The 72089-nt window shown below is 40.5% G+C and overlaps 3 protein-coding genes across 6 annotated transcripts; 1 reads left to right on the top strand and 2 right to left on the bottom strand.

Annotated features, from left to right (window-relative positions):
- Nucleotides 1-7643: 7643 nt before the first annotated feature.
- On the bottom strand, nt 7644-17791 carry REXO2 (RNA exonuclease 2). Of its 3 annotated transcripts, XM_082682628.1 has the most exons (7): nt 17483-17791; nt 16416-16499; nt 13323-13400; nt 12617-12728; nt 11164-11272; nt 9782-9835; nt 7644-8096 (listed from the first exon to the last, which is right to left on the bottom strand). In XM_082682628.1, exons 1-7 carry the CDS (start codon nt 17627-17629, stop codon nt 7967-7969), a joined length of 714 nt encoding a protein of 237 aa, XP_082538754.1. In that variant the 5' UTR covers nt 17630-17791; the 3' UTR covers nt 7644-7966. The 3 variants fall into 3 exon arrangements, with proteins under 3 accessions (XP_082538754.1, XP_082538753.1, XP_082538755.1); XM_082682627.1 differs by lacking the exon at nt 9782-9835 and having other exon boundaries at nt 17483-17714; XM_082682629.1 differs by lacking the exons at nt 7644-8096; nt 9782-9835; nt 11164-11272 and adding an exon at nt 11640-11968 and having other exon boundaries at nt 17483-17714.
- A 25363-nt stretch (nt 17792-43154) lies between these two features.
- On the bottom strand, nt 43155-53755 carry RBM7 (RNA binding motif protein 7). 2 transcript variants are annotated; one of them, XM_082682625.1, is made up of 5 exons: nt 53554-53755; nt 52306-52468; nt 51604-51691; nt 48111-48201; nt 43155-44675 (listed from the first exon to the last, which is right to left on the bottom strand). In XM_082682625.1, exons 1-5 carry the CDS (start codon nt 53647-53649, stop codon nt 44322-44324), a joined length of 792 nt encoding a protein of 263 aa, XP_082538751.1. In that variant the 5' UTR covers nt 53650-53755; the 3' UTR covers nt 43155-44321. The 2 variants fall into 2 exon arrangements, with proteins under 2 accessions (XP_082538751.1, XP_082538752.1); XM_082682626.1 differs by having other exon boundaries at nt 44448-44675; nt 48107-48201; nt 53554-53735.
- Nucleotides 53756-53764: 9 nt separating this feature from the next.
- On the top strand, nt 53765-54416 carry LOC309840504 (uncharacterized protein C11orf71 homolog). Its single transcript, XM_082682630.1, has one exon. It carries the CDS (start codon nt 53972-53974, stop codon nt 54365-54367), a length of 396 nt encoding a protein of 131 aa, XP_082538756.1. The 5' UTR covers nt 53765-53971; the 3' UTR covers nt 54368-54416.
- The last annotated feature ends 17673 nt before the right edge of the window (nt 54417-72089 follow it).

Here is a 72089-nt window from a genome sequence, read left to right as displayed (position 1 = left end):
CACCTCAACAGACATTTTCCCAAAGACATACTGGTGGCCAAGGCACAAAAAGATACTCAACATCACTAATAAAGGAAACGCAAACCAAAACCACAATGAGACATCACCTTACATCTGTCAGAATGTCTAGCATCAAAAAGACAAGAAATAACAAATATCAGCAAAGATGTAGAGAAAAGGGAACCCTCGTGCTGTGTTGGTGGGAATAAGAATTGGTACAACCACTGTGTAAAACAAAACAGAAGTTCCTCAAAAAATTACAAATAAAAATACCACATGATCCAGTAATTCTACTGGATCCCAAGGGAAATACCCACCCGCCACCCCCCCCGGAAAAAGAAAATACTAATCTGAAAAGATACAGGCACCCTTATGTTTATTGCAACATTATTTACAATAGCTAAGATATGGAAGCAGCCCAAGTGTCCACTGACTGATGAATGGATAAAGAAGCTGTGGTATGTTTATACAATGGAAAACTAATCATAAAAAAGAATGAGATCTTGCCATCTGCAAAAACAAGGATGGACCTAGAGGGCATTATGCTAAGTGAAACAAGTCAGAGAAAGATAAATACCATGTGATTTCACTTATATGTGCAATCTAAACAACAAAATAACCCCCCAAAACAGACTCAAATACAGAGAACAAAGTAATGGTTGTCAGGTGACTTGGGAAGGGAGAAGGGCAAAAGAGATAAAAAGGATCAAGAGGTACAAATTTCCAGTAAGTCTGGGAGATGATATGTACCCCATAGGGAATATAGTCAGTAATATTATAATACTACTATGTGGTCACAGATGACAACTGTACTTCTGGTGAGCACTGAGAAATGTATTGTGGAAACACTTATGTTGTACGTAACACTGTATGTCAACTCTACTTCATAAGCAACCAGCATGATCAGAATCTTCAAAAAATGTATCAAAATAAGTGAAAATAAAGTTTTAGTCATAACACTGTTATTTTCTATCAACTAAATACTATCTAACTTAATTCTTCAGAACTATGGACATTAGCCATCACATTTAAGTAATTTATCTATTTTCAAAGAAGAAAATCCCAAAGCACAACCATTCTCCCACTTAATTTTAGAACCTTTTTTATCATGATCTCTAACACTGCATTTCCAGGGTCTTTCAGGAGCTCAGTATTTAAAAGTATGTCATTCTTTCCCCCCAAAACCAGTATTAATTGTAGGAAACGTACCTATAACCTTCAAACTTAAACTAGATTTGGGATTTAATTCAAGTAAAATTATTTTTTTTCCAATTTTCAGACTTTATCTGAAACTCTAAAATAATTTTAAAACTCGTGCCTGTCCCCTTTCCCCACCCATCCTCAGAAAGCTGGTGTTGGAACATCGACGATTTCATAGCTTAAGGTCACGCAAAACCAATTTCGGAATGTCCAAACTGGAAAAAGAGAGCTTCCAATAACCTAGGAACCCACAGCATTCTTAGAAAGAACTCTAAGGGGTCAACAATAGTGAGAAACACATGGACAAAGCATGTAGCTTTGACACTCTGGTCATTCGCACATCACACAATTTCACCTCAACTAGAACCACAAGGCTTTCATTGCTTATCCGCCCGCTCCTCTCATTGAGTAACTGTCAAGAAGAATTACTTGGGTAGGAGAGAATGTATCTTCTTTCTCTCCTCTTCCAGGAGTGTACTGGAGAGCTGTCCCACCCCAAGCATAAATATACCACAATGATTCCCAAACTCCAGTCTGGGGACTGACACAGGCCCAGGATGAAGATGATGTGTTTTTTTCCAATGTGAAGTGCAATGAAAATAAGGACACAATTTTCTCACAACGCTAAATGTATTCCACTTCAGGTACCTATCCCTTATTCTGAAACTACATACCTCTGTATAAGTTTTTGTTTTGCTTTTAAGATTTCATTTTCTTAGAGAGAGAGAGAGAGAGAGAGATCACAGAGGGAAAAAGAGAAGCAGACTCCTCGCTGGGCAGGGAGACCGATGTGGGACTCAATCCCAGGTCCCTGGGATCGTGACCTGAGCCAAAGGCAGGCGCTTAACTGACTGAGTCACCCAGGCACCCCCCTTTGTTCTGTTTAAAAATGTCTTTTATGAAATAACGGTGATAGAAGATGGTATTTTTAACATCCTTCTCTGGTAAAATAAACATTGGTAATCTCTAGAGATTATCCAAATAGCTCAGCATTTTTACTATTTATAAAAGGCAAAGCTGTGGAAAATGAACAGTGATAATCTGGGGTAGAAACAATTTTTCTAGTAAGAGCACGCCTGGAGCACGTCATAAAAACCCCCATATTTCTGGAAGCTTATGTTGAACATAGAGTCAAACAAGAGCCACCTTTCCTCCTACTCCACTCTAGGGATGTCTACAAATTCCCTTCACGGTGTCTCTAGTATTGGTCCTGCTTTTCTTCTGACATGGTTTCTTTTCTGCTAGTTATTAAATGTGAACATAAAAATGATGGGGTGATCATGTCAACATATTTCGTGAAGTGCTCCAAGGACAGAATAAGAAGGTACAAGGTAGAATGAAATTATTTAGGACCACTAGAATAGTAAAGATAAGTGTATAAGAAAAATAAATGAATGACTCAGAGGAACTACAACCAAGGAGAGTGAAAGTATTTACTACATACGGTCTCTAACTATTAACCGGTAAAGAGAGCGGGCAAGGTAGAATGGAAAATGGAGAGGTTTTCCCACAGAAGCAAAACAGGCCTGGATGGCAAGGCAGCCTTCATGAGCCAGTTAACCTAGATTATGCAGGAAGTACACGTGATTCAGAAGTCAGAAGCATGTCTCCCCCACCTCCTAGAGCGAACTTTAAGGTAGGAAGAAGGCTGAATGCTCTCAAAGGATATTTGTTCAATTTTCTTTGTAAAAAAAAAAAAAAAAAAAAACAGCCATTCCTTACACCACTTTGATGCTGACGTAACAGAAAGCAGCTCCCTAAATTCTCCAAATTGGGAAACAGAATTCTTCTTCCCAAAGGCACAAGCAAGTGTCCCCAAGCTCAGCTCATCCAGGCCACCTTTCATTTACACATTCGTCCTAGAGAGGATCATTCTGAAAATGGGTTGAGTCAAATTACGCATCCTTTTTTTTTTTTGGTGGTAAAATATACCTAAAGTTTACTATTTTTTCCATTTTAAGTGAAGCAAGTTCAGTGGCACTAAGTACAGTTGACCTCTGAACAACATGTTTTGAACTACACCACTCCACATATATGTGGATTTTTTTCAATAAATATGTTGGAAAATTTTCAGAAATATGCGACAATTTGAAATAAGTCACAGACGAGCTGCACAGCCTGGAAATACGGAAAAAAATTAAGAAAAGGTTAGGTATGTCACATATGCATAAAATATATGTAGATACTATTTCAACATGACTACCGTAAAATATACACAAACTGAATGTAAGTTACAAATTTATCAAAACTTACCCAAACACTAATAGACCATACAGGGCATCATCCACAGCTGAGAGAAATGGAAGCGAATATGAAGACGCAATATTAAATCATAACTGCATAAACCATACTGCTGTAATAATTTCAGAGCCACCATCTGTGCAAATATCCACTTAAAATGCTGTGTGGCACTAATCATCCCTGCATGAGCACTGCAGGGAAAATGAACTCTAGAGAGTCTATTAGTAAAGTTTCGGGGCAGTAAAAATTTACATATGCAGATTTTGACTGGGGGGGGGGTCATGGTGCCCCAACCTCTGTGTTGTTCAAGGGTTAGCTGTACAATTCGCATAGTTATGCACCCCAAATTATGCAAGTTCTCGCAAGTCCTCGAAGATTCTGCAGGCTGTTTATGGTACGTTTCCATTTGCACAAGAATGTATTTTTTTGCTCCCCAATCCTTCCATTTTCTAGAACTCATTCCTGAATCAGAGACTCCTGTTTTCTGTATCCTGGAATACCAGTGGTCTCACAACCCAGGCGCAAAATGAAACTGATTAAACTCCCCCGGAAACCAGGTCAAAGCTCGGGTCTGATGCACTAGACTCGACAAGTCAGTTATGAAAGCAATGACTACACGGTTAGTGCCGTGAAGATTTATAATCCCTTCTTCTCAGCAGCCTTTAATTGAGATAGTGGACATACAGAAATTACATACTTAAGGAACACAACATAATGTTTTTATACATATGTACATATTGTAGGGAAAAAACCCATCAAGCTAAATAAGTAACCATATGTAGTTACCCCGTTGCATGTGTGTTGAGGAGATTTAAGACCTGTCCTCTGAGAACAGTTCAAGGACCCTTCTACTCAGTAGAAAAGACTCAACAAGAAGAAACTCTTCATTTCTGCAAGTACCGTGGCTATGGTATAATCAGGAGCCGCATAAAATTAAAAGGCTTTGGTCAAATAACCCAAACTCAATACTCACAACAGATAGCGTGTAGCGAAAAACAGAGCATTAACAGCTTCTGCCTCATCAAAAGATACGGAAGGAACAGCTTTCACTTTCATTGAATCTGCTACAGACGGCTTATCCTAACAACCAATTTTCCACCATCCCAGCTGCTTATTAATGTTTCGAGATGTAAATGCTTGAGTGTACCTAGGACTGTCATGCACTGTCACAAGGCAATCAGTATGTCAAAATGTATTTAATGACAGAACCGCACGTGAACATTACAACTAGCTATTCTCACCTTTTTTAAGGCTTACACATACAAGAACACCACTTCTGCCAAAAGAAACCGATCAATTTCCCTGTGAATTTGTCCACTGCTTTATTAATACAGAGATCTATTGTTTTGTCAATGATAAAACACAGGGGTCTCAGGCTCTGTCGTTATCTGTTATGGCTAAGCTACTGAAAAAAGGGGGTCTTTCTGGCCCACACACTCACTGTAATGGGAAGATGACAAAAAGCACTCGAGGAATGCTGACTGGGACTATCATCACTGTACTAATCCGTTCACCTTACGAGTTTAATTCAGGGGAAATATACCTGGGTAATCCTGTGCATAGAGCTTGCAGGATAATTACAGCTCAGCCAGGAGAACCACCAACTAAAAAGCCCTCGGGAGCGCTGGAACAGCAAGTTCTGCTAAACAAACATACTGATCATTCTGAAGGCCGTGGTTATATTTAAACCAATTTGCATGGCAGCTCATTTCACAGAAATTACTTCATAGCTTCAGGAATCCCATGTGAAATCCGTTATGAGAACTACCAATTTAAATTTCCTTTTTTTTTTTTTTTTAAGCAGACTGATAAATAATGAACTGATCACCGAACCATCATGCCTTTACACAGACCTGCCTTGGACCAGATTTGCTTATTTCACAGGTTGCCAATTATCTTGCTAAAAATTAACATGTGCTCCATCAGGAGATACTGTTCCCTTAGGAAGACATGGAATAGAGGATTAAATAAGTGAGCAGGTCGTTCATGGGACAGAAGACTTAAAATGAACACGTGGAGCTAAAATTCTTAAGAAAACCAAACGGCAGGGCAGGCAGGACAATTAACCTGATGACCACGTGGGCCAGCTGTGGGGGAGAACGCCTGCACCACTAACAGCAGCATCTGCTTCCTTGGAACCTTTCTCAAGCCCAGTGTTCCCCTATCTATTCCCGTGTGAGAATTTGTAACATTCCTGAGAGCTGAGTAAGGACGAAGACTATTTTGCCAAATTTTAGTTGGAAGAACTAAGTCAACTCAAGGTCACTCTGGCAGTAAGACAAGCCTCGGTAACACATGGTCCATCATAGGCCATTAAGTGAACGTGGATTTAAAATAATGCCCCAAACCCTCTTACACTGTTGGTGGGAATGCAAGTTCGTGCAGCCACTTTGGAGAACAGTGTGGAGATGCCTCAAGAAATTAAAAATAGAGCTTCCCTATGACCCTGCAATTGCACTCCTGGGTATTTACCCCAAAGATACAGATGTAGTGAAAAGAAGGGCCATCTGTACCCCAATGTTTATAGCAGCAATGGCCACGGTCACCAAATTGTGGAAAGAACCAAGATGCCCTTCAATGGACGAATGGATAAGGAAGATGTGGTCCATATACACTATGGAGTATTATGCCTCCATCAGAAAGGATAAATACCCAACTGTTGTAGCAACATGGACAGGACTGGAAGAGATTATGCTGAGTGAAATAAGTCAAGCAGAGAAAGTCAATTATCATATGGTTTCACTTATTTGTAGAGCATAACAAATAGCATGGAGGACAAGGGAGATGGAGAGGAGAAGGGAGTTGAGGGAAATTGGAAGGGGAGGTGAACCATGATAGACTATGGACTCTGAAAAACAATCTGAGGGTTTTGAAGGGGCAGGGAGTGGGAGGTTGGAGGATCCAGGTGCTGGGTATTAGAGAGGGCACGGATTGCATGGAGCACTGGGTGTGATGCAAAAATAATGAATACTGTTACACTGAAAAAATAAAAAAAAAAATAAATAAAATAATGCCCCAGCCACCAGAGCTGATCGAGCAAGGCACCATTTCCCAGGGATCCTGGACCAAACGAGTCCACTCTCACAGCACATCAAGGTGCTCACCATGTACCAAGCCCTGAGCTCAGAACTATATGGGAAGCATTTCATTCTAATGTCATTCTTTAAGTCAGATACCATCATTCTCATCTTATAAGTAAGAAACTTGAGGCTTAGAGAAGTGAACTTGGCAGAGCCACTCAGTAGGTCTCAGAGCTCAAATCTGAACCCAGAGCTTGATTCAAGAGCGCTGTCCTCAACTGGGATACAGTCCTGTCTTCCAAACCACTGAAGCTGGCACATGAGCTAAACCCATTCTACTCCAGGCAGCAGAAAGAACAGTCAGAAGTCAGCAGACTAACATTTTCTCAGCTTACACCTAACTATACTTATAAATTTGAGCCTTGATTGACTCATCTGGAAAAAGTTCAAGTCTTTCTCCACTCACACGGTTGTTGCAAAGCTAAAAAAAACTTAGTACATAAAATTATGCTAATCCTGATCCACAGGCTAATGATTCCTGATCTATAACTCTCACGCATTGGGATCACACCACTATGTCCACATAATGGCCGGAACAGGCTGCGGAATGCAATTTGAGATCCAGTGGTTCTCTAGGATAGGCAGAAGCTACCTATGGGCCTTCCCAATCCTGATTTCTTGCCTTAAGAAGACATATGTCAGAGTGAGTTGTGTTCTACAGACAAGGGATTCTGGCTAAGGATTCACCTTAACACTGTGCTGTAAAGTACACAAATTAGGAGTTAAGATAGACTGAAAACCTTTCTCAGATACTTACAGAGCATTACACCTGGGGCAGCCAATGTTTTATAAAACTAGCACATGACAGCGTAAGACAGAGTATCTCTTCAATAAACCTTCTTACTTACAGAATCCCTCTCTGATGACGGACTTGAATTTCTGGCGTGCAGTGAGAAGTAGCCATTCCGGAGCTCTGCCAGTTCGATAACCACAACAATGAGCCCAAGTTTGCTTCAGTTATTCTGTGCTTGACTTATAGAGCAGAACAGAACAAGTTCACCGGCTGTTTAACATACGAAGAGTTAACCCATCCCTGTGTCATCATGAGAATTTCAACATCAACCGTACCGCTGAGAAAAAGCCACCATTTCAAACTACTAAAGAATAGATGGAACAAAAACGTTTGCATTTCAATAGAACTAGCTTTATTATTATATTATTATTATTATTTTAAACAAAAGAAATGGTCTAAAAGCAAATGCAGATATGTACCGAGGGATGGACATGACCTGGTACTTACAGAGGAGCTGCTGTATCATAAATGAAAACAGAATGTTAGGAGAAAAATGGTATTTCAGGTGCTGTCTGCTTGAATAATCTGGAGACGCAAGTTAACTGAAAGAAGGTGCTGTGCCAAGCAATCAGCGGGAACAAAAAACAAAACCAAACGCAACCACCAGCAGCTGCTTCCCAAGAACTATGCGCTGACAGCATGAGCCCTGCCATCAACTCACAGTCTTCTCATTTTCCCCGTTTTCTATAATTTTCCTCTTCTTTTCATCTGTTTTCTTCTTGAAGATGTTATTTCGGTAAAACTGAAGTTCTTTGATGCTTTCACTAATGTCATCGAGCGCCCTACAAGCAAACACATCACACTGAAGTGAAATGCCCACGGAGGAAGGAAGCCATCGACAACGTAACTTAGGAGTAACAAACAACAGGTACTACTGTAAATGCTGCTGACACAGTCTAGAAGAGGAACGTTTCAATCAAGCAAATGTAAGTGCTTTGTTAAAAAAAAGAAAAAACTGTATTAAAAAAATTTTTTCCCTAAAATATATCAGATGATAAAGTCTCCTAGACTGTCCTATAAGATGGTGAAGGGTTCCATGGAAAAAAGAATTCTAGGTTCAAGTGAGTTCGGGAAAAACTAGGTCCAGCACTCCTTTTCTGAACTTCTGTGCAAAGCATTTACTGTGCTAATGTGGGCTGTGAGTGTCCACGGGGAGGATCTACTACACACACAGTGTGTCTAAAATGTAATCAACCACGTGTGTGGGTGTGGAATAATTATTAACAGCTCTTGGAACAGTTTGGGGAACACTATGCAAGATTTAATGACATCCCTGTATAAAATACACTGACCTGCTCAAACGTGACTCGTGACTCAGTCATAATAAGCATCAATCATCAGCCAGTACCTGGCCAACACGGAGGTTGTGCCTCCACTCTGAGGGAGATGTGTGCTACCATCAGCTACAACACACTCTTCTCTAACATGCTCTCTCATCTGTCGAGTCTGAGAAATCAGGTAAGCTAGATTATGAGAACCGTGTGCAGGTCCATCAGTAAGCTCTGAATGAGAAGTCAAGGGCCTCTATCCTTATGTTCCGCAGCAGAAACATCCATGTGGTTGATCATGGGATGCATTTTCAGAACTTGTAAGGCATTTTACAGAATGGTAAATACCATAGATACACTGTGACCTTTCTAAAGATTGAAAAATGCCAAAATCCAAAAGGCATCAAACCCTAATTGTTTCAGATGAGGTATTCGAAACCTGCATTCCTGCACTGGGGTCCATGCAATTCCCCTCCCCCGACCCCGCAAAGAAACACTAGCAGGCCGGGTTCTTTATAGCAGGGACTCAGTCTCTGTTTGCCTAGACTGTGCACGTAGGCACTCAGTAAACGGATGCACTAAATGCTGCCCTTAGAAGCCAGCAGTAAATCCCCAATTAAGTCTTATGTTCCTCCTGAAAGATGACAAAATTAAAAACAAAACAAAACAAAACAAAACAAAAAAACACAACTTTTTTTTAAAGTAAAAGAGCCAGTACAGGACAGTAGATAAAATCTTCAAATTTCTTGTGTACCTGTGGCTAAGTCTGCAGACTTAATAGAAAGGATCTGAAACACTCAAAAGTGCCAAAGTTAGGCTAACTATGTTAACCCAACTGTTGACAAAGCATTCTAATTTTAAGTGGCTACAAGTATTTATATCCTTGCTGGGAAGAATATTAATACCGCTCATTACTAGAAAGATTAAAGACTGCTTCAACACACCTACAAACTAAGCTATCTTTTAGTGTTAAAACTGAAGTGAAGACATAAGATACTACATATCTCAGAACAGAATATCAGAATCCTGACCAGAATTTCTAATAATCATAGCAAAAGAAAGTTAACTTTATGCTAGCTGGCTTTTACTTGTTCCCCCAAGAAAAAAACAGTGGAGGACAGACACTATTTTAAGCAGTCAGGAACTGGAGGGTTACATGTGTGTCAGATTGCCAAGCGCTTAGAAGGACCCAAACTTACCTGTGAGAAGCAGCCTTCTTTGGTGCAAATTCATATTCTTCTGGATACCAGCGTCTATACACAGCAAAAATGGAACTCTCAAAGGAAACTGTCTCAAATATACTGGATAATTACCTCCTTCAAGTCATTTATTAACACTGAAAAAGGCATTTTGGGTTGTGACTCCAGAAGCCTCCTTGCCTGGGACTGTGTCTTCACCCTGGCTCTTCCCGGTAAGCAAGCTCATGCTCATCCACGATTCCTAAATTCACTCCACTCCAGCCCTCTCCTACCTTGTCACGGATGGCCAACCACCTGCATCTCCGCCTACAAATCCATCAGACACTTCTAATGAACACATGTAAACCTACACTTATCCTCAAGACCTCCCTTCTCCCACCCACCCCATCTGCTTTTGTTCCTATTTTTCCCTTTATCTTTGAACAATACCATCCTCTGCCTAACTGCAGAAACCAGGAACTGCAGAATTGCTTAGAGCTCTTCCTTTCCCTCACTCCCCCATTCGAACACGGCATACCATGCCAAGTGACATCTCAAGATGTGACATTCTCCACACCCTTCTCTGCCACCCAAACACCAGGTCCCTAGCTCATTCTTCTGTCTCCAAGACAAGGCAAAAGTGTCCCTTCTTATCGCCCTCTTTTCTGCCACCTTATGATCAGAATGACCTAATCGTATCACGGATTCTTCTACTTACACATTTTTAAGGGAAACCGACTCTCATGTTAACCATCTCAGCCTGCCATACAAGCCCTTCACAATTTGGTCTTACTTCCCACCTTCTCCAAGCTGCATGCCTGGCACTTTGGCACTGATGGACCATTTGTAATTCCCCTATCTCCCTGAGCCCTCATTTCTTCATACTTCGGCCCATTCTCTGGAATCCTCCCGCCTCATTTAAATGCCAGGAAAACATCCAACTCCTCTTCCAATCTCAACTTAAACTTCCTATGTGGAACTTTCCCCGGCTTCTCATTCCTTACTCCAACATCTCGGGGCTCCTTCCCCCCGGTGCCCCCAACAGTCAGTATGCACATTTCCATTACAGAAGTCATCACACAGTGTATGTGCAGCACCAATTCTAGGCTATTTCAAGGCTTTTCATTTGTTACGTTCCCAGCGCATAGGCCAATGCCTAGCACAGAATGGTGTTCAATAAATTTTGTGAACTAATGAAATTTATACATAAGATTTTCGACATTGTTTTCCCCATTTCTCACCAGTCCAGAATCAACTAAGGATCTGTCCAAGTCAGAAAGGGAGGAAGTTACACACCCACTTGGCACCCTCAGTTCTAGCATTCTATTCAATTACTTTCCACAAATTCTCAATTAAAACATGCTAAATGAGGCAATTTAATGGATCCTAAATATAGCCCTTACCTGCACAGTTCTTTAACAGTGCTCACATCAATTATTCTATAATGAAGATGTTTCATGAACTGGGGCATGTATTTGTCAAGAAACTTCTTATCTGCATGAACTGAATTTCCTAGAAAGACACGAAGCATACCGCATCTGTGTATTTCTAGCAGTATACAACAGGATATCAAAATTATTAACCGGTACTGAAATGGAGGGGATTTTTTTTTTTTTTAAATTCAAACAATTCCTAAAAGTATCTCGGAATTTCTAAATCAGGTTTGGTGCATTTGATTGGGCTACAAATACAGACTTCTGAGTATTTACTCAGTCTAGCTCATAATTTTATAAATAGCCTCAATGGACAAAAAGGATAAATTCCACATACTTAAAATAATGCACAAATCCATTTGTTACTTTTTCAGATCATACCAGATGTGCACATTTTCTCCCAGTGTCATGAAAGCCACACTATTAACACTAAAAACTTAACCACATTAAGTAAATAAAACTTTATTCACATTCCAATTTTAACAAACTGTATCCATATTCATGTTTCCATACAGTAATTTATATTAAAAACACTAAATTTTAAATAACTACTTTAAAATAAACAGCAGCCAAACTAGCTAGAGGGAAAATATACATACAACATATACTCTAGTACTTAAAGTCAAAACTTTTAAAATGAAATTTAAGAAAAGTGTAAGTTATTGTATCAGTTTACATATACAAATGCAAATACACCTCCAGAGACCATTAACTTTTCTCTGACAATGGCTGTACTTTCAAAATCCTAGTAGAACTGGCCCAGTTTAAGCAGACACTGTCACACAAGAAAGAAAAGAAGGGGGAAAAAAAAAAAAAACAGGTGGACATTTCAGATTGAGACTCAAGAGACAAAATAACCAAATGAAATGGATGGGACTTGACGGAGTACTGGTTCAAAAACAAGTAGACATTTGGCACGTGGACTAGATGTCAAACGGTATTAGTGAATTATTTTTAATTACCTTAAATGTGATAATGATACTGTGGCTACATGAGAAAATGTCCTTATTCTTAAGAAATACACGATGAAGTACTTAGAAATGAGGTGTCAAAATGTCTACAATTTACTTTCAAATGTCCAACAAAAAAAAAAACAGACAAGTAAAACAAATATGGTGCAAGGTTAAACCATTACCAAATCCAACTTTCCTGTACATGTGAATTTTTTCCATAATAAAAATATAAAGGAAAATTTCATTGAGTGAGTCTATGTACCCCAGATCCCATGTCAGGTTTCAGGGCAGTTTCCCAATACTCCTGTTATAAATTACACAAGGAAACTTGAACGCAAAATTAAGATGTATAATCCAAGTGAGGGCAAGTGGAAGGCATGATGGTCTTAGTTGATCTTTCTGGAACTGCAGTCTCTTGAACCACTACAATGGAACACTATCTACAAGGTATACATAGGATTGGATTTTACCTGCAAGTGGACAGAGCCCCGGAGGAGTCTGCTGTCGTACAAAGGACAGAAATTCATACTCTGCCTGCTGCAATGTCATTGTACTCTCCTTCACTGCCTTGGTTAGACCAGACTGCAAGAGAGAATCCCCAGCCCCCACCAGAAACACATCAAGTCAGTTTTCAAAGGCATCCAGATATGAAACTTCACTGCTAAAATGGGCAAATATAACCATACATGGACCATTTATAAAGCTCAAGTTCAACTGAAACTGCCATCTTTGCACTGATTTTTTTTCTTAAAGAATCCAGGTCAAATAAGCTATGTTCCTGATTGTTAATAGCATTTCCACACAGTCAGAAAAAGATGGTGCTCAAAGTCCAAGCTCTGGGAAGAAACCACTATTACCAGGAGAGCAGCATTCCCCCTTTTCTGAAAGTTGATGTCTAACCTTATCCAAAAGACTGATTTGAGCAATACTTGACAATCCGTAATGCGTTCGCGATAGACTGAGTGCAGGAGAGGAAAAAAGAGAACATTCAGAAGATGATCTCGAGAGGTTCCAAAGATGACAGGTAAACAAGCAAGCAGTCTCCCAGGCTCGCCAAGCAATCTTCCTCTAACCCTTTTTAAAATCCCATCCAACAATGGTATAGGATTCAGATGTGGGAGCAACACGCTTGTTACTGATCCCCAAAGCAGCACTCCTGTTATTTGGTAATGTTACCTTCCCATGATGTTCCTTACACCAATCTGACATGCTGTCCAGTAACTCATCTGGCTGTTTTATAATCAGGTTAGGACCCTGTGGATGGGAAAAGCCATTAGTCATCCAGAATTGACAGGGATAACCGTGGTTTCTGTGTTAAAGTTTATGCTGCTGTCAGGATTCAATACACAGATAGCAGGAGAAAGAGATGAGGGCCCTTTGTTATCTCTGTAAGTGATTCTTATTCATTCTAGTGCTGTTTGCAACAGCAAAGAGGAATGCATGTGCACACACGCACACACCTACCTCTGAAAAGTGAAATGCCTATTAATAGAGAACATTGGTTGTCTGTCAAGGGTCAGCAACCTATAGCCGGAGTCTTTGGCTTTTTTTCCCCCCTCTATTACCAGCAAGCTAAGAACGATTTTTACATTTGTCAAGAGTTATAAAACTAACATGTGACAGGTATGTAGCACTCCAAGCCTAAAATATTTACTATTCAGTCTTTTTTTAACCAAGAGCTTGCCAACCTCTAATTATGAGTTCATTTTGGAAAGTGTCTATATTGCCAAGTGAAAAAAACAAATTGTAAGACAGTATATAAGTGCATGTGATCTTGTGTACATGTGTTTAAAAACACACACACACACACATTTATATATGCATGCAAAATACCAAGAAAATATACAAACTTTGGGGAGTAGGATGCAGCAGCAGAACAGGGCAAAAAACAGCTTACTACACATACATGTTGGATAAAGTTATACGGTATAATTTTAACAATATTTTTATATCAAAAGGTTAAAAAGGTAACTGGTAACACTTGAGGAAAACAAGAAAAAGTAACACGTGGCTGTCAAATTCTCTGTTCCATTTAACAGAACACTAAGTGTCTCAGATGAGTCCCAGCTGTCAAGTCACAGTATCTCCTGAACGATGGCGATAACAGACTGCTCCTTTCCCTCAATGGAATGTTTAACATAGGATAAAAGAAATTATAGATATCAAAGTTCTTTGAATTCTTGGAAGAAAAGTATTCTATGAATCCAAGGTATTATTGCTACTAAGTAATAAAAATAGTTCGCAATCACTGAGAGGAATGGCTAGAATTTAACTACTGGACATCTAAAAACTAACAAGGAGCTTTAGCCAAATAAGAAAAACCAGTAAAGGCAATCTCTAAGACGCAAAAAATTTGTTCTGATTACATATTTTTTTAAAAAACCAAAAAAACCTCATCCTGTTTAAAAAAAATTTTTTTAACAAACCATGATGAAAAAAGCAAACTATTTTATTTATTTATTTTTTAAATTTCTTTTCAGTGTTCCAGAATTCACTGTGGAAAAAGCAAACTATTAATCTAAGGCCATCTAACTTATTTTAGGTCCCAGTTTGGCACACGAAGCTACCTACAGAAAAATGTTCAGGGTAGGATATTTGCTCTTCTACCAGTATAAAACATCTTCCTCAGACTCATACACAAGAATAAAACATATTTTCCACAGAAAGGACACTTAAGAGTGCCTTTTTTTTTTTTTAACATTCTTATCCTCATCTGACTGGGTCTATTCACAAATGCCACACTCATCTGCAGCTGTGTGAATACAGACCCAAATTTCCTCCAGGGTACATATTAACTAACTGGCCCATTAAACTGTCAGTATTTCACATTATATCAACAGTCTAAAGGAAAAACTCTTCTTCAGCCAAGGGTACGTAGGGCTCACAAAATAAAGACACTTCGCTATTCATCCGCACTAAATTCCAAGTGACACGGAAAAAACAACCAAAGCTAAAACATAGAGGTTTATTTATATAACGTTTAAAAAAAATTTAAAAAAAAAAGAGCTAGTTGTTATGACGAGAAACACAAAGTCTCAGGACTCTCCTCCAGCTGACGTATCCAGCGGTACTCCACAAAAGTCACAAATCATCTATAAATGCCTCCTCCCATCCCTTACCTACTTCTACTAAGTAGAAGTCTTACTGCGCATTAATGAAACCTACCAATGACAGTAGCACATCACTCCTGCTCTCTGGGAAGTGATTTTAATAGGACCACCTTTTCCACAAACATCCCTACCGTGTTCCTATTCTAGAATTTCTTATAGCCTCTGAAATGGCTAACAGTATGAGACCAGGGACCAATTCCAGATTAGGGCTTTCACCCTCTACCAATCAGAGGCCCTCACACACTTCTCAAATGCTTCATAAGTGGCCGAAAGGCAACCGGTGTGTTGCTTTAATATTTCAGCTAAAAGCAGCATGTTAAAACCTTAATCATGCCCAATATATCAACAAGAGAGTATTCTGATTCTGCATCAACAGAATTCTAAAATCTTAAGATCTAGACAAGCACATACCCTAATTGAGAAGACAGAAATTGGGCATACAGAGAGTAGAGTTAAAATTAAGGTGGTGATAGGGGCGCCTGGGTGGCTCAGTGGGTTAAGCCTCTGCCTTCGGCCCAGGTCATGATCCCAGGGTCTTGGGATCGAGCCCCACATCGGGCTCTCTCCTTGGCGGGGAGCCTGCTTCTCCCTCTCTCTATCTGCCTACTTGTGACCTCTCTGTCTCTCTCTGTCAAATAAACAAATAAAATCTTAAAAAAAAAAAAAAATTAAGGTGGTGATAGAGAGATTAACTTTGGCCTGAGTCACTAATCCTGAAGAGACAATAGCTGGTTCTTATTGGCTAGAAGTACTTCACTCAAACCAGCTGGGTTAAATTTCTGACTTCCCCAGTAACAAGCCAGGTGGCCTTGGGCAAATTACCCAGTATGTCTGAGCCAAAATGTCCTCCTCTATGTGTGCAACTATGTACCTCATAGTTGTTGTAAGGACTAAAAGTAGATACACGTAAAGCACTTAAAATTGTGCGAGGCACACAGTAAGGCTCCGTAAACAAGGGCACGTATGCTTCTGTAATTTTTGGCATGGATAACTGAAAAATAACTAGACTGTGAGACAGACTATTTTGGTTCCAGAACCAACCCTACCATGACCTAGCATATTCCTTTGGAACTTAACCTATATGGACCTCAGTTTGAAAAATGATTTAGATTTCTAATACGCTCTAAAGAGTATGACTGTATTACGTGGTATCACCTACTTCAGCCAAAATGTTGAGATCAGAGTCAGTTATCAGACAGGCCATCTCAATAATCTGGTCCTTCTCAATGTCCAATCCTGTCATCTGCAATCAAAAATAAATAGGTAACACACAAAATCATCTTTCTGGTCTATTTTACCCAATTTTTATGTGACAGTAATTCCCTCAAGCATATTCCATTTCTATCCCATAGCCTGGATAAAAGAGACAATAATGCTTCTCTGGCAAGCCCCCAAGACACTGACATGAGTAACTTATTCGGTGAATATTTGCCAAGGGCCTGCTGTATGTCAGGCACCCTAGTTCTACTGTAGGACAGATGCAAAGTCAGCAAAATTGAGTGCTGACAGCATTCAATTTGGTAAGATACAACTCACATCACTACGTCTCCGCAGTTTACAAAGTTTTCCTATTAATTATGCCTCTTGATCTTCCTTACAACCTAACGTATAAAGCACTGTTCATACCCCCATTCCACGTATAAGAAAACTGAGGCCCAACCGAGGGGGCAGTCTGCAGCGTTAAGTATGGAAAACCTAAAGGGATCAGAACCGGGTTCTAGCCCCATCACGGAACCTAACAGCATGACCTTCAGTGAGCTCAGTCCTCTCTCGGGGCCTCAGTTTTCTCGTTTGTGGAGTGAGAGGTAAGGCTGAGTCACGTCCGGAGTCCGGTCCAGCTAACAACCTAGGGTCCTGTAAGACTGCGGAAGGAGAGTCTGGAGTCTAGCACAGTCGCTGTCCCAACCACCCCCCCAGCCCATCCCCCCCAAGCGAGCCTAAACCCAGAAGGACCAAAGCGTTAGGGAGGGTCACGCTTGGGCAGAGGGGGTTGGGGAGCCATATGGATAACTCTTCCCTCTGGAAAAGAAACCCCACAGCCCAGCACAGTCCCCAGCGCCTACAGGACGCCAGCCTGCCGACTTGCCCGCGCAGCCTACAGCCGTCGGCGCTCACCTGCCACACCTGAAACCCAGAGACCCGCCGCTGGCCGCGGACAGGCTCAGCTCCCCCGTCTAACGCGCGGACCCTCACTCGTCTCCCTTCACCCTCGCGGACCGCACTCACCTCCAGGTCCACCCAAACCATCCGCTGAGCCATGCTCTCCCCTGCCGCCATGGCTGCGCCACCTTCGCGGACACCCCGCGACCTGAACTGCCCTCGACTCCCACCCACACCTCGCAACAGCCTGGAGCCCAGGGAGCCGCCTAGCATCACCCGGCACGAGCCACCACGGCCCCAGCCTCTCAGCCGGCGCTGGCGCAGGCGCGATGGTCGCTAAACGTCGCAAACCCGCGGGGAGGCGCAGGAGTGAAAACCACAAGTCCCAGGAACCAGTGCGCCAGCTGGCCCTGAACAATCCGGCTTAGCTGCCGAATGGGACGACGGGAGTTGGAGTCTCGCCGGGTGTTCCGACCGATTTCCCCACCCCCGCCACGTGTTTTCGGATGTTACTGGACGCGCATGTTTTTCAGAACTAAGTTTATTCGTCTCACAGGAGTTATTTCCTGAGTTTGGATTAGTTGCAAACCGCCTAGTTGAGAAAGAAGTCTCTTACTTTAGCCAAAAAAAACCTGGTTATTTATTCATAATTTTTTTCGAAATGTATCTTTCCTCTGTTTGCCCCCCCCACCTTTTTTTTTTTTTTTTTTTTTAACTTACCTGCCCCTCCACTCCCCACCTGGCATGTATTTTTCTCCTTGACGTAAGGCAGCAGTGCGGTGTGCTTCTTTCTCGGCCAGAAGGCCGGTTTGGCTATCGTGAAATCCTTTAGAAATCCTTGAAATCTCGTGTGAGACACTCTTAGCACGCACTAGGTGTTCAAGAAGACTTTGTTCGCGGGCGAACAGTTGCTCTTTATTATGGAGGGAGGGGGTTTGTTTCAGCTCAGCTGTGGGGTGTCAACGGTGACGACTTCCTGCTTAACCCTTACGAGTCCTCAAAGTTTAAATCTTGTCCTTTTATAACGAATCTATGCCGCAAATTAAAATGAACTAAAAACAGCTCTGCCTGCTCTGTAATCTGCTGTGGTTTTGATCGAAGTATGGGTAATCTCCGACGTAGCTATAGTTTCCATCATTTCCAGGAGTAGGGACCGCCGTCAACAGAACCTGTCGACCCGGTACTGTCAAATTGCATCAATCTCTTTCAATCTTGGCTATTCAGTAGCGAAGTAGTGTGCAGAGTGCAACTTTGTCACAAACATTGGCTTCAGCCTGGAATTATACCTTCTATATATATATATATATTTTTTTTTTTTTTTTTTTTTTTTTTTTTTTTTGGAAAGCCCTATTGCCACTAATTACAGAGCTTGTGGTTCATTACGTAGTAATTCGTACCCGGTGAGCTGGTTTTGTGACAGAGAAAATTGTTGCCTAATCAGAGCTGTAAGGACAGCGTAGTATATGGGATGTCAACTTTAACTCCTTTGGTGTACCCAACCCACCACCTGCCAGGGCACACAGAAGCTCTTTGAAGGGTCTTGAAATTGTGTGCACAGATTGCATACTTACAAAGACTTTTATTGTGCACAAATGTGTATATATTATAACTGCATTGCCTGATGAGTCACATTGGTTTTTTTTTTTTTTTTTTAATTTATTTGACAGAGATCACAGGTAGGCAGAGAGGCAGGCAGAGAGAGAGGAGGAAGCAGGCTTCCTGCCGAGCAGAGCCCGATGCGGGGCTCGATCCCAGGACCCCGAGATCACGACCTGAGCCGAAGGCAGCGGCCCAACCCACTGAGCCACCCAGGCGCCCCGAGTCACATTGTTTTGCTATTGCTTTTGATTCATTGTAGCCTACTTTATAAGAAGTAGTCTACATTTCTTCTTGTCTCCCTTAGTTTTTAACTTGGTTCATATGAAGTAGAATCAGCTGAAATACAGAAACTTTTATCAATTGAGCTTTTTAACAACTTTTGTTTTCAAAGTTACTACTGAAACACTGTTCAGTTTTATTAGAAATTACAAATTAGAAAATACTATTTAGATTTAAGAACTTATATCCTGAAAACTTATGACCTTAATTTTAAAATACTGTGTAAACATTTTGTGTGGACATTTTTGCAACATTGGTTTTCGAATTAACTACTTTATAATGATACAGACACATTTTAGGTGAATGGTGCTATAATGTAAGGAGACTTCACAGTTGTTGGTTTTTGGTTGTAATATCACTACGTTGGTGATCTTAAAGTTTAATGTCCCAAAGCAGAGGAATGTATGCACCACATTCACAAATCCCAACCATGTAAATGCGGACAGACACAAGAACATGGAACGTTAGAATCTGCAAGCAGCCTCATGCGATGGTGGGCTCAATCATTTCTTTGTCTATTCCACACCACTCTGCTCAGAGACTTTGCTTTTTCAATTCTGTTCAGATCCTATAAAAACTGCTTTTGTTAATTAACAACAAGGTTAAAGTGCTAAGAAATCTTGTTCTCTAATAGCATAGACTGTGACAAACTTTGCTATTGGAAGTCATTTTAGTGAGAATAGAACACCTCCTCTTAAAGAATCTGAGCCTTGTGAGTCACTGACACAGAAAAGCTGCCTCAATTGTCAACCCAGGGGCAGAGCTTCAGATAAAAGGTTTTCAGACACAGCATTCCACATTTATCTTGACTTTTTTGTTTCTAAATAAACAGGGCTCTGAGTCAGCTTCTCAACACTGTGGGTAGTCAGACTATGATGTTTCTAACAGAATCAATGACAATGTTTCTAACAGAACATGGCCAAGGCCACACACTCCCCTAATTGAGAGATCACTAATTCTTTTTTACACATTTTTAAAATTTTATCTTCTTAATTGTGGTAAAATATAATCTTATTGTCTTAATTATGATAAATTTTCCTATCTTAACCATTTTTTAAAAGATTTTATTTATTTGACAGAGAGAAACAGCTAAAGAGGGAACACAAGTGGGGGAGTGGGAGAGGGAGAAACAAACTTCCTACTGAGCAGGAAGCCCAATGTGGGGTTCCATCCCAGGACCCTGGGATCATGACTTGAGCTGAAGGCTGATGCTTAACTACTCAGCCACCCAGGCACCCCACCCAACCCACTTCAGCCATTTTTAAGCGGGCAGTTCAGTGACATGAAGTACATTCACACTGCTGTGCACCCATCACTGCCACCCATCTCCAGAATTTTCTCATCTTCCTGAACTGAAAATACACGTCCATTTAACACGGACTTCCCATTCCCACCCACCCAACCCATTCACCCAGCCCTTGGCAAACACCACTCTACTTTCTGTTTCTCTGAATTTGACTACACTAAGTATCTCATACAAGTGGAATCAGCTAATATTTGTTCTTTTGTGCCTGACTTATTTCACTTAGCACAATGCCCTCAGATTTCATCCATGTTATAACATGCACCAGAATTATCTTCCTTTTAAAGGCTAATATTTCATTATATATACATGGCACATGGCATCTTGTTTATCCAGTCATCAGTAGATGAACATTTGGGTTGCTTCCACCCTTTGGCTGTTGTGCACTGACATAGTTTTTAATAATAATAATAATAATAATTATTATTATTATTATTATTATTATTATATTTTTTAATTGCGCTTTCTTACCAGAACTTCCCCAGACCTGCTTTGCTCTCTCACTTCCTAGACAAAGATTACTATGATAATCAATCCAGAGGTGATCCCCACTCTCCCTGGTTCCTCTTTAGAACCATTCCAAATGCTACCTTTTAAAATGCCCTTTATGGGACACCTGGGTGGCTCAGTTGGTTAAGCAGCTGCCTTCGGTTCAGGTCATGATCCCAGCATTTTGGGATCGAGTCCCACATCAGGCTCCTTGCTCTGCAGGGAGCCTGCTTCTCCCTCTGACTCTGCCTTCCACTCTGTCTGCTTGTGCTCGCTCTCGCTCTCTCTTTGACAAATAAATAAATAAAATATTTTAAAAAATAAAATAAAATAAAATAAAATGCCCTTTACTACTACTCCCTCTTAGGAGAGGCCCTGGTTCCTCCTGTTAATCATGACAGCAAGTTCATAAAACTAACACTGTTAAAATTGTGCTCTAGTGAACTTAACCTGATATGCTTTATCTCCATCCTATTAAACTAGACTTTAATTTCCAAACACATTTATTTTTGTACTTTCATAGGAGTCACACAGAGCCATATAATAATGGTAGTAGTACTAGTCAATAGTCACTAAAGTAATGAAACTATTTCTGTCCTAGAATTCATAAAACATTTTTAAATAGGTAGTAGGTACCTCATGAATACTTACCAGTTGATGGTAATATCTCTTCCTTTCAACTGCTTTGTGGAACTTAGTCTTGAGAAATGTTGACGTCAGGTTTACTGCTGATAAGTACTGATAACTACTATTTACTTCCATTTAGTGGTCTGGGGGATAAAGGATGATAAATCTTTTGCCTTTTCCCTTTATCACTGTGGAAAAAAAAAAGTGGTAAAAATAGAAACCAAACATAATCTTCAAAATGCATCTTGTACAAAATGGACACTCTGTAAAGCCTGTCACGAAATTACAATTGCATTTTATCTCAATTCAGGTTTAACAAACACTGACTCTTCAGAGTGTGTCAAACACTGTGCTAGAATATCAAAGTAAAAAATCACTTAGGAATATTTATTATATGAGACCCTGTAGGTATTTAAGATATTGATGGGCTTACCATCTAAGAATAAGATGGTTCATTTTTGGTTTAGAGTTCTTTCTTTGCAGATAAGGAAACAGCTTTAATTTTTCCATCTGTAAAATGGGTTGTATGATTAAACAAAAACATATAAAATGTTTAATACATTGCATAATATCTGCTCATTTAATTTATTTCTGTAAGCAAATCAAAAGATTTAAATTAAATAAAGTTGTGTCAATGCTTTAAATGATTAGATAGTGCTGTGGGAATATAGGGGAAAGGGGTTCATTTTGTCTGAAGAGATACAGGAGGATGGAAATTGAATTAGATCCTTAAAAAGGGTAACTTTCACAGCAGATATTATGGTAAGCCTATCCCAGATAGAAAGAATATCTTGAACCTAAGCAACTAGAATGATGAATCTTTAAGAGAGAAACCCAATGGAGAGAACAAATCCAAGGAGAACAGGTAAGAGGTCAGTTTGGGGAAGGTTGGAGTCACACTTCAAGAGGGACAACTACACAGAGGTCCAGCAGGCAGCTGGGAAGAGAGTACAGATGGAAACATGAACTTGGAAGTCATGTACATAGGATAAAGGGAGCAGTGGTAGAGAAGAAGATCACAAGTTGGCTAAAAAAAAATACAGGTACAGGCTCAGGCCAACCTTAAGAACTTAACTTTTTTGCACACCTAATTTTTAAACCCAGTTCACGCATAAAGAAGATTTGCAGCTGGATTTATACATGTTGGCAAATATTGAACAAAACGGTGAAGCAAGCCCACGAGAAGCCAATTTCTTGGAAGAGTAAGGAGTATTCTGGGAGAGAAATCAGCTAAAGGAAGGAGCAGCCAGAAACAAAGCGCACAGGGGGTATAGCTCAGTGGTAGAGCATTTGACTGCAGAAACAAAGCGCACAGTGCAGCACAGAAGCTAAGTCAGAAGGAGGGCGAGGGCAGTTCTGACAGCACAGCAACTGGCATGTAGTAGATCTCTCTCCTGGCTCAGTCCCCACTGGATGTGTGTCTAAGGTTGCTGGAGAACAGAGAGGCCGCAGGTGTTCTAAAAGAGCCTTTTCAATAAAAAGCCCATATGATAATGGTATCACACAATATTGCTTGAGCTCTCCACTAGCACAACAAAATAAAAAAGACAAAACTGAAGTGAGGCAGGGGCAGAGATGGGGAATGAGGGGGGCTAGTTTTTCTCACTCCTCATACTTACCTTCCATGTGGAGGAGGGTGCCGCCGCCGTAACAGTCCTGGCCTCCTATACTTGGCCTCTCTGATTTCTCCATGAAAACATGAAGTAACATTTCAAGATTTGGAACAGGAAATTAGATAAGGGCAACCCCGTCCAAAAGCAGTGTCCTAGGGGGTGGGCTTGTTTAGAAGTCCTTGCGCAGGAGGCTTTGCAGAGCTGAGGTCCTGTGTTGCTCAGGTGGAGGCCCCAGAGAACTACCTGTGAGCCCTTCCTGTCACCGGCAGCCACAGCCTGTTCAGATCTAACCACCTCCGTTGTGGTACCAAGCATCCTGGTGATCTGTGGGTATCTTGATAACAACCTTGAACCAACTAGTAATTGGCACTGCAAACGAGTTTAGACAATTCTATAATTCTAAATAGTCCAATGAAAATGCTACTGGAAATTATGACACCAGGCGAGAGCAGTCTAAATAATCATTGGACAAAAGAATATGTGCATGAATATTCAATATGGGTCATGTATTAAAAAAAAAAAAAGGCTCTAGAGACAAACTAGCTGAATTCAAGGACTATCTCAGCTCCTTTCTACCTATATCTCCTTAAACAAGTTGACTCAAATCTCTCTGAGCCTCACTTTCCTCATCTTCAAAATACCGAGAATGCAACAGCATTTGAAGAATTATTGTAAGAGCTTCAGATACTTTGCATTAAGGAAGCACAATACCTGGCATGTAGTAGGTGATATTAGTAGTAGCACCTATTAATAGTCACTATTATTAATAGACCCACCCCACTCACCATTTATAAATACCAAATATTTCTGATCATGCAACCAGCATCTGAGAAAGCAGACTGTGGCAGAGAGTGATCATTACCTACCAAATACCCCTCTTTCTTCATGCATGATATATTTCTGAGTTTTAGGCAAGATCCTTTGTCACCCCAATGGCTGGCTGTGGTCATATGACTAAGTTCTAGCCAATGATATTATTGGATTTCCAAAAGTTTTCTTGAAAGGAATTGATTTAACTGGTAAGTGTTCTCTTACCCTTCCTGGTGCCTGGAATTTTGGCACAGTGGCTAAAGCCTTAGTATCTATCCAGCACCATGATACCATCTTGAGCACAGAACTAGTGGTGAGGATCTCAAGCAGAAAGATAGGAATGATTTTGGTCTCTCTATGCACGGTGACTTAGGGGAGCTTCCATACGAGCTAGAAAATTGGCTGAGATGAAAGAAAACTCCCTACTTTGTGAAGCACTATTTTGAGCCTGTTTTTGATAACCTAACACAATTCCTACCCCCTACAGAACATGCTTTGGAGACTGCCTATATTTAAGTGGTGAATGAAGAAAGGAAATCGGAAAGATAACTATTGGTCAAAGTGGTAGGAAGAGGAAAAGCTTCAAGAAAAGGGAGCAAATACAGAAACTAAAGGAGGAAAAAAATTTGGTTGAAGGTTTGAAGTCGTTGGTATCAAACTCAGGATGAGCTCAGAAAGATGTCATTGTATTTGGTGATTAGAACCTAAAATTCAGGGTGGCTCAGTCGGTTGGGCGTCCGACTCTTGGTTTTGGCTCAGGTTGTGATCTTGGGGTCATGGGATTGAGCCCCACACGGAGTATGGAGTCTGCTTGTCCCTCTCCCTTCCCTTTTCTCCCCACTCCCTTCCCACTCACATACACACTCTCTCAAATAAATAAATGAACAAAAGTCTTTAAAAGAAAAACAAAATTTTGCAGCAGCTTGAGAAATAAATCTGAGAATTGCATGTTGACAAAGTGAGTAATAAAGGTTCTTTCTTGGCACTTTGGAGAAAATGAAGAGAAGCTGCACGGGGTAAACAAGCTTGTTAAGAGTAAGAACTGCAATGCCACTGATAAGAATAGCTCAAGAAATAAAGGGAAACAGGTAGAGGAGAATGAAATTGAGAAAAGGCATCTGCAAAAGATTCTGGGAGAACAAATCACGGAAGCACAGCTGCTGGGATAAGCCTTAGAATGATAACATGTGCAAATGAAATCTTCTCCTTTGAATGAACGCTGTTTTTTAAAATAATTGTATTGTCCTGACATAATATTCCAAATGTAAGTGCTGACAGCAGAAATTCTATTTCTACACAGTAAATTAAGTGCCACCTTCAAACACTTGCATTAAATTTTAAATGAGCAAAAGAGCACTCAGAATGTAATTCCGAAAGGGGAAAAATCTTGCAACACCAACAACAAAACACGTGGCAAAGTAATTGTTGGGAAAATATCATAATTACCTTTCCATATTTTTAAAATTGTCATTAACTGCAAATAGACTAAGAGTAAACTAATACATCAGAAGTATGTTCATGAAATCAGACCCTCTTCAGAGCTTATCGTTTACCTTTGAATTTTAGTCATCCTGTGCCACAACCGAAATTTTAATGACCTGTTTCTTTTTCATCTCATTGTATATATCTTCATTTTATTTCACAAAACTTATCACTGATATAGCCCAACGTAAAAGCCTTGCTTTAAAGGCAAACTCTACAAACTCCTTAGTATTACTTCATTCTTGGAATTTATTGCCTCTATTTTGCTTCCTGTAAAAAGCAGTAAGAAATATGTATTTCACTTTAGAGAACACTTGGATGACTAATCATAACTATTCAAATAGGAAGACATCCGCTTCCTATCTTCTGATTCTGCACTGACCTCAAAGTAGCCTTTGAATTCCATGTTGAGAGGAAAAGGTGTGGATCTAAAAATTTACAGACATGGGGCACCTGGGTAGCTCAGTGGGTTAAACCTCTGCCTTCGGCTCAAGTCATGATCTCAGGGTCCTGGGATGGAGCCCCATGTTGGGCTCTCTGCTCAGCGGGGAGCCTGCTTTCCCCTCTTTCTCTCCCTGACTCTCTGCCTATTTGTGATCTTTCTCTCTGTCAAATAAATAAATAAAATCTTTAAAAAAAAATTTACAGACATAAAAAAAAAATCTAATAAATTACTTTCACTTTTTTTGCCCCATCTCTACAGTTGTTTCCCAAGCAAAACACTTCATCTTGGGAGAGCAGGTGAATGGGGGTAACATGTGGTACTAGGGCATTCAGTAGTGTGAGTCTGGGAGTCAGAAAGACCTACATTCAAATTCTGATGCTACCTGTGTGACCTTGGGCTAGTAATGGAAACCGTCTAAATCTCTTATCCTTCATTCATAAAATAGCAGTAGTAACCACCTCCTACAATTACTCTTTTCATTATGATAAATGAAATAAGCCAGACACAGAAGGTCAAATAATTCATGCTTTAACCCATATAAGGTATATATCTATCTATCTAGAAAAGGTAAATTCATTGAGGCAGAAAGTCTGTGGGCTGAAATGTTGGGGGTGGGAAGAGCAGTAGAACGGGAAGTTACTATGTAACGGGTACTGGGTATGTTTGGGGGTGACAAGAAAACTTTGGAAATACAGAGTGATGGTTGCACAGTGTGAATGTACTAAATGCCACTGAACTATACAATTTAAGATGGTTAAAATGCCAAATTTTGTATATTTTATCTCAATAAAAATTTTTAATAGAAATTATTTATGAATAGGAATTAAAATTTTTAATTTAAAATTTACACATCACAAAATTTGGGAGGAGGCCCATCGTAAAATAGAAACTAGAGGACCTCAAATCTGTGACTTGGTGTATTTATACTCTAGCAACGAGTCATTTCACAATCAGGCCTGAAAACCTGTTAAGTCTATAGGCTTCATACAGTTACAGTCAAAATTACAATTGGGATTTTTCTTTCAACCTGAAAAATAACATTTTCTTGATTATGTTTTGAATTCTGAAAAAAAAAAAACAGTTAAATAAGGGTATTTGTTGAATACTTTTGGGAGAAATAGATTGGCAAAAAAACTGTTTCGATCAGAGCTTCACACAATACACTGAAATAAATTTTAAATGGATTAAACACTTAAATATAAACACAAGGTCATAAAAAATCCTGAAAATAGATGACTAATTTATTTTGGGATTTGGAAAGAATGCATAAATCTCAAAATAGCAGAAGAAATCACCAAAGAAAAGATAGCTTTCATCCCCTGCTTACACATGCGCACACATAGGCATTTACTATTTATCTCAATACATAAAAAAAAAAATCAGAACCATAAGAAACTACAGCAGTCCCCCTTATCTGCAAGATAGTTCCAAGACCCCCAGTGGATGCACCCCCCATGTTTTTTCTTATACATACATACCTATGATAGTTTAATTTATAAATTAGGCACAGTAAGAGATTAACAACATTAATAAAAGAGAACTATAATAACAATATATACTGTAATAAAGGTTATGTGCATGTGGTGGTCTCTCTCTCTCTCAAAATATCGTATTGTAACTATATTCACCCTTCTGGTGATGATGTAAAATGATAAGCGATCTAGTGCTGAGAAGAAGGGAGGGGAATGAGTAGGCATAGAATGAGGCTACCACTGACAAACTATCATCTGCTTTCTGAACACAGCTGACTGACAATGGGTAACTCAAAGCACAAAAAGCAAAACCAAAGATAGGGGAGGACTCCTTAACTGGGGAAAATTTTTACAAGAAACATTTCAAACAAAGTCTGATATCTCCAAATACAAAGAGCTTTCACAGATGAATAAGAATCAAAACCCTAGCGAAAAATAGCCAAAGATTATTAATGATTCATGAGAAAATGGAATTGGCTGATATAAAGCAGCCAAAGCCCCCAATTTCATTAATGATAAAAGTGATTTGAATTAATAACCACTATTTTGATGGAAATACCAACAGACTGGTTGAAAAGTGGACAGGCTAAATTGACACAGAAAAATTCACATAGAAAAATAAGCATGCAAGAATTTTTTGAAAAAGACGACTAATGGGGTGGGTGAGAGAGAAACTACTCCTGGAATAATTGGGTTCTGGGGCAGGAATAGACAGACATTTATAAATTACAAAGCTCAGAAATAGACAATACAAAGGGGGGGCAGATTTAGACACCACCTCACCAAGTGAAGAAAGATGGATTGATAAAAAATTTTGTTAGCGATTTTCCGGGTCAAGATGGCGGAGAAGTAGCAGGCTGAGACTACTTCAGCTGGCAGGAGATCAGCTAGATAGCTTATCTAAAGATTGCAAACACCTGCAAATCCATCAGCAGATCAAAGAGAAGAAGAACAGCAATTCTGGAAACAGAAAAACAACTACTTTCTGAAAGGTAGGACCGGCGGAGAAGTGAATCCAAAGCGATGGGAAGATAGACGGGGGGAGGAGCTGGCTCCTGGCAAGCGGCGGAGCAACGGAGCACAAAATCAGGACTTTTAAAAGTCTGTTCCGCTGAGGGACATCGCTCCAGAGGCTAAACCGGGGGGAAGCCCCCGCGGGGTCAGCGTGGCCTCAGGTCCCGCAGGGTCACAGAAGGATCGGGGGTGTCTGAGTGTCGCAGAGCTTGTGGGTATTGGAACGGGAAAGCCGGCTGCAGAGACAGAGCCGACAGTGAGCTCGCAGCTCGGTGTTACCTTGAACCGGTCACAGGCTCGGTGAGCTCGGAGCACGGCCGGAGGTCAGGCAGACGGGAGTAACTGGGCGCTGTTCTCTGAGGGCGCACTGAGGAGTGGGGCCCCCGGGCTCTCGGCTCCTCCGGGCTGGAGACCAGGAGGCCGCCATTTGTATTCTCGTCCTCCGGAACTCTACGGAAAGCGCTCAGGGAACAAAAGCTCCTGAAAGCAAACCCGAGCGGATTACTCAGCCTGGCCCCTGGTAAGGGCGGTGCAATTCCACGTGGGTCAAAGACACTTAAGAATCACTACACCAGGCCCCTCCCCCAGAAGACCAACAAGAAATCCAGCCAAGACCAAGTTCACCTACCAAGGAGAACAGTTTCAATACCAAGGAGAGCAGCAGAATTCCAGAGGAGGAGAAAGCAAAGCACGGAACTCTTGGCTTTCTCCCTGTGGTTTTTTTTTCTTTTCTTTCTTTGTTTGTTTTTGTTTTTGTTTTTCCCTGTGATTTTTTTTTTAGTCTTGCAGTTAATTTAATTTTTTTTCTTTTTCATTTTTTTCTCTTCTTCTGCTAAAATTTTTTTAAACTTTTACCATTTTCTTTTTTAATGTTTTTTAACTAGTTTATCTAATATATATATTTTTTCCTTTTTATATTTTTCTTTATTCATTTTCCTTTTTTAAATTCTTTTTTTTTCTTTCTTTCTTTTTGAACCTCTTTTTATCCCATTTCTCCCCCCTCACGATTTGGGATCTCTTCTGATTTGGTTAAACCATATTTTCCTGGGGTTGTTGCCACCCTTTTAGTATTTTACTTGCTCTTTCATATACTCTTATCTGGACAAAATGACAAGGCGGAAAAATTCACCACAAAAAAAGAACAAGAGGCAGTACCGAAGGCTAGGGACCTAATCAATACAGACATTGGTAATATGTCAGATCTAGAGTTCAGAATGACAATTCTCAAGGTTCTAGCTGGGCTCGAAAAAGGCATGGAAGATATTAGAGAAACCCTCTCGTGAGATATAAAAGCCCTTTCTGGAGAAATAAAAGAACTAAAATCTAACCAAGTTGAAATAAAAAAAGCTATTAATGAGGTGCAATCAAAAATGGAGGCTCTCACTGCTAACATAAATGAGGCAGAAGAAAGAATTAGTGAGATAGAAGACCAAATGACAGAGAATAAAGAAGCTGAGCAAAAGAGGGACAAACAGCTACTGGACCACGAGGGGAGAATTCAAGAGATAAGTGACACCATAAGATGAAACAACATTAGAATAATTGGGATTCCAGAAGAAGAAGAAAGAGAGAGGGGAGCAGAAGGTATACTGGAGAGAATTATTGGGGAGAATTTCCCATATGGCAAAGGGAACGAGCATCAAAATTCAGGAGGTTCAGAGAACGCCCCTTAAAATTAATAAGAATAGGCCCACACCCCGTCACCTTATAGTAAAATTTACAAGTCTTAGTGACAAAGAGAAAATCCTGAAAGCAGCCCGGGAGAAGAAGTCTGTAACATACAATGGTAAAAATATTAGATTGGCAGCTGACTTATCCACAGAGACCTGGCAGGCCAGAAAGAGCTGGCATGATATTTTCAAAGCACTAAATGAGAAAAACATGCAGCCAAGAATACTATATCCAGCTAGGCTATCATTGAAAATAGAAGGAGAGATTAAAAGCTTCCAGGACAAACAAAAACTAAAAGAATTTGCAAACACCCAACCAGCTCTACAGGAAATATCGAAAGGGGTCCTCTAAGCAAAGAGAGAGCCTACAAGTGGTAGATCAGTAAGGAACAGAGACCATATACAGTAACAGTCACCTTACAGGCAATACAATGGCACTAAATTCATATCTCTCAATAGTTACCCTGAATGTTAATGGGCTAAATGCCCCAATCAAAAGACATAGGGTCTCAGAATGGATAAAAAAACAAAACCCATCTATATGTTGCCTCCAAGAAACTCATTTTAAGCCTGAAGACACCTCCAGATTTAAAGTGAGGGGGTGGAAAAGAATTTACCATGTAATGGACATCAGAAGAAAGCAGGAGTGGCAATCCTGATATTAGATCAATTAGATTTTAAGCCTAAGACTATAATAAGAGATGAGGAAGGACACTATATCATACTCAAAGAAGATCTAACAATTTTAAATATCTATGACCCCAACGTGGGAGCAGCCAACTATATAAACCAATTAATAACAAAATCAAAGAAACACATCAACAATAATACAATAATAGTAGGGGACTTTAACACTCCCCTCACTGAAATGGACAGATCATCCAAGCAAAAGATCATAAAGGAAATAAAGGCCTTAAATGACACACTGGACCAGATGGACATCACAGATATATTCAGAACATTTCATCCCAAAGCAACAGAATACACATTCTTCTCTAGTGCACATGGAACATTCTCCAGAATAGATCACATCCTCGGTCCTAAATCAGGACTCAACCGGTATCAAAAGATTGGGATCATTCCCTGCATATTTTCAGACCACAATGCTCTGAAGCTAGAACTCAACCACAAGAGGAAGTTTGGAAAGAACCCAAATACATAAAGACTAAACAGCATCCTTCTAAAGAATGAATGGGTCAACTGGGAAATTAAAGAAGAATTGAAAAAAATCATGGAAACAAATGATAATGAAAATACAACGGTTCAAAATCTGTGGGACACAACAAAGGCAGTCCTGAGAGGTAAATATATAGAGGTACAAGCCTTCCTCAAGAAACAAGAAAGGTCTCAGGTACACAATCTAACCCTACACCTAAAGGAGCTGGAGAAAGAACAAGAAAGAAACCCTAAGCCCAGCAGGAGAAGAGAAATCATAAAGATCAGAGCAGAAATCAATGAAATAGAAACCAAAAAGACAATAGAGCAAATCAACAAAACCAGGAGCTGGTTCTTTGAAAGAATTAATAAAAGTGATAAACCCCTGACCAGACTTATCAAAAAGAAAAGAGAAAGGACCCAAATAAATAAAATCATGAATGAAAGAGGAGAGATCATAACTAATACCAAAGAAATACAAACTATTATAAGAACATACTATGAGCAACTCTACGCCAACAAATTTGACAATCTGGAAGAAATGGATGCATTCCTAGAAACATATAAACTACCACAATGGAACCAGGAAGAAGTAGAAAGCCTGAACAGACCCATAACCAGTAAGGAGATTGAAACAGTCATTAAAAATCTCCAAACAAACAAAAGCCCAGGGCCAGACGTCTTCCCGGGGGAATTCTACCAAACACTTAAAGAAGAACTAATTCCTATTCTCCTGAAACTGTTCCAAAAAATAGAAATGGAAGGAAAACTTCCAAACTCATTTTATTAGGCCAGCACACCTTGATCCCAAAACCAGACAAGGATCCCATCAAAAAAGAGAGCTATAGACCAACATCCTTGATGAACACAGATGCAAAAATTCTCACCAAAATACTAGCCAATAGGATTCAACAGTACATTAAAAGGATTATTCACCACGACCAAGTGGGATTTATTCCAGGGCTGCAAGGTTGGTTCAACATCCGCAAATCAGTCAATGTGATACAACACATCAATAAAAGAAAGAACAAGAACCATATGATACTCTCAATAGATGCTGAAAAAGCATTTGACAAAGTACAGCATCCCTTCCTGATCAAAACTCTTCAAAGTGTAGGGATAGAGGGCACATACCTCAATATCATCAAAGCCATCTATGAAAAACCCACCACAAATATCATTCTCAATGGAGAAAAACTGAAAGCTTTTCCGCTAAGGTCAGGAACACGGTAGGGATGTCCATTATCACCACTGCTATTCAACATAGTACTAGAGGTCCTAGCCTCAGCAATCAGACAACAAAAGGAAATTAAAGGCATCCAAATCGGCAAAGAAGAAGTCAGATTATCACTCTTCGCATATGATATGATACTATATGTGGAAAACCCAAAAGACTCCACTCCAAAACTGCTAGAACTTATACAGGAATTCAGTAAAGTGTCAGGATATAAAATCAATGCACAGAAATCAGTTGCATTTCTCTACACCAACAGCAAGACAGAAGAAAGAGAAATTAAGGAGTCCATCCCATTTACAATTGCACCCAAAACCATAAGATACCTAGGAATAAGCCTAACCAAAGAGGCACAGAATCTATACTCAGAAAACTATAAAGTACTCATGAAAGAAATTGAGGAAGACACAAAGAAATGGAAAAATGTTCCATGTTCCTGGATTGGAAGAATAAATATTGTGAAAATGTCTATGCTACCTAAAGCAATCTACACATTTAATGCAATTCCTATCAAAGTACCATCCATCTTTTTCAAAGAAATGGAACAAATAATTCTAAAATTTATATGGAACCAGAAAAGACCTCGAATAGCCAAAGGGATATTGAAAAAGAAAGCCAAAATTGGTGGCATCACAATTCCGGACTTCAAGCTCTATTACAAAGCTGTCATCATCAAGACAGTATGGTACTGGCACAAAAACAGACACATAGATCAATGGAACAGAATAGAGAGCCCAGAAATAGACCCTCAACCCTATGGTCAACTAATCTTTGACAAAGCAGGGAAGAATGTCCAATGGAAAAAAGACAGCCTCTTCAATAAATGGTGTTGGGAAAATTGGACAGCCACATGCAGAAAAATGAAATTGGACCATTTCCTTACACCACACACGAAAATAGACTCAAAATGGATGAAGGACCTCAATGTGTGAAAGGAATCCATCAAAATCCTTGAGGAGAACACAGGCAGCAACCTCTTCGACCTCAGCCGCAGCAACATCTTCCTAGGAACGTCGCCAAAGGCAAGGGAAGCAAAGGCAAAAATGAACTATTGGGATTTCATCAAGATCAAAAGCTTTTGCACAGCAAAGGATAACAGTTAACAAAATCAAAAGACAACTGACAGAATGGGAGAAGATATTTGCAAATGACATATCAGATAAAGGACTAGTGTCCAAAATCTATAAAGAACTTAGCAAACTCAACACCCAAAGAACAAATAATCCAATCAAGAAATGGGCAGAGGGGCGCCTGGGTGGCTCAGTGGGTTAAGCCGCTGCCTTCGGCTCAGGTCATGATCTCAGGATCCTGGGATCGAGTCCCGCATCGGGCTCTCTGCTCAGCAGGGAGCCTGCTTCCCTCTCTCTCTCTCTCTGCCTGCCTCTCCATCTACTTGTGATTTCTTTCTGTCAAATAAATAAATAAAATCTTTAAAAAAAAAAAAAAAAGAAATGGGCAGAGGACATGAACAGACATTTCTGCAAAGAAGACATCCAGATGGCCAACAGAAACATGAAAAAATGCTCCATATCACTCGGCATCAGGGAAATACAAATCAAAACCACAATGAGATATCACCTCATGCCAGTCAGAATGGCTAAAATCAACAAGTCAGGAAATGACAGATGCTGGCGAGGATGTGGAGAAAGGGGAACCCTCCTACGCTGTTGGTGGGAATGCAAGCTGGTGCAGCCACTCTGGAAAACAGCATGGAGGTTCCTCAAAATGTTGAAAATAGAACTGCCCTACAACCCAGCAATTGCACTTTTGGGTATTTACCCTAAAGATACAAACGTAGTGATCCAAAGGGGCACGTGCACCCGAATGTTTATAGCAGCAATGTCCACAATAGCCAAACTATGGAAAGAACCTAGATGTCCATCAACAGATGAATGGATAAAGAAGATGTGGTATATATACACAATGGAATACTATGCAGCCTTCAAAAGAAATCTTGCTATTTGCGACAACATGGATGGAACTAGAGCGTATCATGCTTAGCAAAATAAGTCAAGCAGAGAAAGACAACTATCATATGATCTCCCTGATATGAGGAAGTGGTGATGCAACATGGGGGCTTAAGTGGGTATGAGAAGAATAAATGAAACAAGATGGGATTGGGAGGGAGACAAACCATAAGTGACTCTTAATCTCACAAAACAAACTGAGGGTTGCTGGGGGGAGGGGGGTTGGGAGAAGGGGGGTTGGGGTTATGGACATTGGGGAGGGTATGTGCTTTGGTGAGTGCTGTGAAGTGTGTAAACCTGGCGATTCACAGACCTGTACCCCTGGGGATTAAAATACATGTTTATAAAAAAATAAAAAATTTCAAAAAAAAAATTTTGTTAGCAACTAGGAAGTTATCTGGAGAAAAAAATTAAATTGGCTCCTGACTTCAAAATTTACACCAAAATAAAATCTAAATGGATTAAGCATTTAAGTGGGAACAATTAAAAATGAAATTGCTAGAAGAAAACAACAGGAATTGTTTTTAGCTGTGCTGTCTGCAGAATCTAGGTCATGGAAGAATGGTCATAACCATAGCTCCTGTCCCACATTCTCTTAAAACTCCTCTCATTGATCATTGGACTCTGTGTCCCCTCTCCATGAACTGGGGTGGACCACTGTGACTTGTTTGACCAGAAGAATACAGCGGAAGTAACTTCCTGGGCTGATTAGAAAATGCCATGTACTCCCACCTCTGAGCTCTCAGCCAAGAGCCAGAATCTACTTGACAGTCACCTGAGTAATCCATCTTAACAAGGGACCAGCCAGCCAGCCACAAGCTGAGCCACTGAGTGAGGTGAAGCAGAGAAGAGAAATTCCTGTTGAGACCCAGCCAAATGACTGTTTTGTTTTTTGGTTTTTGTTTTTTTTAACACAGAGCTTTAGGGTGTGTTAGGGTTAGGGATTAGGGTTAGAGGTTAGGGGTTAGGAGAGGGAGAGAGAGAGAATCTCACGCACGCTGCCAACTCAGCATGGAGCCCAACATGGGGCTCTAGCTCAGGACCCTGAGATCATGTCCTGAGCCAAAATCTAGAGTCATATGCTTACTAACCAACTGAACCACTCTAGTACCCCAAGGAGATAAAATGTTTAAATATTAATGGCAATCTGAAACTAAAATCCCTGTAATTGTGATAAAGCATTGAAGGTGGGCTGTGTGCTTGTGGGAGAGGAGCGGCAAGGAGAGTAACGACATGCTAAAGGAATTTTCTTGGTGGAGCAAGGGTGTCAGACATAATACCGCTGTGCTGGTTTCGCACTGCGTCAGCTTAGCTAAGGTGGAACTTTGGTCCCCAGACTTCCAGCCCGTCCCCTTCCCCACCTAGTTCCATTTACAGTTGGTGTTCTATAGTAAAGGTTTTGACTGGCCTTTGTTCTTGCTCCCTCTCTAAATCCTTGGAATTTCCCAGGTGAGAGGAGTGTCTTTGAGATTCTTAGATATCTTAGATCATTTCAGGATTGGAGCTGGCTGTGCTGGGAAGATCAGCCACGTGATTAGAGTTGAGGCTTTGAGCCACTTGATAGCCGTCCAAACTCCTGGGAGAGTTCAATCTCATGGCCAAGGTTCAATCAATCATATCTCTATAATGAAACCCCCGTAAAAACTCTGGACACAAAGCTTGGATAAGCTTCCTGCCTGGGAACACACACTGATGTGCCAGGTGGGTGAGGCATCCTGACTCCACAGGGAAGAAGACACAGAAGCCTTGCATTTAAGACCCTCCCAGACCTCACCCTGTGCGTCTCCTCTTTTGTCTCACTGGAGTTGTATTCTTTTGCTGTAATTAAATGTGGTCACAAATAGAGCTCTTAGCTGAGTTCTGTGTGTCATTCTAGTGAATTATCAAACCTGAGGGAGTAGTGGGAACCCCTGAATTTGTAGCCAATTGGTCAGAAGTGTGGGTGGCCTAGGAACCACTGACCTTGCAGCTGGTGTCTGAAGTGAGGGCAGCATCTACCGGAGTAAGCCCTGGAGTGTGACATTTGGCCCAACTCCCGGTAGTTAGTGTTCAGATCACAAGGCAATCTTGACCACAACAGAAATGCCCTTCAGATCTGGACCTCACGAGGGAAGCAGTGGTCACAGTTTTTTCATGGCAGATCAGCAGGGGTGCCAAGCACTGTGGTACCTCATGCATGTTGCTGAGCCCCGGGCTCTCCTGCTGGCGAGGGGCAGCAACCAGCCTGTAGCTCCTCCAGGTCCTGCCACATGTCCTCCAGTTCTGAGCCAATGATACGTGCAGTTCTGTAGCCAGGAGCGCCGGTTACACCTGCAGGCATCGTCGGAGTCATCCAAGGCCGAGTGATGAGAGGCAGATGCAAGCTCTCCGTTTGTTTTCTAGCAGTTTCCGGTTTGTCCCTGCTCCTGTTCTTGTTCAGCTTTTCTTCCCAGCTGTGGATCTGGCGAACTTATCATGACTTCAGGCCATACACCAGATGTAGGGCAGCAGATTTTTTCACCTGCAATCACAACTGCGTAAGGTTAAATCCCCATAATAAGTCCCTTATATGTTCTCACTCTCATTCTACCTTGACTGCTACAACTGTTTCAGTCTGTCTGATAAAAAACTATTAACTTTAGTATGATGGATGAGAATTTAAAGGAATACACTATAGGAACAGAAACAGTATGACGCTAGGGTTTTTGATCCTGACTGCATACCAGACTCTTTTAAAAAATACTGATACCATTGTCCTCCCCTGAGATTCTGGGGTAAAGTTTAGGCATTAAGCTGATTTTTGAAAAGTGATTCCAGTCTGCTTCCAGGGTGATTAAATGCTGCCCTAGAAGAAAGGAGAAAAACAAAACAAAACAAAGAAAAGGTGATCAACCCTAAAAGCCTACATGTGCAAGGAAGTAAAGCAGCAATAAATTAAAATATACCTTCCTATAAGAGGTATTCCTAAAATCAAGCAACATAATGGTTTTAAAAATAAACAAATAGACAAAGACAAATCAGGCCAATATTAACAATAACAAAAATAGTGTGTGAAACAGCAATATAAAACAGAATAGAGACCAAAGTTAGTAGTTGGGTCAAGGATATTTCCATTGATAACCCACCACAGGACACATGGAAGGAGCGTCATATGTTTTTTTGCGTCCAGCGGAGCTTTGGGATATACACTAACTGCAAGATGTATTTATTACTCAGAGAAAAGGATAAGTCAAAATCATCTCTTTCAGAACTAAGAGATCAAGAAGAGAAAAACATATAGAACTTAAAACACAATAGAACTTATCTACCATATTAGCACATTTAACTACCTGAATGCCACATAACTGATTTGTTGGATTAACTGACGTTCGCTATTCTTTCTGTAATAAATGTCTTTGTCCTTGAAACACTGTGGTTCGGTGCTGGTCAAACCCTCCTCTATGTTCACCAGCTCCTGGTCTCACCAGGTAAGTGGTTCCAAACCTGCTTATGCTAGTTCTCATTAATCCAAGTTTTTAACTTAAATATTATGTAAGCAAGTGAATAAGAATGTGAATGTGAAATATGAATGCGAATTTGAAAAATAATAATTTCTGGAAAACTAGTTGAATGCTCTGCAAATATTCAGTAAAGATAAATCATTCTAAGAATTTGCTGTCAGATTAAATGTAAGCAAGATGACTATAAAAAAAAAGATATGAATCCTAGAAAACTTGAATACTTCACAAGTTTCTCTACATTTGCATTTCACTATAAAGAAACCCAAAATGGAAATTATAGGCAATGCAGTCTGGCAGTGATTTATACAAGAAAGGCCAACTAAACTCCAACTGGTGTAGCTAGATGTAAGGGAAAGGACTTGGCCCCACATCAAAAGATTGGCAAATGAATGGATACTTATGTGTATTAAATTAAAATGCACACATTTTCATTTTTTTAAAATGACTCCTCATTCTGACATTTTTGACTTACAAATCTTGCCCTATAAGAGATAATTTTGTAAGGACGTAATTTTGAAACAGAGAAAATAAATGTTTTTTAAATGTGGATGGAACCATTATAAAAATTGGGAAAAGAAACCTTTAGGCAAACACCCTGCAGGCATCACACAGTGCAGGATGGAACTCACAGGCAGGAGGGCCAGGCGAGGAGGATAGGTGTGGCTCCAGGTTCTCCCAGGCAGTCCCGGAGCAGGTGTGCAGGCCATGGGTCAGCACAGGTAGCTGACGGCCAGGAAACCTAGAGAAAGCCTGTGATCATCCAGCCAGTCATCTGGTTTGTATCTCTCCAAGTTTACATCACCTTGGCCACATTCTCTGTCCACAGGCTATAAAACTACAAGTCACAGTAGAAGAAAAAACAGTCACTTAGAAATAAAAAAAGATATAAAATAACAACTTAGAAAAATCAAACATAAAAATACAGACCCTTTAAAGGAAGGATGGTGAGTACATTACATGTCAAAACCCAGGAATCACCTTCAACCTCCAGTCAAGATGAGTAACAAGGACTGGATTTACCCTCCTGCCCGAAACAACTGATACACATAAAAAAAGCACAAAACAAGACAATGGACACCAGGCAGAAAGGGCAGGGATCCCGAGAAGCAGGAGACAAATGAGGTGAGCTTTACAATTACCTCAGCTTGCTGCCTCGAGATTTCCAGGCTGCCATGTGGTTGAGGCAGGGGAGGCAGAGTCTGGCAAACTTGTGGGTGAGGAGCTAAAACTGAGAATCTAGGGAAATCAAGCCAGCTAGAACGTCCAGGACACAGGACTGAAGAAGGTTAAGTTGCCCAGGAGAAAACTCTCTGAGATCTGCAAGTTTCTTCCAGTATCCATGAGAGTAATGAGCGGCATATAGGTTTGAAGAAATGATCTAAGGTGGAGAAAAGAAGTGCTCCCAAGAATCAGAGGGATACTACTCAGCACTGACATAGGACCAGGAACAGTATCTGTTCCCACTAGTCAGACTGAAAGTCTTGGTAATTCATGAGGCACCTGTTACAATATTCAAGACTTTTGCCTCAGTAATGGGGTGAGTTAATCCTAACTAGTTCTCAAATTCTGCCTAACAAATCTTTAATCATGTCCTGGATACAATGGTTTACAAGTAACCTATGTGTGTCCCAGAACAAAGCTCAAGAATATTTACAGATGTACAAACTATCAAGTATCCAATAAGGTAAAATTCGTATGGCCTAGCAATCAATCAAAATGACAAGGCGTGCAAAGAAGCAGGAAAGTACACCTAATAATGACAGTGAACCAACAGAGACCAACTGAGAACTGACGAAAATATTAGAATTAGCAGGCAAGAACATTAAAAATCACTGTAACTTTATTCCATTTGTTGAAAATTTAAATGAAGATAGTCGGGGTTGGGGGGGGCGTCTGGGTGGCTCAGCGGGTTGAGCCTCTGTGTTCAGCTCAGGCTCTGATCTCAAGGTCCTGGAATCGAGCCCCACATAGGGCTCTCTGCTCAGCAGGGAGCCTGCTTCTCCCTCTCTGCCTACTTGTGATCTCTTTCTCTCTGTCAAATCAATAAAATCTTTAAAAAAAAAATTTAAGTAAAGATAGTGAAGATATAAAAAATAGTCCAAGTCATCTGTTAATTAACTCGGGGCAGGGTTGGGGGGTGAGAACCCTCTCACAAGCACAGTGAATCATGTTGTATACTTTAAATAGCTGACAGTTTTGTCAATTGTACCTCACTAGAGCTGAAGAAAAAATGAGGAGCAATCAGAAGTGATGTCAATCAAACTTGTAGAGAGAAAAACTACAATGTCTAAGATGAAGATTCTATTGGAAGTAATTGCTGACTAGACACTGCAGGGAAAAAAAAGACAAGGAAGCTTGAAGACCTAGTAATACAACTGTCCAAAATGAAACAGAGGAAAAATGATTTAAAAAATAAACAGTGTATCCATGAGCTATGGGATCACATCAAACGGTCTCATATAACTGTAGCTGGAGTTTCCCAAGAGGAAAGTAAGGACAAAACATTTTTTCTAATAATGGCCAAAATGTTTCCAATTTTGATGAAAACTATAAACCTGCAGATCCATGAAGCTCAATGAACTCCAAGCAAAAGGGACATGAAAAAACAACTGTATTAAGACACATTTTTCAGACAATTGCTCAAAGCCAGTCAGAGAAAAATGACACATTATATACCTGACAGCGTATTTCTTACAGGAAAAAATAAAAGCAGGACGACATTGGAGCCACATTTTTAAAGTACTGAAAGGAATAAAAAAAAAAAAAAGCCTGTCAAGTTAGAGTTCTCTACCCAACAAAAAGATATTTCAGAAACAAGGGTGAAAAATACTTCTTCGGACATGAAAGCTAAAAAAATTCATCACCAGCAAGCCCACACTGTAAGAGATATCCAGAACACTTCAGGTAGAATAGCAGACGGATAAATGGATGCACACAGAGGAACAAAGAGCTCCAGAAATGATAAGTATTGGAATAAAATCTATGATTTTTATTTAAATATCTTTAAAAAAGAATGTTTCAAAAACAAAAACAGGGCACCTGCTTGGCTCCATCAGTTAAGTGTCTGCCTTTAGCTCAGGTCATGATCCCAGGGTCCTGGAATCAAGCCCCTGCTGGGCTCTCCCTCTGCCTGCCCCTCCCCCTGCTCTCTCTCTCTGTCAAATAAATACATAAATCTTAAAAAAAAAAAAAAAAAAGAAAGAAAGAAAAAATGCAGTGAGGGGCTTTTATATATATATAAATGTAAACTATGTAAACTGTGTAACAGCACAGCCTCTAATAAGTCTGACCAGGTTGTAGGAGGGAAAGTAAAATAGATCAGGAACTAAAACTGGACTCTAACTGGAGGAAGAGTTTAACAAAAATTGTAAGAAATACCATGTATGTACAACTGTCTATCAATTAATTTGGAAAGATAATGGTTGATTTTTTTTTTAGAAAGGTAGAAATTATTCAAATTGATTTCTGAGAAAGGAGGAAACAAACAGTTTCCCCCATGGTTAATAAAGGAAAATGGGGTGGGGGGGAAATCATTTACTTCTAAGACTGTTTTAGGAGTTCAAGTCTTAAATTAACACAATTCCTATATTACTCAATTTTCTCACCAGGGCATAGAAAAAGATAAGCTTATCAACTCATTCCATAAAACTAGCAGAACTATAATTCCAAAACCAAACTAATAAACAATTTTTAAAAGAAAACCTGAGTACATATCTAAATCTTAACATTTTTGAAAGATAGAATTCTAGAGTATATTAAAGGCATAATATATTTATAGCAGGACACAACGATGGTTCAGGATTAGGAAACTGATTAAAAAAACACTACTATGCTGAAGCCTCCCTTTTTTATTCAATTATTTGACATATGTTCATTTATTCATCAAAAATTTACCAAGTATTACTGTAGTGCCAGGCACTGGATACTAAGAATTCAGTGGTAAGATACGCTCTCTGCCTTCATGGAGTTACCTAAAGAGATACAGATAAAAAGAAAATTATAACACAGTATAAGGCTATGACAAGAGAAACACAGGGTACTATTGTAATACATAAACTGGCACACTGGATGCTGTTGGAATAATCCTATTGAGGATACCCCTTCTTGGATCATGGCAACTGGTGTGAGGAATATGGACCTACATGGCATGATTACAAAGTAGTATAAAAAATGTTGGTTGATTGGATGGAGAAGGGTTGAGTCAGATTCTTTGGAAGTCTTAGTACCTTAATATGTATTAGGTACAAAAGGGTCAAATAAGGGTCAAGTAAGTTTGGAAAATACTACGGTTAAGCCTAAGGATTTCTTTACTGCAGTACTTGTCAGAAGCTTTATGGTGTTGTCACTAAAGAAAGCCACCCAAAGTTATAGTCCCCAACATTTACCAAAACACTTGATTACTTATTCTACAGAACATTGTAAGAACAGTTGCTCGTGAACATCTGGGGAGAAACTGCTCCCACAAAAACCACTCCTTTCTACTGCAGCTCCCAAACCCGCATGAATCATCTAACATACTCAGTTTGTTGAGGCTATCTTGTTTGATCCTCTTACACAGGACATTTATTAGTTTGATTACCTCAACTGGCTGAGGTTGAAGTGACAAAGATTCACTGGAACCTCAAAAGGGGTGCGACCCAAGTCATTAAAACATAAAAGGATCATTCTGAAGCAGGATTACCTATGAATCAATATGAAAAGATCTGACCCACAGATAAACTACAATAAACTAGAATTAATCTTTGTGAATCTCTGTAAAAGCTACTGAATATTCATAAAGGTAAAATACCTGAGAATAAGCTCATTTGAAACAAATCCTTCTATTAAAATGCTAAAGCAAAGAGAAATTTTTGATCCTAACACTCTCTAGGTTGAGTAAATGGCTCCATTTACCTAAAACTCCATGCATTTTATTTACAAATAGGGAAGACCTGAGAGTATGTGAACTCTCAAGGAGGGTAACAGTTCATAATGCTCTATAATCATGTCACTGAAGATCTGATCGTAAAACATTAAGTTCTATATGTACAAAAGGAGTATTTCAGGGTGCTCTAAGAACAGACGTTCTTAACATTAGGCAATCACTGAACTGAAGCATCCTGCTAATGTTGTATACAGTGTCTTCAAAGTTAGTGATGTCAAAAAAATAAGGCACACTCCTTTTTATGTTTTCAATATATTAAAAAGCAACAGAGTACAAATGCTGTGGTTAATACTAAAAAGGATCAAAAATTTTCAAGGAATAACATTTTTATAAACAAGTTCTACAACAAAGGGGCAACAGCATCTTGATACACAACAGTTCTGCTAAACAAGATTTTTAAAATTTTTAAATCAGAAAATGTTTAAGACTAAATTCTTTCAAATGTGGAAACAAAAAAGCAAGCTGTACAATCTCCATAATAAAGCATATCCTTATAACATGTCCTGGGCACTTTGAAAATGTTAAAATTTTTAAAATTTGAGTGACAGAGGCAGCTCTTAAAGGCTTCAGGAACTTTTTTTCCCCCCAAAAAAGCATACTTTCAGTAAAACATTTCACCATTTTTATCTGACTATGCATTTACATTTGTGTTCTTCCTGAAAAGGGGGAGTTATATTAACACTGTATTTTAATGTAAAAAAATACATTTAGAAATATTTAACTTCCTGAGTGACTTCAGTTATACATCAAACTTGATTTAATGAGCAAATTCTAAAATTTTAGAATGAGATAGCATGTATAAATTTACAATTTTATGTTTAATTAGAGTAAAACTCAAAGATCATGTCACAGAACTTACACTAAAAATTCTCTTACGAAGTCAAATGATTTATCCCCAAACTTTACCAATATGCTTTCTATGTAAAATGGTAGTAAAATGAATCACTGTAATTACATTTTGTCATTTAACAAAATACTGCTAGTCAATTCAGACTATCAGAGCTTGAATGTTTTCTATTATACACACCAAAATCTGACTAACAAGAAACTTCTTGCAATACAAAAAGATTAACAGATAATTAAAATATTTGCTTTATAATACAGCCAACCCATATAATACATCCCTTCCTCATTTATCTAAAATGATTAGGAATTGTGGCACTTTCTTTTGCAAAAAACCCTTTCCTCTTCATAAAACCCTGAGGTGAAAGGTTACTAAAATGCAATAAAACGGGAACCACAACTCTTATTTCTGTATTAGACTGTAGCTATAGGTTTTAAAAATTTTATAAAGAAACATGGCAACTTGTAAAGCTGCTCTGTACAGTTTAACAAAACATTTCCAGGTCAATTTAGCCAAAGGAACCTAGAATGACCCTATAACATCGTCCTTTTAGTACTTGTTAATGTCGAGATGAACGCCATTTTCCATCTCGACTACTGTCTCTTCTGTTATCATAGTCATGGCTCCAGCCATCAGGATTCCTATCTTCATAGAAGTAGTCATCTCTGTTTCCTCGGTAATGATGGTCAGACCCATGATCAGTGTATCGTTGTTCACGGCTATGATGTCTATCCGGTATGTAAGGATGAGAATTCTGTCTGACTTTACGCTGTGATGATGGCGTATCTTGGCGCCACTGGGAGCTTGAAGACTGATTAAAACTGTGACTATGTGATGGGGAAAATCCTGATGGATCCAGATGTGGAGAACCAAATTTCCCACCATAGGACATCTGTCTGAGAACATTGTTCATCTAAGAGAAGAGAAAAAAAAAATGTTAACTGCCAAGTATTTCTAAGTATCAAAGCAATATATATACTTGGCCACAGTGAACCAAACAGGTAATGACGGGAAAGCAAAATTATTCCTGCCCAGAAGGATCTTAGGTTAAACAGAACTTGAAGTAAAAAAACACATGATGGCTTTGTTTGCTCCAATGTATACCTGCATGATATCTGTATATAACTACTCCTTGCCCTCAAGAATACAACTTAGAAGAGGCCATACAAATGATTATAATGTGAATCACTTGTCTGGTGGACATAAAAAGAGCCAAGAGCTCAGGATCATTAGGAAAGGCTTCATGAAGGTGGCATATTATCTAAGGATTAAAGTATGGATGGAGGGGCGCCTGGGTGGCTCAGTGGGTTAAAGCCTCTGCCTTTGGCTCAGGTCATGATCCCAGGGTCCTGGGATCGAGCCTCGCATCGGGCTCTCTGCTCAGCAGGGAGCCTGCTTCCTCCTCTCTCTGACTGCCTCTCTGCCTACTTATAATCTCGGTCTGTCAAATAAATAAATAAAATTAAAAAATAATAATAAAGTATGGATTGAGTATTTTAAGGGGGAAGTATACCAAGGAAGGGAAATTGCACGAAGAAAATTGAGTTTGTAGAATACCAAGAATTCTGACTGATTAGAGATCTCATATGCAGTGAATAATGGACAGTTAGGCTGGAAAACTTTACTGGCCCCAGATGATGGCAGTGCCTCATAACTAGGCTAGGGAATTCAGACTTTATCTTGCAAACGAGGGAAGATCAAATTACCAGGAAGATAAGCAAAACAGGGTTATTAACATTCATTTAGAAACTGTGTGTGAGATGGGCTAGCAAGAAGAAAATGGAGACAAGTACAAACTGACCAGACCAGTGGTCCCCAAATTCTGCCCATGATAAGTATTAGCCAGTGATTTTTTTTTTTTAAGCCTACACCACAATATGTGGTATGTACATAGAAGTTGACATCCCTTTATATTGGTTCCTCAAGTTTACTTTACTTATATTTATATTTTGCAGACCTGCAAAAGGTTGAGGGGTCACAAGCCAACACTGTGATTTGGGCAAAGAGAAAAGAAGAAATGAACTCAAGAAAAAGAAAAAAATAAAGGACTTCATGACAAAATGAAAAAAACTGAAAGACTGGAGACAAAGATAGAATCGTAAAACACACCAAAGATTTTAAGCCTAGTCGCACAGTCTCATTATTACAAAAAAAAAAATGGAAATCAACAGGAAACTGGTCAAAGACTCCAATCAATGTATTTAAGTACTGTTTTTAAGCATTAAGGACAATATATTGTAAGAAGCCTTTGAGCACAGCTTCCAAGAATATCAGGGAATACATCTCCATTCCCTGAAACACACACATACAACCCTCCATAACGGCTCAAGAAAAATACAAATGTGAAATGCAGTTGTTCTACTTATCTTCAATCTGTTAAATATGTTCTTCAGCTCAGTGAAAATCAAAATGGGTGATCAACCTACAGAGATCACGCTAATCTAACTAAAACTTAGGAAATTACTCAAGAATCATTTGAACATTTTTTTTTGTTGTTGTTAAAGATTTTACTTATTTATTTGACAGAGAGAGATCACAAGTAAGCAGAGAGGCAGGCGGGGGGGGTGGGGGGGGGACAGGCTCTCCGCCGAGCAGAAAGCCTGATGCATGGCTCGATCACAGGACCCTGAGACCAGGATCCAAGCCGAAGGCAGAGGCTTTAACCCACTGAGCCACCCAGGCACCCCTAAACAATTCTTTAAACATTTATTTTAGAGAAAGAGAGCATGAGTGAGCAAACATGCATGTGTGAGTGCACACATTTGCCAGTAAGGACAGGGCAGGAGAGAGAGAATCTCATGCAGACTCCCCACTGAGTGCAGAGCCGAACATGGGGCTTGATCTCATGACCCGGAGATGCTGATCTGAGCTGAAATTAAAAGTCAGATGCTTAACCAAGTGAGCCACCCAGGCACCCCTCTCTGAACATTCTAAGTTTTGGGGGGTTTTAGAAGTTCAAGTTGAAGATGTCTGAGTTTTATTTCTGCGCAACCTTTAGAAACATTATTTAACTTCAGTTATAAGTCACATTTAGGCCAAAAATGCATGTCTCAAGAAGTACATTTTAGTTTATTTGTAGTGGAAAGTAAATGAGGCATAAATTTTATTTTTCAGCCATGAGAGAGATGAAAGTTCGTAGATGTTAATAGGCTGGTAAAAATCCAGACTGCATGTTGAAAGAATGAATGTTTCAGCAAGCATTCAATATATCAAATGTGACTATTTTTGAGAAGCTGAGTTTAAAACCCTTCAGGTCCACAAATTACTGGTAAAAGCAATTATGAACTTCTGCTTTTGTCTTTTTAAGATGAAAGACCTCTGACAATTTTTAAAACTTCATAAACTAAATTGTATTTGCAAGTGTACATCACAGTCTGTTGCACTAAACAGTTATCAAATCTATTTTATTTTTGAAATGTGGTATTTTATTCAGTAACTTAATCGTGATTTTCTGGGTTTTCTACTTTAATTATTTTTATTGTGTTGCTCTTCCTCATTAAATTTTCTGGGTAGCACTTCAAAACATGGTTTCAAATTTTAGCAGGCTACAATTGTAATCTCATTCCTGCTACTTGCTAATTTATGACCTTCCTCACCCTTAATTTTCCTATGTATTACAACAGGATATATCTCAGTTACCCTAAAGAATATGTATTAATATGTAACACTTTTGGGTGATACTGCCTGACACATATTACATAATCAATACATTGTAACTATTTTTATTTTTCTAGGGGTTTCATTTGTGTGTGTGTGAGTGAGTATGAGAGTGTGTGTATGTGTAAGCTACTTAAAGGCTTAGTCTAGACATTTGAGTAACCCCAATTCTAGCACGAGTAGATGCTAATCAAGGTCTAATTTGTTTAAATTCAAGAATTTGATAATTTACTCCTCATGAAACTAACATTTTAGGTAATATCTTAGAAATTACTCTATTTGTAGAAAACTGCTTGGTATTTTTCATGGCTACTAAGAGAACAGTTTGTACCTGTAAGTAAAGAGTAAAACAAAGATATGTGCTAGTTTTGTGTCTGTGGGTGTGTGCTAGTTTTTTTTAAATAAAAGGAATTACTACTTCATTAAGAAAAAGAAGAGGAAAGGGAAAGGAAAGAAGGGACGCCTGGATGGCTCAGTTGGTTAAGTGTCTGCTTTCAGCTCAGGTCATGATCTCCAGGTCCTGGGATCAAGCACCACATTGGGCTCCCAACTCAGCAGGGAGTCTGCGCTTCTCCTTCTGCCTCTGCCCTTCCCCCTGCTTATATTCTCTCTATCTCTCTCAAATGAATAAATGAAATATTTTTTTTTTAAAAAGTAGAGAAGAAAAGAGAAAAGAAGAAAATCAACCTACCACTGCTTGTCTCTGAAAATTTTCTGGAGAAGAGAAAGATCTCTGAATTATCTGTACTGATGGACTCATGCTATCCACACTCCTTTCATATCTGTGAAGAGTAAAAAAAACCAACATATAATCATCCATTTAACAAATACTTACGATATACCAATCATGAGCAAGACCTTGTCAAAGGTAGGAATGAACAAGAAAGACCACATATCTATTTGCTCTCATGGATAAGAGGAAGGATTCAGATAGTAAAACAACTTCACCTTGTAACAGTGATATAATTGATGTTCTGTTTTAGCTCGGCTGGTCAGGGATTGTCTTTCTAAAAAGGAGGCACATTTGAAGTAAAAATGGAGCAACAAGATTACTTGGAAGCTAAACATTGCAGCTGAGGGAAGAATTATCACGGGGGGAGCAAGCTATATAGCCTGTGGTCCAAATCCCATTTCTTTAACACTCCTGTGTCTATTTTATCTATGTAGTGTTACAAGGACCTGCAACCTCCCCACCCCCACCACAAACGGACAACACAACACACATTTGTCTTCCTGTAGACTTTACGCCTTCACTAGGCAGCCTATTACAGTGGCTGGGCCTGCAAAGTCTGAAACATTAACTATATGGCCCTTCACAGAAAAAAAACAAAACAAAACAAAACAAAAAAAAACTATCAATCCCAGGGCTAGTGCAGAGGCCTAGGTTGAAAACTGAGATGAAAAGGATTTGTTCTACTAGATATGACAGATGAGGGGGAAAAGAAAAATAAAGGATAAAATCTAGATTTGGGCCTTGAGCAATTACATATTTACTGTGATAGGGAGGAAGAACAGGTCTGGGGGGAGCAAGGAATGAAGAGTTCTTTAACAAAAACTAGATATTAGTTTTAAGAAATTATACCTTATTCCTCAATTCCTAAAAAAGTAGCTTACTCTACAGAAAGCCACTTTATCAAATGCTTTAAATTTTACAATACTTAGAATCAAATCACTAACTGATTTGTCTCATAGTTTAGATCTTTTCATTTTGGGTTTTCTTAAATCAGGTTAGACCTGTATATATTAAAGGGGTAAAAAGTATAAATTTCCTTACAAAAATGATAGGCACTCTAACCTTAAACTAAAAACAACTTATTTACTTGTATATATTTTTCCAAAGAAATTCTCAGTGAGGTAAACTTTTTTCTTCCACCTGAGATATCTTTGAAGAGTCTACAAAAGCGGTTGGATGTTACCCTGAAAAGAAAAGAAAAAAAAATTCCCCCCCAAAAAAGGGGGTTGGAAATGCTTCAAGTTCCAAATCTGCTGAGAAGCATTTAAACACAATTTCAGTTGGCAAGAAAGGATGCTAAGAGGATACCCTTCTTACACTATTCTTTCTTGCAATTTTACTTGCCAGTTATCTTCTCATACCAAAGCCACTTCACTGCAGCTCTTGGCACCACCCTTATCCAAACCCACAACCTCACCCTAATAACTTCCTTGCTTTCTTGCTACTAATACCAATACTCTGCTACCAATAGCTTCCCAACTGGTCTATTTTCAGCCTTGTCCTCTCCAATCCATTCTCCCACAGCAAACAACTTGTTAAAATATAAACGCGTTCCTATTACTATCCTACTGAAAACATTTTGGTGTCTTTCTTCTGTTTTTAGGAGAAAATTCCCAAATTGTAACTATGGCCTATAAGAAAGACCCTCTTTCAGTCTAGATGTCCATCAACAGATGAATGGATAAAAATGTGAGGCTGTGTGTGTGTATACATATATACATACATACAATGAAATACTATGCAGCCATCAAAAGAAATGAAATCTTGCCTTTTGCAATGACGTGGATGGAACTAGAGGGTATTATGCTGAGTGAAAGAAGTCCATCGAGAAAGACAATTATCATATGATCTCCCTGATACGAAAAATTTGAGAGGCAACATGGGGGTTTGGGGAATAAGGAAGGAAAAAATGAAACAAAATGGGACTGGGAGGGAGACAAACATTAAGAGACTCTTAATCTCACAAAACAAACTGAGGGTTGCTGGGGGGAGGGGTTTGGGAGAGGGTGGTTTGGTGATGGACACTGGGGAGGGTATGTGCTATGGTGAGTGCTGTGAAGTGTGTAAACCTGGCAATTCACAGACCTGTATCCCTGGGGCTAATAATACATTATAAATTAATAAAAAATAAAAAAACTTAAAAAAAAAAAAAAAAGACCCGGGGCACCTGGGTGGCTGAGTGGGTTAAAAGCCTCTGCCTTCGGCTCAGGTCATGATCCCAGGACCCTGGGATGCATCAGGCTCTCTGCTCGGCAGGAAGCCTGCTTCCCTTCCTCTCTCTGCCTACTTGTGATCTCTCTGTCAAATAAATAAATAAAATCCAAAAAAAAAAAAAAAGACCCCCATTCTACTTCACCAACATGACCTACTACTCTATTTTTCCTCCATTATGATCTAGATACATTGGCCTCTTTTAGTTCCTCATTCATTTATATCATCTCTCCTTGTCAAACCTTTCTACAACCACATTCTATGCTCTCTTTACAGAACTTATTAAAGGTAGTCACAAAATCCATGTGTCTTCCTGCAGACTTTACACCTTCAGTAGGCAGCCTATCACAGTGGCTGGGGCTCAGTCACAATGCCTGGGTTTCTGTCCCAGCCCACTGCTCACAAGCAATTCAAACTCAAGCAAGTTAATATCCAATCCTCACTTTCTTCACAGGCGAGGCAGAACTAACAATACTCCCTACCTCCTAAGAGCGCTGTGAGAAACAAGACCATAAATGCAAACGACTCGGTGAAGAACCTGACACAGGACAGATATTTCTTTCTTGAATGAAGCCCATTATAACTGATAAATAGCTCCACTGATAAACCAGGAAAAAAACATCTCTGGTAAAAGATCGCACTTCTCAAAGCAAATAAAATTATTTAGTATAAATGTGGTACCTTTTCTAACCCTCAGTAGCTAGAAGAGACTCTGGAGAGCATTCAATTCAGCTTTTCCTTACAAATGGGAAGACAAGACCAGAGAAATGAGACTACTTCAAAATTCCACAATCGGAGAGGCAGACCTAGAATCCAACTCTATAAACTCTTAGTCCACTAGTCTGTTTACTGATAGCTATTTTTAAAATGCAAATAAAAACCAATCAGTGGTGAAAACTAATTTGAATTTTTAAAAGAAAGTAAAATAGAAAATAGAGTAAACTGAGAGTAGAGAGAGTAATATTCCGGGAAATTTTCAGTTACATATTAAATATGTAGCTGTGGGTATACATCTTCATAAATGAACCTAATTATAGGTACATATGTATCAATTTTAGGGGTACTATATAAGTTTATAGTCCCCTTATATAGATATCTATTTATAATCCAAAATATGAATAATACAGCAGAAAAATAAAGAGGTGGGAGCTTAAAAAAGGAAACAAATCCCTCAGTATGTTTTGAGATAATACCTAAAAAAAATTTCCAATAAATGATTTTAATAGGTCCAAAATGTTACCTGCTAGGAGATATAGAGGTGGGGCTTGAGTTTCCAACATGATGCTGGGGATATGACAAACTGACATCCTGTGAGGCATGGCTACTTCCTAAAATGAAGTAATTTGAGAAATTATCCTTGATAGAAAACTCAAGTTAAATTTTATCCCTCCCCTAAATTATGTCAAATGGTAGACAGAAGCTACAAGAGAAAAGCTCAAATTTCAGAAGACCGCTTCATCGTTTCATCAGAGTGAAAATTTTAAGTGTCCAAAACAGAGGGTTCCAAATAAGTACTATGTAACGTACAAACATCCAATCTGGCCATAATATTCTGATGCCCACACTATATTTTAACTGGATACATGGGAAGTTTCATCCTCACATCACCCAGAATCAAAATTTGTAGATGCCAATCACAAAGCAGTCAGGAAAAGTATTTTAAAAAAACAATCCTCGCTCCTTTCAGAGCACGAACCCAAACCCAAGTCTTTCTAAAAACAAAGTTTATGCTCTTTTCGGTAACCCAAACTTAATTTTAAAATGACGACTTTCAAAATCCGTATTGTCGACATTATCGGTACTAAACTGGGATATGTAAAGCTTACTATCCACAAAGCTTAAGGTATTTTTATCCAACAAGAAGCTCTTTAAAACTGAATAATTAAAAACGAACAAAGCAGGAAAGAAAACCTCTCCCCAAACAATAACACTGAACAGTTACCTGATCTAAATTGAATTTTGATGGGCCTCCCGAAAAGTTTGATTCCATTAAGTAGATTCATCGCATAAGGAACAGACACTTCATGTTTGAAATTCACAAATGCAAACTGTTTTGGTTTACCATCCTTATCTTTTGGAATTTTCACTTTTACTACCGGCCCCGCCTACAAACAAGACAAAAAAAAAAAAAAAAAAGAAGAAGAAGAAAAAAAAGTCTTCGGAATTTAAATGAGGCAATTTCAAGGAAATACTCAAATTTTACGACGTTTAAACACAACAGAAATGTTGGACATTGGGGAAGGTATGTGCTATGGTGAGTGCTGTGGAGTGTGTAAACCTGGCGATTCACAGACCTGTACCCCTGAGGCTAATAACATATTATATGTTAATGAACAGCAAAAAATTAATTAAAAACAACAACAACAACAGAAACGTAACCAAGAAAAATCTAAAAAATGGACAAACAGGGATTTCCACCTCAGTTAAAGATTCTGTCATACGACTCAACACCTGATTAATTTATTTAGGGGAAGGAAGCCCATAAGGAACTGGAAACAGTTACTCAGTTACGTTTCATGATGCTTTATGACTTTTTAACAAGGTGACCAACATCCATCACTTTCCCACTCGGGGTAATGTTTATCAAGAGCTAGAGAAAGTGGCTTCCTTGTACTAAAAATTCACTTTTGTACTGACTAACCAAGTATTACCAGTTGTTAGAGACTAGAACTGGAGAGAACCAGATACTCTGAATCTTTAACATATTTCAATGCAGACGTGAATACCGAAACACTACAAGTCTGCTTTACTACGGAGTATTTAGTGTACTTTAAAAATCTTAATGTTGCAATTAATTAAAAAAAAAAACCCGTAAGTGGAAAACATACACTGACCAAGCAACTGAAATCTAATTAGCCAGATAAACCGAAGACGAGCAAAGGGATAGGAAAAGTCCGGCTCCACGAAGAACCCACACACACCGTGCCCCTTAGGATCCCTGAATCTTTACCTCGGGAACGCTTCACTGAGGAAGCCCCCACCAACCTGGAGCGAACGGACTAGGGTTCTTCCCTTCAAGCGACACCCAGCAAGAGCCTCGCTTTCCCGGTGGACCTCCAGCCCCAAGCGGCCCACCCGTCGGGCGTCCCGACCCAGAGCCCCGCTTTCCCCAGGAAGGCGGGCTCGGCCGTCGGGCCGGGCCCCACGGGAACCGCACAGCGAAAGGAAAAGCCCGTTCTCGGCCGCTGACCTGGTGGAAAAGCTCGAAAAGGAGCTCCTCGGTCACTTTAGTTTCAAGGTTGCCGACAAAGAGGGTACGATCCGCTTCCGCTGCCGCCGCCCCCATCTCAGCGGAGCCCCCTCCCTAAAAAGGCCGAAGGGTCGTCACCGTCGCACTCACTGCGCACGCTCGGAAACCCCACGTCCTCTCCTCCCCGGCGTCACGGACGTAAACGTCAATCTCGCTCGCGCCGCCCCGCGTCGCCGTGCGCGGACGCGTTGCGCATGCTCGCGAGGAGCGCACCGGTGAGAGGCGGTTCTCTGGTCGGCCGCGGCTGTAGTTATGGCCTAACATGTAGGGAGTGGCGGCGCTCGAGACGGCCGGGAGTGATCTGTGGAGCCGCGAAGGGCCCACCTTGACCGAGGGACGTAACAGACAGTGTTTGAAGATGGCGCTGAACAACGTGTCCCTGTCCGCCGGCGATCAGAGGACCCGGCGGGCCTACCGCGCGTCCCTCGGCGCTCTCAGCTCGTCGGCCTTAGAGCTGGCGATGGTCTCCGGAGACAGCTTCCTCGTCGCCAGGCCCGACGATGTTCTTCCAGGACTCGCTCCTCGGCAGGCCGTGCGGCCGAGCGTTCGTACCGAGAGCCGGCGGGCGAGCGCGGGCGGCCGGAGCCCGACCCGCTTGATAAAAGGAAGGGAACCCGACGGGCGGAACCGGAGCCGCCAGGCCAGATTCTCGCCGTACCCGGCCCCCGGGGTGAAGCTGGATCTCCTGAGGAGCTTGCTGCAGCAGCGGCTGGTTGCCATTGGAAGTGTGATCGCAGCCCGCCTCTCGGCCTGACACCTCCCCGGCCCCTCGGTTCGCTCGTAAACAAGGCCTCTCTAACATCCTTGACGCCTCGGCAGTCTTATTTTCAGGGGGGGATGTATGCTCATTGTCATGTAAAACACGTCGGGGGGGGGGCTGCGAAAACGGCCTCCTACGGAGGAGCCTTGACCTTCCGAATTCCCAGGGTTTGAGGCCGCCAGAGTGGTTAGATCAGGAAGGGGGTAGAAGGGACTTTGCGCTTAAGTTATAAAATTGAACCACCCTTCCCAGAGGTCAGCATTTTTTCACGCCTGGTGCACTCCATCCCGACTACGGACCCCAATTCCTCTGCTTTCCACAAATCTTTTCTCCCACCCTGGCAGATTCTCTCACTTTGAGACTTGTAAGCCAGTAAGATAGGCTAGACTGCCTACCCCAGACTATTGCCATTACAGTTACTTTAGTTGGTGAAAAGGAAATGTTTCTTTTTCCATAGGGCCCAAGGCTTATTCTGTCATTTTTTTTTTAAGATTTTTTTTATTTATTTGACAGACAAGAGATCACAAGTAGGCAGAGAGGCAGGCAGGGAGAAAGAGGAGGAAGCGGGCTCCCTGCTGAGCAGAGTGTCCAAGGCGGGGCTCGATCCCAGGACTTTGGGATCATGGCCTGGTATAACCCACTGAGCCACCCAGGCGCCCCTGTTATTTTGTCTTTAACTCTTTAACATCTCCGTCCACTTTTTCTTCATGAATACCTAACAAACTCCAATCTCAGTCATACTAAAAACCAAATCTAAAATTTGCTGTTTCTTCACATGATTAAACCAGTTTCATTTTTTTTCTTTTCTTTTTTTTTTTTTTTTTTTGCCAAAGTCTCCAAATGAGTTTTTACATTTCTGTTTGTCATTTTATTACTAGCATTCAGTCCCGGTTTCCTTAGTCTGAGTCTGTTGTCCTGAAATACAAGGATAATTTCGGCTCACACTCTCCTGTCAGGAAGCTGTGCATCAATACACTGTAGCATCTTCCTAAAACTTGATTTTTATTCATTCAACAGTTAATATTTAAAGATCTTCCCAGTGGTGAGCACTGTAGATAAACTACAGACAAGGAGTATGTTGTAGGTAGGCTAATAAATAAGTAGGTAATCGCCACACCCTGTTCATTAGGTACCATGATAACAATAGCATTGGTTGCAATGGCTTTCCATAATGGACTGTCCTGCTTCTTCTCTTACCTGGCTGATCACTCCTTATTTTCTGATATTTTTATTCTCTTAACCATATATTTCCTAAAGTTTACAGGATGGTATTGGGAGAAAATTAGTGGATTTTTAAAGTGCCAATTCTGTGTAAGCAGGTAGACTAGTTTTTTCCCAGTGGACTCTTGTGTCTAATTATGATCAGATAAAGCAAAGTTACCACATGCCACACAGTATTGAATTGTTAGAATCACATCTGAAGAGGAATGTTGGTAAATCAGAGAATTTCCATAAGAGAGTGATTAATATGGTGAGCGATCTGGAAATCAGATCATAGGAAAAATGGTTGAAAGGACAGAAACAACTATGTTTTACTGAGTGCTAGGCATAAGGCAATGTCATAGAGGCTTTTATTCATTATTTACTCAGATATTTACTGAGAACTTATTCTGTGCCTGATAGGACCTGTATTAAGCAGTTGGAATAGTGTCGAGCAAGATCAATGATGTCTCTGCTTTGGTGGAGCTTTATATATGTCATTGAATTCTCACAATGGCCCATAAGACAGAGGTCATACTTCATTTTATTGCCCAGAAACCGAGGGACAAAGAGATGAAGTAAACTTTCCAAGGTCATACAGCTAGTCAATGATAGAGCCTTGCAGCCTTGAAATCTAGTTTCATTTGAACCATGTCATACAAAAAGTTATTTGAATAACTATTTTCTCAATTCTCCCAAGGATAGTATATATCTAAAAGGTTAATGCATAATGCACAATGGATGCCTTAGACTGGGCGTTATAAAAACCTGCCATTGACAAAGGAATCCCAAATCTACATGTTGAGTTTCAGACTGGGAAGGATAATAAAATTAAGGCTGAAGGTAAGAAGTATTTTCATAAAAGTTAGAAATGCCAAATAGTGAAAAATAACACCTCATAAGGTATGATAACGTTCAGCCAAAAAATTCAGAGGGAGGCTGAATACTACCAAGTATGAAATCGGGTTAGAGGTCTAATTAGATCTTCCCCCATTTAACCTATAATTCTGTGCCTTAAAAATTAAACTTGTTAAAATTGGAAGTGGAGAACGGGATAAGATGAGGAAAATGAGGTATGATATACAGGATGACCATATTTCCCGTACAAACCAGAACACTCGAGGGTGAGAGAGGGTGCTATTAACTCTGCTGAGGCAACAGGCATAACTAGAGGCTGTTCAGGCCATCTAACCCTTGGAGATGATACAGCATTAAATATGCCTTTAAAACGTATTTCCTAGCTTCAGGGAAAGGCTGAGATTTGTAAGCAAGAAACAAAAGTCTGGCATAAAAGTGCACGTGAGAGGAGCACCTGGGTTGCTCAGTGGGTTAAAGCCTCTGCCTTTGGCTCAGGTCATGATCTCAGGGTTCTGGGACAGAGCCCCGCATCGGGCTCTCTGTTCAGCAGGGAGCCTGCTTTTACCTTTCTGCCTGCTTGTGATCTCTGCCTGTCAAATAAATAAAATCTTAGGGGGAAAAAAAAAGTGCATGTGAGAAAAGGAAGACCCAAAGGGAATGACTTCATTTCTGTTTGTTTAGATGTGAGATTTTCAGGAGTGGGGTTTTGATTGACTAATAGTGTACGTGTGCAAGAGGGGAAGAAAGAAAATACTGTGGTTTATTGTGCCTTGTTTGACAGGAGGAGACCCTTGTTCACATAAATGTTCCATCATTTTAAATCTGAGCCAATGAATATCTAAATTTCCCTTATTCTTAGCATCTGTGCTAATGTTCAAGTAACAGTGTGTTCCTTTACAAAGACCATATCACGTAAGCAAGAACCAACATAAACCTCTGTCAATGAAATTAGCTTGAAGCAGGGACAAAGTTTTCCCAAGAGCAACCCATGTCATTAAAAATGTTAGTGTACAAAACAAATTTTTGTTTAATATCAGCAGTTAAGTATAGCATGTTGTCATTCTAAAACAGATGCATTTTCTAAGGGTAATACAAAAAATAGTCCAAAAAAGTCAATACTTAATATCAGTTTTTTTTAAAAGACATTGTAAATTCCTGTTTGTTTTTTATTATCTCTTACTTACCATATCATACTAAGTAACGGACTAGCATATGTTGAAGTGGAGTCCTATTAGAATATTTACTTCCTCTATTCATCAACACTAAAACTCTTAAAAAGAATGCGCATTAGGAGTATAGAAAAAAGAGGCCATGGAGACTTTCCCTCAGTATCCAATAAGCCTTACTTCTAAGAGGGGTAACTTGGACGGGAAGGAAAAGAGGGAGGAAAATCCTATAGGAAGGATGAGTAAATGAATCTCTGATGGTCAGAGGCTCGGCTATCTTGTGAGCTAAATTGGTTGTCTTTCATTCGTTTAGTGAATCTACCCATATGTCCCTAAAGTACAGCTTAGTCTACTGATTTCCATGAAAAGTACTCTCATTTTCCTATCAACCAAATGTATGCCTGAACACCTATGACTTCATACCACCAATTTCTTGTCCTTATTACCTATGCTCATTCAAATACAAAGTCCTGTCCATTTTATCTTCACAGGGTATGTTTCTACATTCACTTTCATCACCTGGATTTTATTTACCTGGATATTTAACCTATTTTCTTTGCCTCTGTCTCCCTTCTTCATCCTAAATGTATATAGTCTCCAGACCGATGAGCCTAAAGCATATCTGATCGCATAGTTACTACTTCAGTGTTCCCCATAGTCTACTCCACAAAACCTCCACTAGAAATAGAAGCTATTTCTTACAGGAAACAAACAGGGTTGCTGGGAGGGAGCGTGGTGGGAGGATGGGGTCACGGGGTGAGGAGCATCAAGGAGGGCCCTTGGTGGAATGAGCACTGGGCGTTGTATGCAACTGATGAATCACTAGATTCTACCTCTGAAACTAGCAATACAGTATATGTTAATTAAACTGAATTTAAATAAATTCGTTTTTAAAAAATAAAAAACTACTTTGTAAAAAGACAAATTTGACAAGTGGTGCCTGTTTTATCACCTTATTAGGGAGTCATGATGTATAATAATATGTTAAATGTTCTGATGGGTGCCTGGGTGGCTCAGTGGGTTAAACCGCTGCCTTCGACTTGGGTCATGATCTCAGGGTCTTGGGATCGAGTCCCGCATCGGGCTCTCTGCTCGGCAGGGAGCCTGCTTCCCTCTCTCTCTCTGCCTCCCTCTCTGTCTAGTGATCTCTCTCTGTCAAATAAATAAGTAAAATCTTTAAATATATATATATATATATATATATGCTAAATGTTCTGATAATTCCTTTAGAAAAAGAAAACTGTTTAACTTCATTTTCACCAGAGTTTCATAGATTTTTTCGTCCATAAGTTTAAAATTTTTGCATACTATCTCTCTTCCCAAGGAGTCTCAGTTCTACAGAAACATAATTCTATATGCTGCTTTACCTAAGAAGTTTCTGGGGCTTCCCATGTCAGGTATAGAAATGTGGCAGAATTTGGGAAGTTTCCAGAATGTTATTAGGCAAATTGGTTGCTTTCCTCACTTGTGGTTTGATCAGATTCAATCCCATCTTTATTCTACATGATGACTGGTACCTGTCACTGTCTTTGACGAGTGGGGGGGAGGAGGGAGGCAAGCATGCGCCTGCAGATTCCCCAGCCACTGAGGATCAAGACTGGCCTAATCACTAAGGGAAAGCATTAGGCACATCCCCTGATGAAAACAGGTAGGAGGGATTATGTCTTAAGTATGCTAATAACGTAATATTTTTTTCATGTAATGATTTGCTTAGTTGTTACCTTCAGTGGAATATCTGAAGGCAGCCCTTCTTCAGGATACAATTCTAAATCAGAGGAGGAAAATACTGCCTTCAGCTTCCCAAAGACCTAAGAGTAAATGAAGCAATGCAGCTCTTAAAAATTGCAGACTCCATAAACAGCCTCCTAAGACTTTCCATAGTCTGGCCACACTACATCGCCAGCCTTCTTGTTCATAACATGCCCAGGTGGGAGCTGTTTTTCCTGCCGCTGTGCCCATACCTATCGTAGTCCCCTTAACTAAATTGCTTGTACATCTCGGGGCACCTGGGTGCCTCAGTTGGTCAAGAAGCTGCCTTCGGCCGGGGTCGTGACCTCAGGGTTCTGGGATTGAGACCCATCTCAGGCTCCCTGCTCAGCGGGGTGTCTGCTTCTCCTCCCTCATCCCTTCCCCCTGCTTGGGCTCTCTTGTGCTCTTTCTGTCAAATAAATAAATCAAAAAAATCAATAAAAATTATATGTCTCTTTGTCTGCCAATTAAGCTTTTATCTTTCCAGAATGGTCCAGTTTCTTTACATTACAAAAAATGGACTGGACTAATGCCAAGAGCTGGAAAAGTGTGGTGAATATTGGACATTCTGTTTAGCTACTAAATAGTTTAGCTACTATTTATCCTCCATCAAACAGCTCCTTGGTTTTTCTTTTCTGTGGAGCCCCCTCTCTCACCCTCCATTCATGTATTTGGGGAGAAGCTTCACACATACCTCCAGGGACAGAGTCATAATCCGTGTCTTACCTCCTCTACTACATTGAAGCTCCCCGAGAGCAGAACACATGTCTAAGTTTATTTTTTAAGACTTTATTAATTTATTTGAAAGAGAGAATACAAGCTTGGGGGAGAGGCAGAGGAAGAGGGAGAAGCAGGCTCCCTGCTCAGCAGGGAGCCCGATGTAGAGCTCGATCCCAGGACCCTGGGATCACGACCTGAGCTGAAGGCAGACACTAAGCTGACTGAGCCACCCAGGTGCCCCTTTAAATTTATTTTATATTTACTAGTACTTATTACCCAAAGAGTAGATATTCAGTGAATGCCTGTTACATGAATGAATGAACTTCAGGTAAGCTATCTCTTCTTGGAATCAAAATCCAAAAGTGGAGCATTCGAAGAAGGCAAGGGCAGAAATTGTAGACCCTTGGGTCTAAAATCATCTAGCTATCTGGGCAGATAAGAGTAATATGGTAATACAAGATAAGTTTTGTTTAAAGGTTTTATTCAGTTTAGAATCAATCTGCCTCTAAGAAAATAATGTAAAGATAAATCCTAATCCAAGATGTGCACAAATATTTATGCACATAAAAATTTATGTACTTTAAAATGCCCCTATTCACAATTTTAAAATGTGGAAAAAGGGGCGCCTGGGTGGTTCAGTCATTAAGTGTCTGCCTTGGGCTCAGGTCATGATCTCAGGGTCTGGGATGGAGCCCCACATCAGACTCCTTGCTCAACAGAGAACCTGCTTCTCCCTCTCCCTCTGCCTGCCTCTCTGCCTTACATGTGCTCTCTCTCTCTCTGTCAAATAAATAAATCTTTAAAAGAAAAAGAAAAATGTGGAAATGGCTTCTATGTCCAAAATAGATGAGTAAAGAAAAAAGAGTGGGTGTTTAGTGTATACCAAGTTGCCACTAACTACTTTCCCAAGGATTGTTTTATTTAATCCTTACAATCCTTTTAATGCCAGGAGGTGGCAAACTTTTTCTGTCAAGACCCAGGTAGTAAATATCTTAGACTTTGCAGACCAAGGGGCAAAACTGAGGCTATTATGTAGGCATTTATATAACAAGACAAAAAAATTTCCACAAAATTTGTATTGATGAATTTCAAAATCTAATAGTACATTCTTTTGGTGATGCTTATACAATTAAGACGAAGATGGAATTCTTTTTGGCGGGGGAGGGGAAACATTTCATTGCACTGGAGTTCAAAGTTCGTGTTCCCTATCATCAAAATCATTAGCAAATCCTCAATTCTTAATGCTGATTTTTAGCATGATTTTATATATTCCATATTTGAAAATGTCTTTGAAATTTTCTTTTCATAGGTACTGCCAAATCCTGGTGTCAGTCCATGAGTATATGGTTTTGATTGAACATATTCACTGCTTGGAAGGCATTTATGCAATTCTGTTAAATTCTTCTCTCGATATTTGCCTTTTAGTATGTCATTATGTTGCAGATTAATTGCTTCCAATTGAAGGTGGAAGCTGTGCAATTGCACAGTTGAATGGATTTTCAAGTATGGAAATTTTTTTGCACTCACATCCAGGTCCAAAAGACACTGTTGGAACTGTGGTTTGAACTCAGAAAATGTATCTACTACAAATTCGTCTGGGTATGGAGATCTCGCTTCTTAACTTTTTAACAGCACAGGAAGTATATAAAACACCTTGAAATCGCTTGTGATTCAAAAACAATGCTAGCTGTAGAGATTTCCACAGTATAAATTTGGTGCGTAAGTGCTGTTTTGCCTTATAGCTTTAGACTTAATTCATTGAGAAACATTATCAAGCCTGCCACAAAAGCTAATTTCCAAAGCCATTCCACGTTCTGTCACTGGGGGCAGGTCTTCCAACCACTTAAAAATGTACATGGGCCACCTGGGTGGCTCAGTGGGTTAACCGTCCAGCTCTTAATCTCAGGGTCCTGAGATTAACCCTTGCTTCCAGCCCCAAGCTCCACTGGGAGTCTGCTTCAAATTCTCTCTCTCCTTCTCCATCTACACCTCCCCATCCCCCACAACCTCTTTCTCTCAAATAAATAAATTGTTTTTTTAAATGTGCAAACCATTCGTAGCTAGAAGGCTATGCAAAAAATTGGCAAAAGTCTGGTTTGATCTGTGTGCCTTAGTTTGCAGAGAATTTTAGTATCTGCTCAAGGGCACAAAACTATCTAGTGGTGGAATAGGGATTCAAATTTGATCAGGCAACCTGGTCTCACCTGGTAACTATGCTACACTACTTACCATGCTAGGGTAGCCCAACTGGCAGCCAGTGGGCAAATCCAGCATGGGGTTTTCTTTGGCTAACAGTTGAGGTTTTCTTCTTAACAAGATGGATTATACAATATTCAATATGTACAAAAAGAATAAGTAAAATGCAACCAATGCCCATGTATTTACCATCCAACTTAAATAAGGTATTTGCCCCACGTTTAAAATCCCTAATGCTTACCTCGTTTGATAACCTTGTGTTCATACCACTTCCTAGGGAATCACTGTCCTAAATTTGGTATTTTGCATTCCCTCCTTTATTTTCAAAAATGACTTTTATTGCACACCTACCCCTCGTGTATCTCTGAGTGGTACATAGAATTGTTTTACAATGGTATTATATGAAACATGTTCTGGGGCTTATTTTCTCCACTTGATTTTGCCAGCATGTTTAAAATTAAAACTGGGGCACCTGGGTGGCTCAGCTGGCTCAGCATCTGACTCTTAATTTCAGCTCGAGTCACGATCTCCAGGTCCTGGGCGGGAGCCCTGCATTGTCCTGCTTCCATGCTCAGCATGGAGTCTGCTGGTCCCTCCCTGTCTGCACCTCTCCCTGCTCTCACACACACTCTCTCCCTCGCTCTCAAAATAAAATCTTAAGAAAAAATTTTTTAAAATAACAATAAAATTAGATTTGAAAGCCTTTTGGTGAATCTACATTTTCAGTTTCCATCACCCCCCTATGTCTTATACCATGCATTTCACGTATTTTAATAACCCACCAGGCAGAGGTCATTTGAGTTTGTTATGCCTGACTTAGGAAGGCATCTCATGTAGTTATTCAAAAGAAAGTTTTTTGGTTTTTTTTTAATATTTTCTTTTTTTTTAAAGATTTTATTTATTTATTTGACAGAGAGAGATCACAAGTAGGCAGAGAGGCAGGCAGAGAGAGGAAGGGAAGCAGGCTCCCTGCTGAGCAGAGAGCCCAAGGCGGAGCTCAATCCCAGGACCCTGGGATCATGACCTGAGCCGAAAGCAGAGGCTTAACCCACTGAGCCACTCAGGCACTCCAAAAGAAAGTTTTAATAACATAGAAATTTATTTATCTTAAATTGTGTTATAATGACATTTATGTTATACCTAGCAAAAATGATGTAAAATTGTATATATTATATGCTCTAACTTATATGAACAAAATATGCATAGAAAAGTCTACAAGTCATTTTGCCAAAATGTTACATTTGGGTGATGGCATTTTGTGTGATTTGTAATATATGCTTATTATGTTTTTCTGAACTTACAAGATAATTTTTAAAATGGTTCATTTTTATTAAAAATTTTTAAATGTAAATCATTTGTAAGATATTTTAATAATGTCATTATTGCTTCTCTTTATTCAATCATATTAGCTTCAATTAGGTTATGTTGATTTTTTTAAGAGATTTTATTTATTTCTTTATTTGCAATACAGAGCAGGAGATCGGGAGAGTGTGCACACATGAACTTGAGCAGGGGGAGGAGCAGAGCAGGAAGAAGGAGGGGAAGGAATCTCCAGGAAAGTCCACATAGAGCACAGAGCCAGTGTGAAGTTCAATCTCATGACCTGAGATCATGACTTGAGCAGAAACCAAGCGTCCAATGCTTAACCAACTGAGCCACTCAGGCACGCAGCTATGTTGACATTGCTCACTACTTAACATCAATCAATCAGTTCTTGCACTGTCCTTTTGGTAGATCATCTCACAATATCGTAATAATCGTAGATGACATATGGAGGTGCTAGCCTCTATAGGCCCAAGATATAGTCTAGATTAAAAAACAAATATATTCACTCTGCTGAATCATTTGTCTTAGATGCTATCAAAGGAAGACTACATTAACAGAAGGCATAACTTATGTGCTATTCCTAAGAAAGGCATCCAATAGGTAAAAATTCTCTCCTGTTGAAAGAAGAGTTCGTTCCAGTGTGAGAACACCAAGGTAATCTGTAGAGACGGGTACACAGTCAGATAAAACTGACAAGGGAGGTCCATCAGTCCTCCTGGCTCTGGCTCCAAGCTGACCAAGCAAACATCTATCTAGCTTGTCACAAGGGAAAGAGTACACCGTCGGCTCACCAGAACATTCAAAGCCCAATGATTGTTGGCATTTGGCTGTATGTGTAGCTTCTTGTGAGTTTGGTTAGCAAGGAAAAGCATCCCAGAGAATCTGATTACATTGGGAGGCCCCTACAAACAACTCCTTGGCATGTGAAGCCTGAAGATTAGATCCTGGAACGCAGTGTCCATATCAACATACTGCTACTCTAGAAAGTCTTATCTAGACAGTCCTCTGGCTCAGCATCTCTTAGTTCACATTCCCTTCACATCCCCTGGGCTTCACAGGTGCACTGATAATACGTTAATTCCATTTCAGTTTTTTCAACTGACTCACAAAGCCTCTATGGCCAAAGTGAAGAGTTGGCCATCACAGTTGCCAATTTAAGTATTTTCCAATAGAATCCTAACTTTCTCTCCATTACCTGGTAAATGAACACAATATACAGGTTTTTTTGGCGGGGGGGTTGGCCTGGATTATCTGGTTATATTGGACAGTATATCACATATAAGTTATTTTCATAGTTTACTTCATTTTAGGCAAAGCAAAATATATTGCCACCCCACAGAGGATTTCAAGATTGTTGTGAGGGAATTCTGTAGAACTTGCCAAATTAGGACATACTGGCGCTTTTGAAAATAATCCAATATGTTGATGTGGGAAGACTGTGCATATGAATTCTTTAATTATCTCTCCTTTTGGCTAAATTTTAGCTGTGCGATGTGAGAGTAGGTCTGCATCTGGCACTGCTGCCATCACATTGGATGGCAGTTCCACTTGGCTCCTTTCTCGGCCTGAGTTCAGAGCAATATGGCAGTTCTGTGATGTGGACACAGTTTCTGTGCTAAAGCCATCCATTTTAATAAAGTAAAGGTCTAGCCCATTGAGCCTCGTTGAATACAGCTCTTGCATTGATCTCTTCTGATGCTACCGCCGTTGAGTTCATTTCCTTAATCACATTTTCCATACGGGTGAAAGCATGAAACTGCTTGGTATCTTCCAGAGTGCATGCATTCTAATTTCAGAATTTAATCAAATGGAACTGGCTTCCTGACAGAGTAAACAGAGCAAAATACTGTATCCAGACCAGCTGCCAAGCTAGCAGCCTGAATTTATTTTTCCTTGCTTTGCTAAATGCATCTTGAATTTTTGAAAACATAGTCCAGGTTCAGGAAATTTAGCATTTTTGAACCAAGACCAGTCAGCTCTAATATTCTTCCATAAATACATCCATTAAATTTCAAAAGTCAGGTAGCTGAGTTAATCTTTTCTCACATGTCTGTGGCCAGAGAAGAAAACATATCCCTCCTTTCTGCTGAACGCAGGGACTGTGTTTATAGCCCTTGCCATCTGGGCTAATCTAATAATAGGGAGTGCCTGTAAATATCTATACATGGTATGGTTGTTGTTTTTTTTTTTTCCTGATTGCCACCTCTGTACTTCTTATTTGATTCTTGTAACGTAACTCATATCTGAAATCTTTCCCGGTATTTTTGGTGCCACTTTTTATACATCAGCCCATATATAAATATCAAAACTTTATTTATCCCACAAACTCAACGTAGCCACCAGGACACAGACATAAAAGAGTCAGTTGGGTAGACTGCTATTGCTCAAGCCGTTTGCCTTGTGAAAAAGAGGGCTCGAGGAGGCACAGAACATATTACCAACTCCTTGGTTACTGCTAACGCGAATTTATCCATCTGCAAAACAGACCCTTTTGCGGTACGTGTGTCTTTTTTTGATCACGGATATTTTGTGTATGTTTCAGCATCCTTTAACAGCCTACCAGGGAATGGTCTTCACCATTTACTCAGGAGATACTTAGAAATGCACATGGCCTCAAATCAAATGGATACCACTGTCCACAAGAAGTTATCTACACCGTAACTTCCTACAGGCTCCAGAGTTCCCTGCCAGCCCTCTCCCAGGTCAGACTCTCAGTCCCTTTTCCAGGCTGACTCCTGGTCCTGTGTCCACATTCAGCTGAGCTATCACTTCCTCCTAGAAGCCTCTCTTGCTCTCTTCTCTTCAGCTTCACAGTCTTTCTTGGTTTCAAATACCATCCATATGCTACGGACTCCCAAATCTAAATCTCCAGCCCAGCTTTCTTCTGAGCCTCAGACATGTGTGTATAATTGTTTGCTCAATAGCCTCCTTTGGATGGCATCTCAAGCTAAACATGCCCAAACCAAACTCATTACCCCTCCTTCAAAGAACCCAAACCTAGTACTAATGTGGAATTACTTATCTATTGCTGTGAAACAAATTATGGTACAATCTAGTGGCTTTAAACAATAAGAAGTATTTATTAACTCAGAGTTTCTGTGGGTCAAGAATTTGGCATTAGCTCAGCTAGCCGGCTGCTGCTTCAAAGTGTCTCCTGAGTTCGCAGGCAAGATGTTGACCAGGGCTGCAGTTGCTTGAGGGCTTGAATGGGGACGGAAGATCCCACTTCTGGGATGGTTCACGCCTATGGCGTGCAAGTTGGTGCTGTCTGTTGGTGGGAGACCTCAGTTCCTCCTTACATGGACCACTACACAGGGTTCTAGAGAGCTGCTTGAGTGTCCTCATGACATAACGGCTGGCTCCCTCCAGAGCCAGTGACCCAAAAGGAGGATGCTGTAATAGCTTTCCTGACTCAGTCTCATAAGGCAAACACTGGAGCTTTTTTGGTATTCTATTGGTCATCCAGGCTAGCTACAATTCATTATAGGAGGGCATTCCACAAGGGTGTGAATGTCAGGAGACAAGATCACTGGGGCCACCTTGGTAGCTGGTAGCTGGTTACCACCATCGTCTGTCCAGTTCCTCAGATCAGAAACCCAAGAGTCATCTTGGACACCTTCTCTCTCTCATCTTTAGTCAATATCAAGTCTAGTTAACCTCATCTCTGCTCGGACTTTGTCTCCGGTGATCAATCTAGTCCAAGCCTCTTGACTACACTACAGGAGCCTCTAACCTGTCCTCTCTGGTCCTACCCTTGTGCCTCTCCAGCCCATTTTCACACAGAGAGCAGCTATCTTTTAAGAATATAAATCTCATTATATAACTCTCCGACTTAATAAATCTGGTGATGTTAACAACCATGTCGAGATTGAGTTGCTCCCTTTGTAAAATGGTTATAAAAATAGACACCCCAAGGAGTTACAGTGAAGACCAAATGAGACAAAGTCTGTGACAGGAGAAAAGTACCTGAGAGAGAACCAGTGCTTAGTCCGTTGACAAATCCAGTGCCTCTGTAGATGCCCTCTGTCCTGCTTCAATGGCATCTGGAGGAGTTGTCTTTCTGGGAGGCAGGGGCTAGCTGAATGCCTTGGGGAGGTGTGGTGACCTGTACCTTCTCTAGTAAAAGAGAAGTGCCATGGGATTCTCAGTCATTGTCTCCTGGGACAGGTAACAAAGCAGAAATGAGAACGTAGCCGTGGGAACACGTGGAGTTGATGGCCTGTTCTAACTGCGGGAACGAGACACTTAAAAAATCTCATGGCAGTGTACAGTCTCTAAACCTTAGGCTTTAAGATTTACAGGTGTCAGGAACCCCATAGAGAATCTGCTGAAAGAGATTGACCATCTACCCAGAAAAAAAAAAAAAAACAAAACACCACATAGTGGTATGCATGCAAAATTTGTTAAGTCATTTCACAGAGGCTGGAGTCCTACCAGAGTTCCTGGTTCAAACACAGTGCCCCCTTCCCTAGCAAGCAAATTCAAAGTTTGCTTTATAACATACAGATGTCAGAGAGAGAATTACCACATGACACATAGGACTATTTCAGGTTTTTCTCTACAGTTCATAAACCTTAATTAAAACTTTATTTAGAAAAGTTAATAAAACTTTCTCTTTCAAAAGTTTATATATTTTGAAGGTATAGTTGAACTTACAGACTAAGACACATTCCATCTCACTCATGTAATCCTGTCCTTACTGTGTCCCTCCTTTTGCCATGGATATCATCTTTAGTCAAAAAATTGAGTGAAGTGGCCCAAATTCATATCAAATATTGGCCTGTAGCGTAAAGATGAGACCCAGTGAAAACTCAAGTGCACTCAGATTTAAGAAAGTTCCAATAGAGTTATTTAGAAGTTCAAAAAAAATTTTTAGGGGCGCTTGGGTGGCTCAGTCGTTAAGTGTGTCTTCAGCCCAGGTCATCATCCCAGGATCCTGGGATCGAGCCCTGCATCGAATCCCTGCTCAACAGGAAGCCTGCTTCTCCCTCTCTGACTCCCCTGCTTGTGTTCCCTCTCTCATGTCTCTGTCAAACAAATAGAATCTTTAAAAATTTTTTCCAATGTATTTCTTTTTTATCTTATTTTCTAAATAAACAAATTATCACATTCCATTCTCTTCTCTAGGTTGGTGTGTTGGAGTGCCCAGTAAGTGTGGGGGTAACTTCATGGCCAGTGGGCTGTCCCTCTGATGTTCTCATTGCTGAGATCCTGCTCGGACAACAGCAGCATCTCATCGCATGCAGCCAAGCACTGGAGACAAGTGTGTGATCGCTCTGGTATCCTTTGCAGTGGAAGCAGCCTTGGACCACAGCTCAAGAAGCCATTGTGTTATTTATCAGAATGTTACTACCTCCTCCAAATTCTTCATCGTCAGGGTGTTGGAGAATGAGGGAAACTAATCGGTGTGACATCAGGTACTCACATGCCACGGGCCTAACACACGCTATAGCTCTTCATTCCGCCCCCGATGTTACCGATCGACCCAAGCTCGGCTACCTGTGGCTTGAAAAGCCTCAAGAGATGGAGTTTTGATTGGAAAAGAACATGGACTTTATGCAGGAGACTGGCCACCTGGGGAGAAGGCAGACTCTTGCCCAAAAACCAAGTTCAAGGTTTCTGCCTGGCCTGAAGATTTTTTTTTTTAAGATTTTATTTATTTATTTGACAGAGAGAGATCACAAGTAGGCAGAGAGGCAGGCAGAGAGAAAGAGAGGAGGAAGCAGGCTCCCTGCTGAGCAGAGAGCCCGATGCGGGGACTCAATCCCAGGACCCTGAGATCATGACCTGAGCCGAAGGCAGCGGCTTAACCCACTGAGCCACCCAGGCGCCCCCCAAAGATTTTTTTAAAGGAACTTCAGGGCAGTTAACCAGTAAAAGGGAAGCGCTGTGGTCTATAATATTTCTTGGTTATATCTCAGTGCTTGGAGATTGTGTATTTGTGCCGGGGGTGGGCAAAGAGTTGGGGAAGCGGGGAGGGGGCAGGTTGCCCCAGAGGGTTTGGTTCTGAGTCTTTCTAGGAAACACTGCATGATCTGTAAATATACAAAGAAAGGTTTAGTTCATCATTTACGGGGGGTGCTTGCTGAAAATGATACGAAGTTGGCCAGAGGGCTAGGACAGTAGCTTCAACAAGCCCACGAGAAAGCCGTTTTGATCTCCATTTACAGAGCAGAAAACTGAGTCATGAAGCCATCAGTCCATACTGTCACAGGCAGGGATCAGCTAACCTGGGCCCCAGATCCAGGGCTATCTCCTGCCGGCTCTCTTCAGATTCTGCCTTTCTAGAATCCCTCCTTCAGCAGCGCTGTGTCTGCTCAGTGTGGTCCTTTGATAAGACAGGTTTCTGTCTTGGTGTAGAATAAAGGGAAAGTAGGAGTCCGGAGCAAGTGCTTAGATCTTCCTTTCCTGTCCGGAGAAGTACATGACATTCCCCTCAAAGAAAGGTCGGGTAATGCCAGGCTGGGAGGAGAGGCTAGGCTTTCGGAGAATCAGGGCTGAAGGCACGGGGAGAGTTGAAGGATCACAAGCCCACCGAAGCCTGTCGCAAGCTGGGGGAAACGGAAAAGATCTCTGCTTCGGAAACTGGTCGGAAGCATCCAGACTGTGCCTTGTCTGGTATAAGCTTGTCAGTTTGTGGGGTGCGAGCAAATCCAGGGTAAAGCTCGCCTCCAGCTTTTCTGCAGGGAGCACCGAGGGCGGAGCGCCCAGATCAGAAACCTGCCGTCGTGTACGGCACGCGGGGTGTGGCCTCTCTCTTCCCCTTCCCACTCCACGTCTCTGGGGCTATTGGGAAAGATTCTGGCCCTGGCACTGCTCAAGAACAAACAGGACCTTCAGAGGAGGAGACCATAAAATGGGGAAAATGAGACCAGCAGAACACTTGGAGCAAAAATGTGTGTCTGGGGGAGGTTAAATTATAGTAAACAAGAGGCCATGGATGGGAGAAACTGGACCCAATTCATGTTTTTGATTTGGGTCTTGCTCAGCTCTGGGACCAAGTGCGGCAAGTGGAAACCGCAAGCCTGGGCTTTAGGGTGAGACAGAAATGGCTTCTGTCATCCGAAGCCCCAAGCCTGCATTGTGACTCAGCAGCTTAGGTAATAAACAAGTGAGCCTCTCCCCCCAGACCTTCTCCATCTTGAAAGAAGGTAATTCCTAGGAAGTGCAAAGGAATGAGTCTCTAATCTCTAATAGTGGGAATGCCAAGGACCCTTGGCCAAGCAGGGGCAGGAGGGACATTCCTTTTCAGTGGAGGGTGGGCAGAACGGCCCCGGACAGACGCAGGTGCCCAGGGCAGCTGTGCTAGGTTCTGCTGTGTTTCTGGAGGCCCTTGTGGATGGGCTGGTTCCTTCCCCAAACATCTGCTTGCTGTCAAGTTAAGAAAGATGCACCTGCTTTCCCCTTTCTCAGGGATGTTGAGAGGACTTGTGGAGGACTATCATGAAGGGAACAGGGAGATTCTGGAGACAGATATTGTTTAATTGCTTAAGTTTCATCTGTGAGGAAGCTCAGATGTGGCGAGCTGACAATTGCCTGAGGCATTAGCCAAGGTTCTTGGCAGCAAAGGGCAGGCCCCAGGCGCAGTCCTGTCTACTTTGGCACTCTGCAGTGTGACGGACATGAACTCCAGCCATCCTCATTTTAAGCTGGTTACATGCAGAAGTGGGGAGAGGGGATGTGACCCCTCAGCCTTCGTGTCCACTACCTCCCAAGACTCTCCAAAAAGCAGAAGGGCTGTTAACAGGAAGAGAGGGTTGACACACTCGCCAACAGCTATGCGTGTCCAGCGCCCTTGCTTGATTTCCTCGCTGCAGTGAAAGAGGGCTGGGTAATCCCGCCTGGCAGGAGGGTGCATTTCGTGTTTTAGAGTTGTTGCTTCCACTGATGGCTCATTCAATTGTGTGGCAGTCATAATCTATTTGTAAAACACTTTAGCTTGTAAGGGGATCTCGCATTCTCTATTTTCTTGGGCTTCTAACAGTTTAGTGAAATACACCCAATTTGGATAAGGTTAAAGTTTAGGGACTTCCAAAATGCAATAGCTCACGCAAAGTATTTTATCTTGTCCCCATGTAGACTGGCTGGCACAGCACGCAGTTCTCCCCACAATTACTCATGGACCTGGGTCCTCTCTACTCCTTTCTTCCTGTTCCTTTCTCTTTTTTTCTTTCTTTTTCTTTTTCCCTCCCTCTTTCCTTCCTACCATCCTTCCCTCCTTACTTCCTCCCTCTTTCTTTCTTTTCCTTTCCTTCTTTCTCTCTCTCCTTCCTTCCTTCCTTCCTTCCTTCTGTAAGCTCCATGCCCAACCTGGGGCACATGGCTTTTGTCACTTCACTGGAGAGAACTTTGTCACCTCTTCTTTAGAGAAGGTGGTGAAAGGTAGGACAGCCTGTCGGCCCTGTGTCCATGTCCATTACTACAGAAGAAGGGCAGAGTGAAAGCCAGCAGTGTGTCACACTTTTGGAGGGCCAGGACTAGCTCCTCTTTCTACAGAGGAG

Source organism: Mustela nivalis, assembly GCF_964662115.1.
Source record: "Mustela nivalis genome assembly, chromosome: 9".
Lineage (NCBI taxonomy): Eukaryota > Metazoa > Chordata > Mammalia > Carnivora > Mustelidae > Mustela > Mustela nivalis.
The sequence above is the reverse complement of the archived record's forward strand: the minus strand, read 5'-3'. Positions and strand labels throughout refer to the sequence as shown.

Bases quoted from the DNA above. Each gene is read 5' to 3' on its own strand.
- REXO2 (XM_082682628.1), bottom strand. From the start codon at position 17,629: ATGCTAGGCGGCTCCCTGGGCTCCAGGCTGTTGCGAGGTGTGGGTGGG. The intron at 13,401-16,415 runs GTAGGTGATACC...TCCCATCCACAG, and splicing joins ATCTCAACATTTTGGCTGAA to GGTCCTAACCTGATTATAAA. The intron at 8,097-9,781 runs GTAAGTTTGGGT...GTTTGCTTGTAG, and splicing joins AAGAAGGCTGCTTCTCACAG to GGCGCTCGATGACATTAGTG.
- RBM7 (XM_082682625.1), bottom strand. From the start codon at position 53,649: ATGGGGGCGGCGGCAGCGGAAGCGGATCGTACCCTCTTTGTCGGCAAC. The intron at 52,469-53,553 runs GTCAGCGGCCGA...TCTTGTTTGTAG, and splicing joins TTTTCGAGCTTTTCCACCAG to GCGGGGCCGGTAGTAAAAGT. The intron at 48,202-51,603 runs GTAACATTTTGG...TACTCTTCACAG, and splicing joins ACCTCTATATCTCCTAGCAG to ATATGAAAGGAGTGTGGATA.
- LOC309840504 (XM_082682630.1), top strand. From the start codon at position 53,972: ATGGCGCTGAACAACGTGTCCCTGTCCGCCGGCGATCAGAGGACCCGG.